The 72,089-nt window shown below is 44.9% G+C and overlaps 1 protein-coding gene and 1 long non-coding RNA gene across 2 annotated transcripts; both read left to right on the top strand.

Moving 5' to 3' along the window:
* The first annotated feature begins 25,605 nt into the window (after positions 1-25,605).
* LOC146079437 (uncharacterized) lies at positions 25,606-48,073 on the top strand. The gene is made up of 3 exons (XR_014474529.1): positions 25,606-25,740; positions 39,596-39,690; positions 47,998-48,073. It is a non-coding gene; the product is annotated as an uncharacterized LOC146079437 (long non-coding RNA).
* A 2,291-nt stretch (positions 48,074-50,364) lies between these two features.
* On the top strand, positions 50,365-66,529 carry PENK (proenkephalin). The gene is made up of 3 exons (XM_083187125.1): positions 50,365-50,731; positions 51,073-51,213; positions 65,597-66,529. Exons 1-3 carry the CDS (start codon positions 50,726-50,728, stop codon positions 66,239-66,241), a joined length of 792 nt encoding a protein of 263 aa, XP_083043251.1. The 5' UTR covers positions 50,365-50,725; the 3' UTR covers positions 66,242-66,529.
* The last annotated feature ends 5,560 nt before the right edge of the window (positions 66,530-72,089 follow it).

Genomic DNA, 72,089 nt, shown 5'->3' with positions numbered 1-72,089 from the left:
GGTTGCTTAGTGATCAAAATAAATAAAACAAGCAGAAGACATATCAATATATGAAAGCATGGAGAATGGTTATAAAAACAATTAAGATGTAACTGTTCATTTAAGCCATGAAGGTTAACTATGAACTTAAGTTCATACATCCAGCAGGCCTCTTTTGTAATAATATTCTCGCACGATCACTATCCCTAGGAGATGGGTATACTGTACTCCATCTATGATTTTATACCAGATAGTGGAAAGACTATGCTGCATTGATTGAAAATGCCTTGTCACAGGCTGGTCTGATGGCTTGCCCTCAATTGTCTGATGTATGGCACTACGGTGCAGCGTCATACGTTCTGTATTTTACATTTCCGTGTGGTCTTGCCCACATAGGCAAGACCACACAGACACTTGATGAGGCACACTACAAAGGTGGAATTACAAGAAAAAAATTGTTTGATCCTGTAAATTTTACCAGAGAGCGGGTGAGAAAATGAATCACCCTAAGAAATTACAAGTAGCACATCGTTGTCTGATTTTATTGTCATGAAATAACTGGGTTGTTTGGGAGAAATTTGAGGCAATGATGGTTTTCATGACTCAGTCCTTCATGTTGCGTCCCCTCCTGAAACACGGTGTGAGGGTGAAATTTTGAAGGAGCAGCAATTTGTGATCAGAATTGATGTTCGGCCAAAACCCTTTGACCATCTGAATGATATTGTGACTTGCAGGTGAATATTCTGTGATCAGGATGGTTTTATCAGTTTGCTTGCATTTTGTTTAGCGCAAGCCAGAAACTGTGGTTTAGGGATGTTCATCAGTTTATCCATTGATTTTTGTAAATCTTTAGATGAGTTTGTTCGTCATCAACTCCAATTGTGTAATCTAATCCTCAGTTTAAGTGCAGATCCACCGTACTCTACAAAACTGAGAGAAGAGTAAACCCTTCTTTAAAGGCTCAGGATGAACCAAGAAGGTCATTTCATGATTACTACTGTTAAAGGTGAACTTCATATGTTGATACTGTGTGTTAGCAATGCCCATGATCTGGTTAAAGTCCCCAGAAGTTCCTCTCCATACCAGGAACACATCATCTATATAGCGCTTGAAAAACACATTTTTAAATATATTTTTTAATGAGAATACAAGGAAAAATGAGCACAGTACATTTTGCATAAAATTAAGGTTACAGGTACGATGAGTATATACCAGGGCTGGGCAACACCGGCCCTCCAGATGTTAATGAACTACACATTCCAGGATGCTTTGCATTAGTTTTGCTATGTGGCCATGCTGAAACTGATGCAAGGCATGCTGGGATGTGGGATATACTGTAGCAAGATACTGTATATAGAAATCACCTAACCAGAGAATCCAAAAAAATTCTCATACCTAAATATCCAATAAAATTGAGGGTATAGAGATAGGCAAAGTCAAAAAGGGGACCTCCCTTTTCTAGTTCCACGCAGTTGTACTATTGCACAGGACCAGAGGCAGTGTGTGATGTCAGCGTTTGGCAGGTTTCACTTGAAACCTTTGGAGTTTGCCGAAATCCTTGTTACAGTATATATCTCAATTTTGGGGTGTAGTAAGCGCTTGAAAATTTTGATCTTAGATGAAAAATCTGTGAAGAATAGATCATTATCAATGCTGAACATAAAACAGTTAGCGTACGTGGGGGCAACACAAGCTGCCATCGCACAGCCCTGTAACTGAATGTAAATCTCTCCACTGAAAATAAAATATTTGCTTGTTAAGACCAGCTGAAGCAATTGCAAAAATAAATCAATATCAGGGCCTACATAGTGTGGATTGTTTGTCAACAACCGTTTGGTGGCTTCTAGTCCTTGAGAATGAGGAATACTCCTGTATAAACTGACAATGTCAATAGTACACAGTAAATAAACTATCAGCTCCAAACTCCACTGTAGCCAGTTCATTCAGAAACAAAGAGGTGTCACGTAAAAATGTGTTGCTACCCTGTACCGCTGGCTGTAAGTAGGTTTTCAGATATTTGGACACATCATACATGAGTGATCCTCTGGCAGCTACAGTATACTCTGATTATATTGGATTCTTATGAATTTTTGGAATTAAATACAAGACAGAAATTGGAGGCACTGTGTTTAATAGTGAACAGTGTACATGTTTCGGGATACTGCCCATTTCAACCGCTAGTTATAGTATTTCATACAATTCTTTAACAAATTGCTGGGTGGTGTCTTCATGCAGTTTTCTATATACACTAGAGCCACTCAATTGGCTGTTTGCCTCACTGATGTAATCCGTGGTGTTCAGTATCACTATACCGCCCCCCTTATCTGCGGGGTGAATAACGATGTCATCATACTTAGGTAGTGACTTTTGGGCTTGTCTCTCCATACCCAACAAGTTGTTAAGTGATTTAGTTGGTACCTTCGATTCCTTTTCAATTGTATTAATCATAATGGGACTGAATGTCTTAATGGCATGATTGGTGGAGAGTGGATCGAAGAGAGTATTCGATTTTAAGATATGGCATACTTGTGTCCTGCGTGGACCTGGATGTATTGTCATTTTTGCCAAAAAAAAAATCATTCTCAATTGACAGTTGAATCTATATCAATTTTGCATGTAAAAGGATTGTATTGTTGGTTGGGGCAAAACTAAGGTCATGTTTAAGCACAGACAGTTCAGTAGGGATAGATAGCGAGAGGTAAGATTATATATAATTTTTTGTCTTTGTGCTGTGATTTAATGATCCTCGCACACTGCCCTGAGTGCCTGGTGTAGGTTATTTTGCGGTATCTCCAATAGCTCATGTTGTTACCCCTAAAGGGGGGTATGTTATGGTAGGTTGGGTTGATCGGGAACTGTTCGTATCATTTTCGCTGTTTGAAGATGGATTGTCCGATGAATCAGTTTCCAGTGGGAATCTTTTTGTAGCTCTTTGCCAAAATCGCATCTGTCTTGGATTGCGTGAGACTCCAGATGCCCAAGCAAAGACCCTTTTTCTTCGTAATTCCGATTCACCAGGTTTAGGTCTTGCTTATATTTCTCAATTTGTACTTAGTATCGCATCAAATCTCAGTGGGAAATTTTTATGTTCTAATGGTATTTTCAGTCAGACTTGGAAAGCCAGCTATGAGGATTTAAATGTTCATCATATTTATGCTCAGTTAAATCTTCTTTTCTCTCAGCCAATCAGTGGCCCCCATTCTTTTGAATGGCAGATTTCTAATCTCCTCCCCGCTAACAGCTCCCTGGGAGTCCTTTACATACGATAAATTGCATGTGATTTATCGCATGTTCAAATGGCACACCAAGTGCCAAATCACATGTAACCCTCCTGAGGAGGTGCCATGGAAGTGGAAGGGAAATCAGACCCGACTTGTCCCTCTGACAAGTCGGACCTGTGTATGGGGACATGGGAACCTTTATAAAATAAAAACATGTGGAGCAGTACATACATATTACTAGAGATTTAGAGAAAGTGGGTAAATTATAACTCATTTTGAGTTATGAGGGTGAGAACATTTTAAATTATGGATTGCAGTTTGTGAATTGTAATTGATTTGAAAGTAAAGGGGAAATATGGTAATTAAGGAATAAGTGAATTATACCATTTATTGTGTACTTAATCATATTAAAGTATTCACACTGTTTTAATGAATATACAGGGAATGCAGTCTTATTTGTAATGAGTGTGATCACATCCATCATGTTACAGATGCAATGGTGTTCTCTGTTATACTACAGTATATAGTCCTTCAGTGGTGTATTCTGTATGTTGTTGTATGTGATATATCTATTTAAGGTGGCACAGCCTCAATTAGAGGTATGTCTAATTCAGTTTAGAATTGTAGGCTTTTACAATTACACACACACACACATAAACAGGATGTTGGCAGTCAAAAAATACCGATACCAGCATACCAACTACCGCTAGGAATGCCAACATCCCAAGATAGACTCCCAGTTTATAAACGTAGGACTCCAGGACCAGCTGCTGATCACAAAGGACTGCTCTTACTGAGAGAGCAGTCCTTTTCAATACTAATTGCATATGTCCATACATATGCAATTAGTATGAATGTAATGTGTGGTGGCATGTAACACACCTAATACATCCCACCCTATGTCACATAGTAGGGCTACCTCCAATTCACATTATGACATCAGTGTCCCCAGTTCATATTATGTCACACTATAGTGCCTCCACTCTGTGGCGTGCAGTGAGGTCAGTGGCTGGTGAGGCAAATCCTGCTTCTGATGTCCTGCCACCGCCACTCTTTCCCTCCTGGCCTGTAGAGCACTGACAATACAGCTAGTGGATGAGCTGCTGCAGCAGGAACCCCCATCCCCTTTGCAGCCAGTGCTGTGCCCTTCATTACTATATGCAGCACAGAGATGGACTTTGTGATGGTGGTGGAGGGGTGTCTACCGTAATATACCTTGATGTAGGGTAGATGTGTCCCCAATGCTTTTGATGCAAAATAATGTATTCAATGTAAAATATGCCTATATAATACTTATACAATAGATTAACATGACATATAAAATCAAGTAGCAAATAATGCAAGAATGGGGAGGGGAGATTGGAGCTGAAGAGAAAGAAAGAACAGGAGAGGGTAACAGTAACCATGTAACCTATGCAGGAGTCATGGCTTCCACAGTTAGGAGAGGCAGAGGGGGTTTGGAGCTGTTAGGGGAAAAAGAAAACCTAAGAGGGGAGTCTGTTTGGAGAAGGGAGAGGGGATAGAAGACAAGAAAGGGTAGCTTGTGTGGGGGAGTGAGGGTTGCATGTGCCACAGGTGCCACAAATGGTGGGGGGTTGAGGATGCTGCGAATGGGGGGGGGGGCATGCAGGGGTTGCAAATGGGGGAGTCAGGGGGGGCGGCGCTAGTGCCACAAATGGGGGGGGGGTAGAGTTGGAGCTGTGTGTGAAGAGGTGCAGGAGGTGGTTTGCAGGGCATTTGGTGCTTTGGGAGGGAGAGAAGACAGCAGGACAGGTTTCATATTAGCTGAAAGCATGCCCCTGTCACTGAGGCACTTGTGCTGCTTCCAATAGTTTTTTAAATGGGCTATTACAGCCTTCTGTCTCACTTAATCCTATTAAAGGACTAGATGAAGATGGCGCTGTCTGTAGGAAGTAGGAAATATAAGCTCTATTAAGAACAAGATTGAAAAGCTAACCTTTCATTGTATTTGTCTCCATGAAGGAGCTAGCTTAGTGATGGGGAAAGTTGGTTCTGAAGGAGTTCGGGCTCCACGTGTATGAGCTGTGGGTCAGCAGCCAGTAATGTTGTGTTCACACGGTTCAATTCTGGCTCATGGCCGATTTTGACTATCCGATATTGGCTAACTGCACTTTCGATGTGCTTTAGATTAACACTATCTTGTAATATGGCCTCAGACCAAATACATTCTACAGGTGATATATTCAAGAAAGACTTGCCTGTACAGTCTATTTTTCTATTCCATACTGACTAAAAGGGGGAACGCATCACATTGGCATTGAATGAGTCTGAACTCTGTCCAATTTTATCTAACTTTCTATCAGATTTTGACTACATAGTCAAAGCGATAGCCAGAATCGCACCGTGTGTACACAGCTTAAGGTTGGGGAGGTCTAGTGGGTGGGCAAAACTCCCAACTGTCCCAATTTTTGATGGCCGTGCCCCACCTGGGGCCTGCAGGGGTGGCGGTTGGGAGTCATTCCCTGCCTGGCCCTGCCTGGTGGTGAATAGTTGTCTATTTCTGGAGACAAAGGAGCTGGGGGCATGGCCAGCAGCTCACAGAGTCGCAGGCCATGCCCCTGCAGTGAAAAAGGGGCATGGCCTTCCAAGAACATTGCAAGCATTGGTCGCGCCCCTAGCCACTAGGCCATGCCCCCAATTTTTGGGTTTGCGGTAAGGTCCCGCTTTTAGTTTTTCACATGTTGGGAGGTATGGGTGGGGCTTCAGTGGGATGGCTGCTGGCAGGTTTCCTGTCTGGAGAAAATGCTGATGATACGTTAAGCAACATGAACTGTATATAAAAGGATCATAACGTAAACACTCCTTTCACACAAAACAGCAAATTACCATGTCAAACATTTCTAGTTACTGTATTTGCCATTCAACATGGGTCTTGTGTGAGCTTTCTTGTGGGTCATCCCAAGTCGAAATTCCTGGGTCTTCAACCCAGGTATTTACCACGGTCAAAGAGCAGGGAATTTCAACTTAGGTTGACCCTTTCACACAGAAGAAATACCTGTGTTAATCAGCAAATTACCAAGCAGAAATGATTAACCTGGTAATTCTGGTTCTTTTTATTTGTGAAAGGGGTGTCAGGACGGGACAAGAAAACAACCCAGCACTCAAATGACGGGTAAAAGCCGGGAGGGGCTAGTCTGTCTAAAAGGGGTATTATGTTTTTACTAGCTATGTCTTGTTAGTAAAAGCATTGCCCTTTTAAATATTGGGCATAAAGACAATTAGAAGCACCAGGTTTTACAACCCAGGACTGCATCATTTAAGCTCTAATATGCAGGGACAGATTTAGACCTCATTGGGCCCTAGGCAAGATACCAGTTTGGGGCCTCCCTCCCTTAAACAATCCATAGCTCTATATTTTCAATGCTGATTGCAGTTAGCATTGATAGAGTTCCTTGGGGTGTGCACAGTCTACCGATAAATGCTCAGCTGTGTGGACATCAGCATTGTGTACCAATCAGAATCAGGCTCTGGGTAGTAGGAAGTTGGCTTAATACCTATGTCACATTTAAAGTAAACCGACTGCCCGCATACAGCGGATTAAACCATTTTTTTTATCCTATCAAAGAACATCAAAGGGACTTGTGTGGACAAGTTCATGTGATGTCTGGGATCATTTTGGATGTCCAGGATATCTTTATAGGGCCCATTCGGACCTGCTGGGCCCTAGGCAGGCACCTATGTTGCCTTGTGGAAAATCCGCTAGGATGCAACCAATATACTTTTGGATATATAAATAAAAAAAACAAAGGGCCATGTTTGTTCTACCATAACTGCCAACATTTAAATAATAAATAAGTAAGTACAGTTGTGCTCATAAGTTTACATACCCTTGCATAATTTGTGATTTTCTGGCCAATTGTCAAGTGGAAAATGAGGGATTCTGTAGAAACCAAATCACGGTCAGGTAGACCAACAAAAATTTCAGCCACAACTGCCAGGAAAATAGTTCGGGATGCAAAGATGCCCCAGGCCCCACCTCCAAGTTCGCCCGCTTCTTCAGTAGAGTAGTGGGGGTGATGTCCAATAAACAAAACACAATGGGTGAGATTTAATAGGATGAGAGATTCAGAAAGTGAGATTTTTGGTAAGAAATCTCCAGGTTTTTTTTTTAAAGCGGCAATCATTTACACTGCAAAACCTAGAGATTTCTTACCAAATCTCTCACTTTCTGAATCTCTCATCCTATTAAATCTCACCCAATGTGTCTGCGCAGTGATTGATTAGCAGTAGCATTATTATTAACTTTCTTAACTCTCACGCCCTATTAGACCCGCTTCAGTCAGGCTTTCGTTTCCAACACTCCACTGAGACAACACCAGTGGTGCAAGTATGGCGGTATGGGGTGGTACGGCGTACCGCTAAAACATATGGTGCTGTTACCCCGTACCTAAATGACAAATGACCTAGCGCTCACTGAGCCTGCGAGTCCAGCCGGTCGGCTTCCCCAGGGGCTGCAGTCTCTGTGCAGGGAAGGATGGATCCAAGATGACCGCCAGGAGGTAATGCAGTGAGCAGGCCTGGGCTGCCAGAGCTCCGGAGCCAAGTCCCGGGGGTCTGCACCATTGACAGATAGCTGCGCTGACATCGGGGGTTCCAGGCAGGTGAGCGGCAGCAGAGGGGAGGTTTTCTGGCTGCCGGTGGGTCACGTCTACGGCCGTGGCCACTCCCGGAGGTCAGCGGTGGCTACGGGAGCTACTAGAGTCCCCGGCTTGGAGGCAGCAGGTAGGCTGCAATCCACTGGACCTTATAAATTGTGTCCCCAACTCCGCAGCCTGTACCCAGCACTCCAGGGGGGATGCAGAGGAAGCTGGAGGTAGGTAAGCTGCGCTGCACGCCATGGGATGGGAGAGCCAGGAGCTCTGATCTGGGAGGCCCTGACCGGGGACCGGCTGCTGTTGGAGAGGCTCTCCCGGGACCTGGAAGCTAGGGAGAAGGTTCTGCAGAGGTCCTTAGGGGGGTTATAGAGAGAGGCGGGACATGCTAAGATCTGTAGTTCCACAGGGGACCTTAGCCTAGGGTCCCCTGTGGAATTACAGATCCCAGCATGTCCTGTCAGGATGTGGAATCTCCTAGGGACCCCTGTGGAACTACAGATCTCTGATTCCACATCCTTACAGGACATGCTGGGATCTGTAGTTCCATGTGGTACCTAGGGAACTCCACATGGCGCACATAGGGGAACTGTATATGTGTGCAGGATGCAATGCACAAGCCCAAACAGAAATGTCATTGTGTTCTAAAGTTTTGTCAGTAGCCACTCCCCCTCATGGCATATGACCTCGCCCATTTTTCAACGAGCGGCACGGTACCACTAAGATAGTTTTTCTACCTGCACCACTGGACAGCACTGACTAAAGTGGTGAATGATCTGGTAACTGCCAAGTCTAAAGGCCATTACTCTCTACTAATTCTTCTAGATCTTTCTGCTGCATTTGACACTGTTGATAATACTCTTCTCATACAAACACTGCACTCCCTAGGTCTTAATGATACAGCCCTTTCCTGGTTCTCATCTTACCTATCTGATCGCTCTTTTAGTGTTCGCTTCTCTGACTCTACCTCTTCTTCACTACCTCTGTCAGTCAGAGTTCCGCAAGGCTTAGTCTTAGGTCCTCTGCTTTTCTCAATCTATACCTCATTTCTTGGCAAACTCATCGGCTCTTTCGGATTTCAGTATCATTTATATGAGGATGATACTCAAATCTATCTATCAAGACCCCAGTTGTCACCAGTGGTTTTGGGCCGAGTCTCTGAATGCCTCTCTGCCATCTCATCTTGGATGTCTTCTTGCCACCTGAAATATTTCTAACACAGAATTACTTATATTCCCATCAGCTAAGAACAGTTACCATCCTGATATCTTCATCACTGTAGACAACTCGACAATCTACCCTACTCCAAAAGCTCGTTGCCTAGGGGTCATCCTCGAACTGTCCTTTGTTCCACACATTCAATCTGTCACCAAATCATGTTACATGCATCTAAACAACATATACAAAATACGACCCTATCTCACACAAGACACTACCAAATCTCTTATCCATGCACTCATTATATCACGCATTGATTATTGCAATAATCTCCTAACTGGTCTTCCCAAGAACAGACTCTCACCACTGTAATCCATATTAAATGCTGCTGCTAGGCTGATCTTCCTAGCAAGACGCTCATCGTCTGCTGATCCGCTCTGCCAGTCCCTCCATTGGTTACCTGTGTTTTACCATATTCAATATAAAACCAATCTGCTAGCATATAAAGCTATTAATCGTACTGCACCAACTTATATCTCTTTACTTATCTCAAAATATCTCCCATCTTGACCACTACGCTCTGCACAAGATCTGTGTCTCTCTTCTGCACAGATCACCAGCTCCCATTCACTATTACAGGACTTTCATCAGGCTGCTCCCACACTATGGAATGCCCTTCCACGCACAATAAGACTCTCCACTAGCCTCCAAACTTTCAAGTGTTCCCTGAAAACTCACCTCTTCAGGCAAGCCTATCATATTTAAGTTCCATATGCATAACCCTCTGAGGCACTTATGTATTATATAGCTTCTCTTCTGGACCTACAAGCTATGCTATTACTGGTGCCTGTCCTTGTGTTTCCTTCCTATGTCCCTATAGATTGTAAGCTTGCAGCAGGGCCCTCCTACCTCCAAGTCTGTCTGTTGTTACCCAGTTTGTTTTATCACTGTCTACAATTGTAAAGCGCAATGGACACTGCTGCGCTATATAAGAAACTGTAAATAAATAGAGTTGACTAGTTGCTGTGCCATCTTGGCAGCGCGGAGTCTGTGCTGCCGCTGTGGCAGTTTCTTTGCCTGGTTATAGGCTTCTGTCAAGGTATACCCATCTCTAGTCTAGGAAAAACAATTGTCATAGATGGTCACTGTATTATCTTGAAATACTGGCACTAATAGTTGCCTGTATGTCACATTATCAATGGCTATACCACACACAGCCATACATGGTAACCATCATCATCATCATCATCAATGGCTGCCAGGCTGTGTACCATAATAGCAGGATATATCATCCATTTCTGGGGGTACAGTGTGTATTATTGTACAATTATACCTTCCTTTCAAATCAAGGGGGATAATGTCGGCATATCTAAATATAGTTTGGGGTAAAAGGTAAGGTTCTTGTTTCCTACCACGGCGCCCCCGATTTTCTGTCGTATGGCATCGTATGCATTGTATTGCATCGTATGCCATATAGCACCCTATACGATTTTTTAATTGTATAAGCACCCTAATGGGTGGAGTTGATTTTATATAGTGTGGCGAGCGCAGCGAGCCACCGAACCCGGAGCGTGGCGAGCGCAGCGAGCCCCACAAGGAGACGCACATTACTTTACATGTATTCCGCGTGCGCTCGCCACGCTTCGGGCTCGGTGGTTGGCTGCGCTCGCCACACTATCTAAAATCAACTCCACGCTGATGTGGATGGTGGGGGTATGAAAGGGTCAGAGGACGCGTACCGCTGCCCCTCGCAGGCTCGCTGCGCTCGCCACGCTTCGGGTCGGCGTTGATAGTGGGGGTGGCATGGGGGGGGGGGTTAACATTGTAAGCACCCCTTACAGTGCTTATACAATTAATAATCTTATAGGGGGCCCATTTAACATTGAAAACACCCATTAGGGTGTTTATACAATTTTAAATCAAATACCATTGTATATGGCATACAGTGGCATACAATGCGATGGTATATGATTTTTAAAATGTATAACATCGGCTGCCATCGCATAACATTGCATCGCGTACCATTGTATGGCTTATGGTATACGATGCGATGGGCGCCGTGCTAGGAAACAAGTACCAAAGGTAAAAAAGTTCCCTGACCCCAGGGCCGGATTATAATGGGGACACAAGGGGTCAGTGCCCCTGGGCCCCCCTCTAGCTAGGGGCCCCCTGTGGTTGGCATGTATTTTTTTAAAAATAATAAAAAAAAATTCATTTTTTTTTTAAGCTAAAGGTTTTGTGCATGGGAGTGGGGTAGTGCTGCAGCTTCACCTATCTGCCAATGTGACAATGATTAATGGTGATGAGCATTGGGAGCCAAGTGTGCAGTGCATTACTGGGAGTTGACTAAGTCCCATGACACTTTGCACCAGAGGGCAGAGACTGAGACGTTTGTGCTGAGCTCTGATTGGTGGAGCTCATTACATGCTTCTCAGGCCCATGGATAACAGCAGCAGCAGCCTAGTCATGGGAGGGTTTTTAATCAGAGGCAGCACTGGGACTGTGAGGTCTCCTACAGAGTAAGGTGCAGAGGGACAAACACAGGCTTTTCATGTGGTATGTACAGTATGTATGTATGTATGTATGTGTGTGTGTGTGTGTGTGTGTGTGTGTGTGTGTGTGTGTGTGTGTGTGTGTGTGTAAACTTGGTTACCCTTTGACCAAGTTTATACTGCCTTTACTCTGTGTTTTGACAGTGTAATATTCCCCCATGCAGTTTGCGGCCAGTAATGACAACTGCAAGGGGGCCCCCTGTCTAAAGTGCCAGGGGCCCCCGAAGGCTTAATCTGGCACTGCCTGACCCCAGCATTAGTAAACACTCGATTGCACCATATATGTAGGACTAGTATTGGCAGGGGCCAGATATTTACTGCACACTACATATGCTCCAGAGGAGAATTCCGTGTGCCGTTAGCTCCCCCCCCCCCCCCCCTACCCTTGTCAGTGGTGCGGTAATACAATATGCAGAAAGGGCATTAGGCAAACAGTTCATTCTGTATTCAAGGTCCCATTGTTGTGCAGTTAATTTGCTGCAAACTACATGCCATTTCGTTCTTGTGATGGAGACGAACGCTTCAGCACTTAGCACTTTCCAGCACAGGATTATTCAGAGAGCTGACTGAGTCTATAATTCAGCGGAGCAGAACATTTATGGGGAACACAGCATCTGTGAAATAGCTGGAAGTCCTCTGCTAGTTAAAGTTTAGATTAATAATTAAAATGTCCGCGGAGTGCGCAAAACTGAAAGATTACTATTCAGAATTGCAGATAGATGGAAGTAATAATCTGCATGCTTTGAACTGCTTCAGAAGGGATTTAAGCATCATTTGTAACATTATTATGCCGGCTCATGTACAAACAATGCATCAGATAATAGTCTTTATATTCAAAATTGCAAGTCTTGACAATGTATCATGGCTAGTTAAGTACCTTCCAAAATATAATATATTTAATGGCTTGTATTATGTGTATACAAAATGCAGATTACTGTTGTTGAATAATAATAATAATAATTTTTAGCCAATTCTATGCAGAAGTAACAATTTGGTTTACATTTGGATACATTTTGTTCACTCTTATTACAGAACACCGATGTAAAAGTAGAAGACATTCTAGAATCCTCAGTCTAAAGGTCCATACACACTGGGCGGCTTTGAGCTGAAAGCAACTGTGTTTTGTTTTGTTGTTTGAACTGCTTTCAGCTCGACAGCCGCCCAGTGTGTACGGGGCAGCCATGAGTGGTGAGTGCTGGTGTGCGCTCCGGCATCATCGCTGGCCCGGCTGCTCGTCTGCTGGTATTACCAGCAGATGAGCGACAGAGTAGATGGCTTTCCATGGCATCCGGCCATGAAAAGTTGTCCACCCAGAGGAAAATTGCCAAAAAACAGGCGAAAAACACTCAGTGGGTATGGACCTTAACCTTTTGTGTATGCAGCCCTTCTGAGTCCCGCCTGTCTGTCTGCCCCTCCCCTTTAGAGTGTAAGCCTTCATGAGCAGGGCCTTCTCATCTTCTTTTTCCTCTCTTAGAATATATATATAGCCTGATGATGAGATTTTAAAATCTCAAAAACGTTGAATTAAACAGGCTTCTGTTTCTCATTACTAAAGACACCTGAGTGCCAATCAGACTACTGCTGTATATATTATTATTTATTGTTAACTCCTAACCCTAGGTCTCTGCCACCCTAATAATTACTTCAGTGTCCTGTCCACTGATGCAACTGTCTTTATTTACTTGTCCTAATTTGCCTTGTACGGTAAGTCGCTGTTTTCTTGTTTTTGCTAATTTATGTATTGTAAGGCGGTGAGGCACCATCTTCATCCTGGAATGTCTAGGAGACTCTCCAATTTCGGTGTCTCCACTGGATTCCAAAGATTGTAGACTAGCCTTCCAGTTCTTCCCTGACTGCCCTGTGAAGTGGACAATCCAGAGGCTCAATGATGTTATTCACTTTGAATTGCATCATCAAGGGCCTGAGCTGTGGATTGATGACACTATTCCCAAAACCACTCTCTCTCTCTCTCTCTCTCTCTCTCTCTCTCTCTCTAAAAGCCCATACACACTGGGTGATTTTGAGCTGAAAGCTGCTCAAAACAGCAAGTTTTTCAGCTCAAAGCCACCCAGTGTGTACGGCCCGGTGATGAACGATGCACACTCCCGCATCATCACGGGAAAGCCGTTCATCTGCTTGTATTACCAGCAGATGGGCGGCTTTGCATAGCGCTGTGCTATACAAAGACGCCCCCCCCCACTGTGCAGGGCAGGGGTTAAGCCGCTTAGTGTGTATGCACTGAGTGGCTTTTCCCCCAGCGATGACAGCTGTCATCACTGTCCATACATGCTGGGCATAAATGCCCAGTGTGTATAAACCTTAACACATACCATTATTTTTATTTTTTTGTGTTATGCTTGAAGATTCCTATCCAGCGTCCATCAGCCTTCTGTCTGTACTGAGATTGGCTTAGCAGACACTGCTTTGGAGTTCCTTTACTGATCCTCATTGGCGGATTCAGGGGGGGGCACCCAGGCACGTGCCCCCCCTGTCATTTATAGCTGAGGACCAGGGCTTTCCAACGAGCCCAGCCCCGTGTCTCTACCCGGCACCCGGGCACGTGCCCCATGTCATTTATAGCTGAGGACCAGGGCTTTCCAACGAGCCCAGCCCCGTGTCTCTAGCCCCTGGGAACCGGAGATAAATAGGTCAGTTGGTTCCGAAGATATAGCCGGTTAAATGAGATAACTGGTTAAAGGGGGGGGGGGGGGGTGATTTTCTCTCCCCCTCACACCAGAAATTGCAGGGACTAGGCTGGTTTAAAAGGGGCCAACCTAGGAATGCATTTTCTGGTGTGAAAGGGGTTTTATTTTCAATAGCCGGGACCTACAGTGCTCTGAATACAGCCAGGCTCTGCCACTGTCAGTGGCTATCACTTCTGCCTGGCGGTGGCTGTCCCCCATTTACTGCGAGCATGTATTCCCCTTGGCAATGAGCATGTAATCCCACATGGAACCTCTAGCAATGAGCATGGAACCCTTGGCAATGAGCATGTAGATAAGCAGCACTTATGTAGCATACTTTTTAATAGGCATTATGGTGTTTGTCATAATACATAATGGACATAATGGCGTGTAACTTAACGTGTAATGGATATTATGGTGTAAATGTTTAATGCACTCTTTTGGTGGACAATGTCCCTGTTTATGAATCGTATTGTGAATTTTGGCTTAATCCGTGTGGCATTATGTGAATTCTGGCTCAATCCGTGTGGCATTATGTGAATTTTGGCTGAATCCGTGTGGCATTATGTGAATTTTGGCTCAATCCGTGTGGTATTATGTGAATTTTGGCTCAATCCGTGTGACACTATGTGAATTTTGGCTCAATCCGTATGGCATTTTTTGAGTTTGGCTCAATCTGTGTGGCATTATGTGAATTTTGACACAATCCATGTGGCATTATTTGAATTTTGGCTCAATCCGTGTGGCATTATGTGAATTTTGGCACAATCCATGTGTAATTATGTGAATTTAGGCTCAATCCATGTGGCATTATGTGAATTTTGACACAATCCATGTGGCATTATTTGAATTTTGGCTCAATCCATGTGGCATTATGTGAATTTTGGCTCAATCCGTAGGGCATTATGTGAATTTTGGCTCACTCCGTGTGTTATTATGTGAATTTAGGCTCAATCCGTGTGGCATTATGTGAATTTTGACACAATCCATGTGGCATTATTTGAATTTTGGCTCATTCCATTTGGCATCATGTGTAAGGGGCAAGTATAATGGGTTCTAGTATTTTGTTGCATAATGTGTAGAAGTTGTATATGGTGTTGTACATTACACAAGGACATGCCCCCTGTTGAGTGGCCACACCCCCTTTTCCGGAGCGCGGAGCTACATCCTTCGCTTTTGTCGCCATGGTGGACCTGCGTATTTGAAATGCCAGGGCCTATTTTTAATCCCATTCCTACCCTCTCTCTGCCGCTCTCTTAGCATGTACACTGGCACCACTAACACTGCCCCTCCCCCACCACCACCCTCTTTTATCACGGTGCCCCCCCAGTCATTTTATCCTGGATCCGCCCTTGCTGATCCTGAAACGTCTTTGTCTTTGGGCCCTGAAAAGGTTGATATTAGAGTGTGCTACATATTGGCCCTGAGGCTTATTCTCTTACCAAAATAGCTGTCCCACTTCCCACCTGCGAGCAGCAGTGTCCCACGGTGGGGGGGGGGGAGGGGGCAGTAGAGCAGCGGTGAATAGATGCTATGTACAGGAACAGGGTGCTGGCCATACCCCCACAGTGATGAAAATTGAATATACAATAAGCATAAGGTGGCACTCACGGGGACCCGGAAATAAAAGTCTGAAGCCCGGTTCGGTTTTCAATGTCTCAGAACATTTATTTCCTGGTTAAAAAAAACTGCAGCATAGGTTTTGAAACATCGAAAACAGAACTGAGCTTTAGTGTTTTATTTCCAAGTTGCCATGGGGTATATTTTCTAGGTTGCCCATCTCCAAAGCAGAATCCTGCACCTACTGTACACTTTATCCACGCTGCACTTTAATGTAAATGCTGTGTCCTGAAGAAAGGGAGCATCTGCCTTGAAATGTTGATAGCTTGATATAGTTTAAAAATTATACTGAACGTAAAAATATACTGTAGACGTCTTTCAATAATCACAGGGAAGATTCCTGGTGGGCCGACACCCCCCCCCCCCCCATCTCCACCCCCCCTCCAAAAAAAAAAAAACAGTGGCTGGGAGAGGGTAGAGGCTGAACGGCTGGTGGTTTGGGTGTGTTAGGGGTGTGGAGTATGGTATGCTGGTTTGGGTGTGTTAGGGGTGTGGAGTATGGTATGCTGATTTGGGTGTGTTAGGGGTGTGGAGTATGGTATGCTGATTTGGGTGTGGCGTATGGTATGCTGGTTTGGGTGTGTTAGGGGTGTGGAGTATGGTATGCTGGTTTGGGTGTGTTAGAGGGTAGAAGGTGTCAGGTTGGCGATGTGGACATATAAGAGGGATAATGTTTGGAAATTATTCCGAGGCCTCTTTAGTTTCTCAATCGCCCATGGCACCAGGGAAGCAGTGGCGTAACTCTGGGAGGCAATGGAGTCATTTGCCGCCGGGCTCCTGGCCAGAAGGGGGCGCTGACTCCATTGTCCCCCATTAGATGTTATTGCTGCTGTTAACATGCCATGGAGCCATACATGGCTCATTTACAAATTACAGCAGCAACCCAGTGCGCACAGGTCTCCTCTGGACCCCCCTCCTGTCCGGCACCTGCACTGTGGCTGTCAGATCCCGATGCTCCCATCTGCACCACAGCGCTGGGGAAGGGAGAAGTGAGCAAGCATGGTTTGCATGAGCCTGGCGTGGACCCGCCCTCCTGAGCAGAGACAGAGTGAAAGTGAAACTGAGGCAGTCACCACGGAGCCCAGGCAGAGCAGCACTGAGTAAAGGCAGCTATAGACTGTGCATATGCTGCTGGAAAACCACCAGCACAAGGTAAGGGAAGGGGACTATGGAGAGAGTCTGCTGCACACTGTGTTTATCGGGACTATGTAAAAACCAGACCGGACTAAACCCCGGACCGCCGGACAGGACATCAAAATCTGCAGTCCGGAGCTTGTAGGGTCCGGTCCGGGGGGTGTCCTGTCCGGGGGGTGTCTTGTTCGGGGGTCCCTGTTATAGCTATCACCAGGGACATGGGGGAGGGGAGATTACAGCCTCCCCGGGTGGTCTGGACCGTCCGGTTTTTGCTACATGCCCGGACCATACAGGGAGGCTTTATTCTACCCCCCTCCTCTACCTGGTGACAGGTGTGACAGGCAGCCCCCCCCCCCCCCCACATGACACCCCCGGACAGGACACCCCCCGGACCGGAGGCTACAAGCTACAAAATGCAGAGTTTGATGTTCGGTCCGGCGGTCCGGAGGTTTTGTCCTGGTCCGGTTTTCACCCATACCCGTGTTCATCACTCCCCCTCCTGGATCTAAACCTGGCTAAGCAGCTGTGGGCATCATCATGTGTGATCATGCCCCCACCCACCCTACTTGTATTGATGCCTGTCAGAGCTCTCTAAAACCCTGCCAACATCTCCTCATGCTAAGTGTTTGCTCATATGTCCACCCACCTGTTTCAAATTACAGCAGCAACCCAGTGCGCACAGGTCTCCCCTCAAACGCTTGGGCACTCCCAGGAAACCGCTGGTTACCAGTCACAAACGAAGGCTTTCTTTCAATCAAGAAGATTGTATGTTGCTATGGGCAACTAATCAGATTATATCCAGTGCTACTTTTCAGCAGGAACTCAGGGGTAGATGTATGAAGCAGTGATAAAGGAGGAGAAGTGATAAAGTGCCTGGTACTTTATCACCGGCCAATCAGCTCCTCATTGTTTACAGGCTTGGTTTAAAAAGGTAGAGTTAAGAGCTGATTGATTGGTGATAAAGTACCAGGCACTTTATCACTTCTCCTCCCTTATCACTGCTTCATACATCTACTGCTCAGTTCCTGAACCTCTAATTAAATGTGACATCATCAGGGAGATCAGTGTCCATACACTAGTCTGACTTGTCTTAAGGGCAAGTCGGACCCGATTTACCTTGAGCTTCCCCGGCATTTATTGCATGTGACAGTTCTCCCGTGGAGCTGCCGGGGGGGAGTTCAGATGTAATACATTGCGGGTGCTAAAAAGCACCCACGATGTGCCACTGACGGCTGCAAATACAACTTATCTTATGTGCAGCCCATCCCACCTCTGACTCCATCCCGATGTGCACAGGACCACGCATGGGTCGGAGCATGTGTCGAATACATGTGATTTGACCTGATTTATCGTCCCGATCCATCAGAAATAGGTGAAATCGGGCCTTGATACAGAAGGAGTGGAACTGTAGTATTGAGAGGCTTTTCCTATAAACCGTATCAATGATCTGGAAAGAAAATGGGAGTGACTGACTGGTATGCACTGTCATATCGCTCTTACATTTTCTGAAAAATCATATTATAAACAGGTATACAGCGGAATATCTTCAAATGAATGCATTTCTTAGCAGTCCAGACTGGACGTCTTTCTTTGAATGCCTGTACATTGGAGCTTTTGGCTTAGACTTGACTTTAAGTTATACAAAACTTCTCATCCTTTGTTTTGTTCTCTATACATTGTGCCCAAGCTTTTATTCCATATTTGATTGTGTACAAACTGTCCAGGACTTTTATTTCAATTAAGGGGCTTAGTTGTATTACATCACTGGAAAATAAAAGTTTGTACTGTATGCTTGATTATATGACTGTTAATCAGTTTGGAAACAATGTATATAAAAAATATAAAAAATATAAAAGTTATTTATTAAGATAAACTATATATCATAATGTTTAAAATTTTTCACTGGCCAGTGATGCACAAAATACAGAATACAGAACACACAATTAATAAGAGAAATAAGGAAAAAAATAAATATAAATTATAACAAAAAAACTATTCTATGAGATTAGTTGTAAAAGGTTAGTAGGGTTATTTATAATTGTAAAGGTTGGTAGTCCGACTCAGTTGTTAGTCGTTGCCCCAGCTGGAATAATCGTTAGGAGTGAGAGTTAAAAGGAAGTTGGTAATGTCCCAAGGACTCTGCACTCCTGTTGGGGAGTGGATAGTAGATGGTTAAGTCCACTTTCTGGGTAATAGAGGAATGCCCTCTTTATATCAGAAAGTTAAAAAGAGAGAGATCTCCCTATACCCAGGGCCGGCGCCACCACTAGGCAGCTTTAGGCATTCTCCTAGGGCGCCGGCCACTGAAGGGCTGCAGTTCATCCCCCGCCCCCGAATGGAGGTGAGCAGAGGTGCAGAGACTGGAGCTGGCAGGAGTTGGCAGGGGAGTCTGTGCGGCACGGGGGTACCTGCGGCTGTCGGGGTCCCTGCAGTGACTTGGAAATAACTAGCGCTATCCGCCGGGCAGCGGTGCGGGAAGCGCTGCTGGGTTTGAAAACACTTGCCGCATGCCGATTGGCTGAGATTCAGCCAATCAGAGTATGGCCACTGTTTTCTAAATCAGAAGCTTTTCCCGCGCAGCCGCCCGGCAGACAACGCTAGTTATTTCCAAGTCACCAACTAACCTCAGTCCACTGGATCCCCAGCACTCACCCTGCCCCGTCCGACTCAGCGGGAGACAGCGCAGGCCGGAAGTCAGACAGGCGTGGCTGCAGGGGAGACCAGGCCACAGGCTCCGACCAGGCTGCAGAGGCGCCGGAGCGGGTGGGATAAGGACGGACTCACTCGACCAGATGCAGGACCCTCGCCTGGGGCGCTCCAGTGCCTTGCACCGGCCCCGCCTATTCCTTTGTGTTGTAAATGCAGCAATCCACTGTTGCAGGCTCCCAGAGCTCAGGTTTCTGGTATATAGTTGAATGAGCAGCAAACTGGTGTAGCAGAATTATTGGAGAGTACTTGCAGGTATATAGGGGATCCCCGTGTATCACCAAAGTCGATGGTCGCTCAGCAGAAAAGATTCTCAAATAACGCATTTCCCCGCCTCCTTAGTGAGCTCAAATGTTTTTTTTTACACTTTATGATATATACTTATAGCTTAATAAATAACTTTTATATTTTTTATATACATTGTTTCCAGCGTGTTATACTGTAGATATTTCTTCTATTGCTTTGTCTTTTACGGGAATGGGCATTTCCCTATGTAAATGCAGCTAGAACCTTCTGCGCACGGACGTGTACACACAAGGGGAGACCTGTGTATACATATTAATAAATTAAAATTCTGAAATTCATCTGTGCACTTTAGGGTATATGGTCAACACCCCCTAACCATTCTAATAGTGGCATTGTATAGGTTTGGTTTAGCACCGATATTTCTTTTTCCCATGTTCTATGTTAATCATTTATTGCTGTTTTGTAGTGGCCCTTGGATTCTGCCGCAATGAGGTCACAACAGGCTTTTGTGATGGCAGTTTCAGTGAAGTGGAAAGGATCCAAGCCAGATTGGAATGGGGAGCAGGGTGTGGGAGGGAAGAATGGCAGTAAGGTGGTTATAAACAATGAACCTACCTAATTCAGACCTCACAGCAGGGCACATTTTGGACCTTACTCTAGTCCACACGCAACGCTGCAAACAGCACCAGCCGCTCACACAGCCCCCCCCCCCCCCCCCCCCCCCCCCATTGAATCATTTGTGTGTTCCCAGTACAGGAACAGGGCGGGCAGCTAACATCCTTGTTGTCAGATGCCCGCCCCCAGCAGCCGCGGAAGCCGTGTCACTGCCAAATTTCCATGGGAACACTCAGCATTTTCATGAGAACACCCATGAAATGCTGGGCATTCCCATGGGGGCAGCCCGTCGCTGCCACCCCATGCCCACCGCCAGTATTGGTAGGTGCGATGGGACAGCGAAATAGCAGTATGCACATGCGCAGTGGTAAAACATTGCTCCCCCGTGCAAACCAGAATTAGGCAGTTAGCAGATGGACAAAACCAGGTGGGGCTGATGTACAGAGAGGGATTTGGGTGGGGTGTGTTCAAACTGAAAACTAAATCGCAGTGTAAAAATAAAACAGGCAGCGTTAACCCTGCACGGAAACAAAGTAACCCACCCAAATGTAACTCCCCACCTGTAGTGCCCATGGTTTCGCCCATGTGCTAACAAAAGTGCCCTGCAATCAGGTCTGCATTAGACCCAATATGCTTAAGGAGTTTGCTACCTCCCCACTGTGGACCTCTCATGTTCTGCCACAGGAATCTACATAGAGGGCACCCAGTGTTGGACCCATGCAGAGAAAATCAGATCATCATACAGGTGAGTACTCCACTCACCTGTATGATGATCTGATTTTCTCTGCATGGGTCCAACACTGGGTGCCCTCTATGTAGATTCCTGTGGCAGAACATGAGAGGTCCACAGTGGGGAGGTAGCAAACTCCTACCCCACTTCCAGGTAGGAAGTGGGGTGGTAATGCTGAGTGTAAGAAGGTTAGTTCGGATAATTGTTTTTCATCACGAGGTTGAAGATTGACGATTAAGGAGATCATTTGGTGAGATGGAGGTACATCATTTGGGGATTAATGGGAATAAATATATTTTATAATGTGGTTGTGGTGTATGTAGTTTCTGTTGCTGTTATGTGTGTATTTGGTAGAACCTGGATTTTATTTTTGTTGTATATAGTTGGGGTATGAATATATATTCTTTGTATTATGTTTCCTGCAGTTCTTCTGTAAAGAAGCATGCAATAACCAATGTTTCATGGTTATTCAGGTGCGTAACTAGGAGTCTGCCAGCGGTGCCACACTGTATCCACCCTGCTCGATATACTGCAGTGTACGATCCCGCAATGTATCTGACCTAGATTGTATCCAGCCTGCATTGTATCCAGCCCGCATTGTATCCAGCCCGCATTGTATCCAGCTCAAGTCTGTAACTAAGAGTGTGCCAGCGGAGCCACACTGTATCCAACCTGCTCGATATACTGCATTGTACGATCCGCAATGTATCTGACCTAGATTGTATCCGTCCCGCATTGTATCTAGCCCGCATTGTATCTATTCAGCATTGTATCCAGCCCGCATTGTATCCAGCTCAGATCCGTAACTAGGAGTGTTCCAGCGGTGCCACATTGTATCCACCCTGCTCGTTATACTGCATTGTACGATCCGCACTGTATCTGACCCAGATTGTATCCAGCCCGCATTGCATCCAGCCCACATTGTAGCAAGCCCGCATTGTATCCAGCCCGCATTGTATCCAGCGCAGGTCCGTAACTAGGAGTGTGCCAGCGGAGCCACACTGTATCCAACCTGCTCGATGTGCTGCATTGTACGATCCGCACTGTGCCTGACCCAGATTGTATCCAGCCCACATTGTATCCAGCCCACACTGTATCCAGCCCTCATTGTATCCAGCCCTCATTGTATCCAGCCCGCATTGTATCCAGCCCTCATTGTATCCAGCCCTCATTGTATCCAGCCCGCATTGTATCCAGCCCTCATTGTATCCAGCCGGCATTGTATCCAGCCCGCATTGTATCCAGCCCGCATTGTATCCAGACCGCATTGTATCCAGCCCGCATTGTATCCAGCCCGCATTGTATCCAGCCCGCATTGTATCCAGCCCGCATTGTATCCAGACCGCACTTTGAGGCTGATTCAGGTTAGAATGCAGGGCTGCGAATTTATGTTATGCGGATGCACAAAGCCCCCCTGCGAACAAAGCCAGCTATGACAAGGCATTGCTGGCTGTTTGCAAAATGACTGACAGGTGTATTTTTATATAAAAGTGATCAATTATGTAACCTATTTTTACCATGAATTCATGTATTTATAATAAACATAATAATATTATAATATTTTTAAAAAAACTTCCCCTTTTTCATCTTACCAACTTTTTGATACACATTTACTCCATCATATTATAGAATTACATTTTAGATACTGAAGGTCGCGGATATTTTTATCACCCCTGTTTGCACATTCCCTTTTTAGTTGACTTACCATCACCTATTATTTAAAAGTTAGCTGACGCCCAAATATACTGGGAGTATTTTATGGACCAAACACTTGGGATTATGGGAGGAGCTCCGCCAGTGGCACCACACTCCCCCCTATCTTCTCAATATATATATATATACATGAGCTTAGGGACCAGAACACGGGCTCTCTATACGGCATACGACCCGGCTGTCAGATGCAATGTAGCCTGGATCAGGTGCGGGAGTGCTGTGACGCACCGTCGTCCCTCCCAGCTGGCGCTTAAATTGTGGAGTGAAGCAGGGAACCGTCGGAATTACCAGAATATCAGCGCAGCGGCAGCATGAGTGGTGGTCGCATATATGCACTGTGCTCGCTCCTCCTCCTGTGTACCTGCTGCAGCTAGCAGTGTACATACAGATCGCGGCTGCGGGCGGGCGAGTGGCAGAACAAAATTTGAAAAAGCTAGCCTGCCCCCTGACTTAGCCTGCTACTGTTTTCAACAGAGATGGTTAATAAAACAGCCATTGGCATCTTGCAGCCGCCCTCCTTTTGCTGGTGCCCATCATAGGCGTGCGCACATAGAGTGTTAGGGGTGCACAGGCACCCCCTAATGCTGTGCCCACCCTTATAAACACCTCCCTGCCGCTAGCAACCAGCAATACCTTTGACCAAAGATTTTTGCTTTTTAGAGCGGTATTCCATTCAAAGAAGCGCCCATCATTCAATTATGTGTGTTTTGCATTGTTAATTGTACTAGACCAGTGGTTCCCAACCTCGGTCCTCAAGTACCCACAACAGTGCACGTTTTCCAGGTAACCCAGCAGGTGCACTCATTATTCAGACACATTTTAAAAGATCCACAGGTGGAGCTAATTATATCACCTGTGATTCTGTGTGGAGACCTGGAAAACATGCACTGTTGGGGGTACTTGAGGAGGACCAGGGTTGGGAACCACTGTACTAGACCATTGTCATATTACTACATACCTGTGTCATCCATGTATGTTTTTGACTTTATTTGCATGAACTGTTATCAAGAGTAATAAGAAGATTAAAAACTGACTGAACTAGGCAGGAGATTATGTTGTGGCTGAGAGACTTTTATATTGTAGTGAGTGCCAATAGATGATGGTAGACACGCCTGATTGGTGGTGTTAGACACACCCAATGGATGTTGTTAGACATGCACAATAGGTGGTGCACCCCCTAAGAAAATGTGCTGCGCACGCCTATGGCGCCCATAGGCGATTACCTTAAGCTGCCTAGTGGTGGCATCATACATGCCTTTAGCGCAGGGGTGGGGAACCTCAGGCCCGGGGGCCGTATGCGGCCCCCGTAGCCAGTCTGAGTGGCCCTCCCACCTGCCCGCTTTGCCGGGCTGCAAGTACAGGGGAATTCTCGCGAGATTCTTCTTAATGAACAGCAGCCGGAGACTGTCAGTCCTATTCAGCGGCAGCCGCTGGAGCGTGGGACGGCTGCAGCAGGACAATTTGTAAGAGAAATGTTTACTTATGGCCCCCGAAGGATTTTTTCCACATACAAACGGCCCTTGACACAAAAAAGGTTCCCCAACAGTGCTTTAGCGCAATGCCATGTATTTAGGGCCCTGTTATGTGAGATATACAGGGATGTGTACACGTCTGTGTGTCGTTTCCTCACATATATTTATGAACCATCTTTTTTTGTCCCTGAATGATTACCTGGATCCGCTGCACGTGGCCAGTGTAAAGCACATAGAGAATGACACACTAGGCTACTTCATGCCTGTGTCTTACTGATGTCTTCCCTGCATTCTATAAACTCCCGGTGGTCACAGTGGTTCCATGCAATGTTATATTATGGCAGGAGATCCCTTATACCCCCATACACCCCCATATACTGCCATACACCTCTATAAACCACTATAAACCCCCATATTACCCGCATATACCCTCATATTTCGAGCCATACACCCCCAGATCTATACACCGGCCACATTGTCACCTCTTCCCCATACCTGGTGGTGTATCTGGCTGTGGGACCGTGGTCAGTTATACACATTATTCTCCTCTTGCTGATAGACCAGTGATGCTGTGCATACACCGATGTGCACCATTGGCTGCTGGTGATCCTGTCCAGTCCAACAGATTTGTATTGGATCATTGGATAGGATTGTCTCCTCATTGGACAAATACAGGGCCTAATTCAGACCTGATCGCGGGGCAAATTTGTTATAAAAAATGGGCAAAACAATGTGCACTGCAGGTGGGGCAGATGTAATATGTGCAGAGAGAGTAATGGTGTGTACAGACGGTAGATGTGCCTTAAGATCCTATCCACGATCCGATCAGATAGGATCGTGGATAGGATCTTAAGGCACATCCGATTTGCATCCTATATTGACTATATAGTGCAGATCTGCACTATATAGACAAGGCAGCCAAGACTTTCTGGCTTCCGATACGTGAACGCGCATCGGGATCGGATCGGGATCGCAAGGGTTAAAACCCTTGCGATCTGCATCCGATTCCGATCCGATGTTGACTATATCGTCAACATCGTAAAGGAAATCGGACAGTGTGTACACAGCATTAGATTTGTGCCTCTCTTCCCAGCTCAGGACATAGTACCGAGCAGCATGTGCTGAGCTGGGGAGAGAGGCAGTTGCAGTGACAGTTGGGTCTCTCTCTCCCCCTGCAGCAGAGGGGAGGCAGGACTCAGGCCCCTCCAACAGACCCGGGACCCGGTAAAAAGTACCCACTACCCCCTCCCTCTCAGCGCCTCTGCTGACACTGAGAAACACTGCTGTACAGCAAAAGGTAAGTGTGATATGTTACTGAGGAACACTAAAGCAGTGGCCAGGGAAGATGGGACCACGTCCATCTATTATACAGGGCACAGAATTCTGGGGTGACATGTTATACCCATAGTACTGTACAGTAGGGGATATTACACCTGGTTACACATGATCTCATTACACGTTGTGCGGCTGATTCAGAGTCGGAGCCTTTGCGTCACATTATGCAGCCATGGGTTGTGTCACGCACATCACACACGCACGCACGGACTGTTTTTGTACAGGGTTTTATTGTACATTGGTTATCTATAGATAGATAGATAGATAGATAGATAGATAGATAGATAGATAGATAGATAGATAGATAGATCTATCTATAACTATGTACAATATTTACAATATTTACAAATTTACATATATACAAATATATACAAATATATACAAATAAATATCTATCTATAATTATGTACAATATTTACAAATTTACATATATACAAATATATACAAATATACACAAATATATACAAATATATACAAATAAATATCTATCTATAATTATGTACAATATTTACAATATTTACAAATTTACATATATACAAATATATACAAATATACACAAAGGTATATACTGTCCATGTCACCACCGACCAGCAGCGGTACGGATATATATATACAGTCTGATTAGCCAGGATAGCATAATCATCAATATAATGTTGTTAAAGGGGTCAAATCCCTCCACTTCTGTGTGCCCGGTGCCAGGCGCCACTTTGACGCTCCCTTGGCCAACACTTTCTCCTCCGGTGTCAACACATTCCACATCGGGCGCCTCCAGCTCCTCTTCCTCATAAATGGAGGACAGTCTAGGTGTAAACCTGGGGAGCTTGCGCTTTCTGCTCTTCCTGGTGGTAAACCTACGGAGCTTGAGCAATCTGCTCCTTCTGCGGCTAAATGCCGGTCCAGTGGAAATTATCTTCCATCCCTGATCTTCAAATGGGAAATCGCCATCTCTGACACAGACATCAGCATTCTGGGATCTCACAGGTGCAGCGCACTGCACATCATCATCGTCATCACAGCACTTGCTAAGACAACAGCCCATCTTCACGGATAACGTCTTCCTTCATCCAGTTTCCGTCAAGGTATGAGCCCAGACCCAAACAGCTCAGCCTATGTGTGACATCATCGCTCTGTGACATCATCACTCTGTGAAGCCTCAGAGCTACTCACATTTGCACAGATGGCAACATACTTTCAATGGTCCAGCATTTAGTTTGGGTCTGCGCGTGGATATGGATCTGCTAAAGTTTAGCAAATTAATTTGCAGACTTGCACCTTGCGGGTTCTACTCACAGTGATCTGCAGCTTCTCAGATCCATGCCGAATTAGGCCCTTTGTCCCACACAGCAATGACTCACACATAGGCTTACCAAGCAAACTAGAATTAGGCCCATAATGCCCACATATTATTGCCCTGCACATTGGGGTATTTAGACCTGATCATTGTTGTGCAAATGTATCCAGAATACAGTATGCCTGCCTGTCACCAATCAGCAATTTTTTTAACTGCAAACTGGCCGCTACAGTATTTGACTGACAGGAATCTGGTGTCTGGGGGCGTTTCAGGGAAAAAGGGGTATGTGATGTCAGGTCTGGCCTCAATCAGGGGGTGATGCTAAACAGCGAGTTCAGCCTGTCCTGATGGTTGTGGGACCCGCACATGTGCATGGTCTTTATATGTATGTGCAGGTCCCCTCAGTGATGTGCGTAGTTGCCGAGCCGTTTGCAGGGATCGGGACAGGCTTGGGACGCTCGGCGGTGGGGACGGGGCTGCCCATGAGAATGCCTAGTGTTTTATGGGCATCCCCATGAAACCACTAGGCGTTCCCATGGGAATGTGGGCGTGACAGTGTGGGCCAGGGGCAGGTGGCTGACGTCACAGGACAGCGCTCGCAAATACAATTCAGCAACCATCAAATGATTTCTCCGGCAGCGGCAGCACGTGAGGGGATGTGCTTTTTTTTTGTAACACATCCCCTCGCAACCATGCAAGGGGGCAGGGGGAGGGTAATCGGTGGGGCGGGCTCTCTGGCGCTCAGTAAGCTGCGATCTTGAATCAGAATCACCCCAATAATACGTTTACTAGCGATGCCGCCACATTATGAAGTTCAAGGAACAGAGCGGATCTACTGCTCATGCCCAGTGGTAGCAGCTTCTACCAAGTTTAAGGTGTGTGTGTGTGTGCGCGTGTGTGGATATGAGTCCTCAGTCAGTGCACTGGACCCAAGAGCAGCTACCAGAAGGAAGATACAGGTGTTGACCATGAGGTGGAAGAATGTGTGCTTAGAAAGTGCAGTTATTATGATGGTAAATTAAGAGAGCGCAAATTCAAATTAAAACTAATATTCTATTTTTTTGTTACTAATATTGACCAATTCATTAATAAACATTTTCAAATCATACATTTATATCAAACGTGATAGATTTGCAATTTATAAATACCGTATATTCCGGCGTATAAGACGACTTTTTAGCCCATAAAAATGTTCCCTCTAGTGGGGGGTCGTCTTATACGCCGGGTGCACGGCGTAATGTCGCCTTATATGCCGGGTACGGCATATATTCACTAAAGGGTACCTCTCCTCAGCCCCCCCCCCCCCTTCTTATGCATAGGTACCGTACCTTAATAATAAAAGTACGGTATTTGTCTGCAGCTGCGTTTTCTTCAGCCTAACGGCCTGTCAAATTGCGCATTTGATGTCGGCGGCAGGCTCGGGTGTTTTCGGCGGGGCTCGGGGGGACTCGGGAGCGCTCAGGCACACGAGTCCCCCCGAACCCCGCCGAAAACACCCGAGCCTGCCGCCGACATCAAATGCGCAATCTGACGTCGGCGGCAGGCTCGGGTATTTTCGGCGGGGCTCGGGGGGACTTGGGAGCGCTCAGGCACACGAGTCCCCCCGAGCCCCGCCGAAAACACCCGAGCCTGCCGCCGACATCAAATGGGCAATCTGACAGGCCGTTAGGCTGAAGAAAACACCACTGCAGACAAATACCGTACTTCTATCTTTTATTATTAAGGTACGGTACCTATGCATAAGAGGGGGGGGGGCCGAGGAGAGGTACCCTTTAATGAATACCGAGGTACCCTTTAATGAGGACAGCGGCATCACTGCAGGGAAGCTGCAGATGAGGGGGTATTAAAACTTTATGTGGTGGGTTATGCTGGGGCAGGACAAACCTGCCCTGATAGGTTTGTCCTGCCCCAGCAAAACCCACCACTCAAGGGACCAGACAGCTGCTAGTGACAGGGAGGTGTGCGGAAGAGGGGGTAGTCTTATATGGCGAGTATATAACAAACTCTACATTTTGAGTGGAAATGTTGGGGGGTCGTCTTATACGCCCAGTCGTCTTATACGCCGGCAAATACGGTAGCTAACGATCCACATCAGCCCAATTACGCAGTAAAAAATATTCTGATGACAAATTCTAATTCAAGCCCTTCAGTTACAGTCCTGTCAAATTTAAAGAGACAGTTGTATGCTACACGGTATCTGTTCTGTACGAGCAGAAAATTGAGATTTGTGGGCAGATGTTAAGCTTTTGCCTGGTTTAATATGAACGGAGCCAAAGTTCTCAATATGATTTGTCCAGAATGTTAATAAATGAATTTGGAGATAATAAACAGTCTCCAGATCGCCTCCACCTGAAGGAGCTGTGTAGCTTTGGAAATAAGTGCACTTACTTCCAAAGCTATACAGCTCCGTCAGGTGGAGGCGCCCCCAGGCCTGAAAGTAATTTTATACATATCTTATATAATTTTGTGCATGAAACAAAGTTTGTGTACATGGAACCATCACAAAGAAAAGTGTCAATTGGTGCTCACAAATGGGTACTTGTGTAGTATCACGGCGCCCGTCGCATCGCATACCACGAATTAAGGTATGCGATGGCATGCCCGATTTGAGGCTTTTCCCGGGATGAGTGTACAATTTTAATATCGCGTCTCATCGCATGCCATTATAATGGCATGCGATGCGATGCAACGCAATTTCAATGTTAAATGCCCACACAGACCCAATTTTTAACTGTATCCCCACCCTGATGGGTAAAGACAATGTTAAATGCCCTCCATTGTTAACGCCACCCCACTATCAACGCCAACCCAAAGCGTCGCGAGCGCAGTGATCCCGAGAGGGGCGGCGGTACGCGTCCTCCGACCTTTTCATACCCCCACTATCCACGTCGGCGTGGAGATGATTTTATATAGTGTGGCGAGCGCAGCGAGCCACCGAGCACGAAGCATGGTGAGCGCACGCGCATTACTTCACAAGTATTACGCGTCCCCTCTCGGGGCTCGCTGCGCTCGCCACACTATATAAAATCAACTCCACACCGACGGGGATAGTGGGGGTATGAAAAGGTCGGAGGACGCGTACCGCCGCCCCTCGCGGGCTCGCTGTGCTCGCCACGCTTCGGGTTGGCGTTGATAGTGGGGTGACGTTAACAATAGGGGGGGCCATTTTACATTGTCATTACCCATCAGGGTGGGTGTACAATGTAAAATCGGGTCTAATCGCATCTCATCGCATCGCATGCGATCATATGGCATGCGATGCGACGCGGTTTTGTGGTTGTACAATGCCCTGCGATGGAAATCGGGGGCGCCGTGATAATACACAAGTACCCACAAATGTTAGCATTTAGATTTCGGAGTTTTGAAAAAGGTGCTCTAATTTGCTATAACCTGTCAAGGAGGTTTAATTATGGCGGTAGGCATTCCCCATAACCCAATGCTTTTAAATTGCAGCAGTTGCCCACACATGGGCATGTGTTGCATAGGACGCACATTCACATGCAGGTGCTGCTGCTGAGATCTGTGCTGGGAGAGGTTTGATCTGCTGGGAGTCGGGTGCTGTGCTGGGTGAGTAGTTCTGTGCTGGGAGCGGGGTACTTAGCTAGGTGAGGGGCACTGTGCTGGGAGAGGGGCACTGTGATCGGTAAGGGGTAATGGGCAGGTACATTCGGTGAGGTAAATGGCTCAAGAGTTCCTGCCAAGTACCAGAGCCAGATTTGCAAACAATATATCAGCCATGGGGTACATGCCAGCATTATACACATGTGCAGCAGTATACACTGCTGGAGATTCGCTGAGTTTTGATAAGAGAGGTGCAGAAAAGGAAGCCACTGCCTCACCTGCCATAGACTTTTTACTTCAGAGTTTTGACTATAAAAATTATTAGAACAATAAAAATAACATTTTTTTTAAATAAATTCTTTGTATTGTTGACATACTTTATCAATTCAAAATGCCGGCATACAGTATGCGCTAGTATGCGCTAGTATGACAGGAAAGGCTGTGCCTCACCCCACCGCACGCCACTGGTAATGGGTGCTGAAGGGATTCTGTGCTAATTGAGGGCTGCTGTGCAGGTGCTGTGCAGTGAGGCAAGAGGGATTACTGTGCTGGAGAGCCTGATGTTCTGTGCTACGAAGGGAGAGGGATTGCTGTGCTGGTGAGCCTGGGGTGCTGTGCTGTGAGGGGGAAAGGGATTGCTGTGCTGGAGAGCCTGGGGTGCTGAGCAGTGAGGGAAGAGGGATTGCTGTGCTGAGAGCCTGGGGTGCTGTGCTACGAGGGGAGAGGGATTGCTGTGCTGGAGAGCCTGGGGTGCTGTGCTGTGAGGGCAGAGGGGTTGCTGTGCTGGAGAGCCCGGGGTGCTGAGCAGTGGGGGCAGAGGGATTGCAGTGCTGGAGAGCCTGGGGTGCTGTGCTATGAGGGGAGAGGTATTGCTGTGCTGGTAAACCTGGGGTGCTGTGCTGTGAGGGGAAAGGGATTGCTGTGCTGGATAGCCTGGGGAGCTGTGCAGTGAGGTAAGAGGGATTGCTGTGCTGGAGATTCTGGGGTGCTGTGCTGCGAGGGCAGAAGGATTGCTGTGTTGGAGAGCCTAGGGTGCTGTACTGTGAGGGGGGGAGGGATTGATGTGCTGGTGAGCCTGGGTGCTGTTCTGTGAGGGGGAAGGGATTGCTGTGCTGGTGAGCCTGAGGTGCTGTGCTGTGAGTGGTGAGGGATTGCTGTGCTGGAGAGCCTGGGGTGCTGTACTGTGAGGGGGGAGGGATTGCTGTGCTGGTGAGCCTGGGCTGCTGTGCTGCGAGGGGAGAGGGATTGCTGTGCTGGTGAGCCTGGGGTGCTGTGCTGCGAGGGGAGAGGGATTGCTCTGCTGGAGAGTGTGGGGTGCTGTGCTGTGAGGGGAGAATGTGCACTATAGAATGCCTTTTTTATATACATTGTACAGTACATGCAATAAAGTAATGTCATAATTAGCATGGTGTTCCATATTCAGATATCTTTCATTTATTGACTAACTCTTCTTTTTAGTTTTCAAAATAATTTTATTTTACTTTTGGTAATAGTTTGTTGTTGTTTGATAAATCATGTTTTATTTCATGCCTCCGCCATGCCAAGTAAGTTGGAGCTTGATGAATAGGAACTATATGTATGAATAGGTTCCTATTCTGTACATCAGAAAAAGAATGAAAACCAAAAGACTTACAGTACCTGACATATTCAGCGTCATTTATGTGACCTGCAGACAACTGTGCTTATGCTCAATCGTTTGGTTTCTGGATGGCAGCCACCAGGACCTCGGTTAAAGCACATGAACTTTTCAGTTGAAGCTCATTAAACCAATAGTATTAGCTCATTATGGGCTCAGCCCATAATGAGCTAAATTGGACTTTCAGGAGTTTATCATTATCCCATCACATTTGTAAACTAAAGCTATTTGCATAGTTTTATGATAATCTTAAGCTTATCTCATTAGAAATGTTTTACAAACCATAGTTTCTACATAGTAAAACCCTCCCCAAAACGTGTTATTTACAGTATATTGTACCTACTGCAGTATGTATAATTCCAGTCCGCTGGTGCCTACCTACTGCCATATATATAATTCCAGTCCGCTGGTGCCTACCTACTGACGTATTTATATAATTCGAGTTTGCTGGTGACTACGTACCTACTGCTGTATATAATTGCAGTCCAGTGGTGCTGTCCTGTGGTGTCATATATTGCATACAGTACTAAGGTTTGCAACATCGTCTGATAGACATCTGTGCAGTCTTAGGCTGTGTAGAGAAAATTAGATCTTGACTTACAGTAAAATGTTTTTCTTGTAGGCCTATTATGTCAGTTCAGTAAATGCTACCCAGAATCTCATGGCTAATTAGATGCATTGCTCACAGATGAAGATAAATTCAATTTCATGTACTCTATCTGAATCTAGCTATTTCTTCTAATGTCTTGCACTGCTCTTTGTGTACTATGTCTATACTAAAACAGGGTTGCCTACTTTTGAAAAATCATTTTAGGGAGAAAAGAAGTCAGGGGGCGGGCCTTGTGTCACCAGGGGGTGGACCGTGCATCACCAGGGGGCGAGCCCTACAGTATTTTTATAAGCATTACACATAAGCATACACTTGTGCAGGGATGGAGGCACACACGGTCAGGGGCCCACATGGCAGGGACAGGCACACATGAGCAGGGGAGAAAATGGGCAGGGGTGGAGGCACACATGGGCAGGGGTAGAGGCAAACATGGGCAGGGGTAGAGGCCCACAAGGGCTTGGGAATATGCAGGTAGGAAAGGAGACTGAAATGGTCAGGGATAGAGGCACATATGTGTAGGGACAGGGGAACATATGGCTGAAGTAAATGGAGACCTACACATGCACAAAACTGCTGACCAAAAGCACACTGGGTTGTGGGTAAGCAGACACAGACCACCTAGCCGCATAAAGAAGAACTTGGGGTGAGAAAGGTAGTAGGGGGGGCCTCCTCAGCTGCAGCGGCCACCCCACCTCCCCTGGCTGCAGCAGTCCCCACAGAAAAGAGAAAAATACACACATAAGCTGCCATTCTGAGCTGCATTCAGTTGTCAGCAAGCCCAGGGAGAGAGCAGAGGCGGAACCTCTTTCCACTTGCATAAACTAAGGAATATATGGGGGCGGGGCTTACTCCTGCAGCTGCCGCTTCACTTCCGCGATGGCTACTGGGGCCTACGAATATCTAGGTACGCCTCTGGCCAGATGTCCTGAGCTGGCGCAGGTTGGTGGACCGGAGCTCCATCTGACAGGCACGCGTGAGCATCTCACACACTCGCTCATCCCCGTCAGCAAAGCGGCGGGGAGCATCTTTCCTGCCCGTCTCCACTTCAGGGAGATGGGCAGGAAGTGGGGGCAGCTAGTGGGGGCTGCCGGGAGGTACTTGGGAGCAGCGGTGGGTGGCGGAGGGTTCAGATGGAAGGAGGCATGAGTGCGTCTCATGCATGCGCCCTTCTTCTGTCAGGGCAGCGATCCATTTAGAGCTGCTCCATCTGTATACACAATATAGTATCTGGAAAAAAGTATTTGGCCTCACAGTGACTTCAAGCGTGGTACTGTGATAGGATTGCAGCACGACTGGTCATACAATTTCATCCCTGCTGCATATTACATGTACAACTGTAGATGATCATGATATTATCAGAAAGTGGAAATGTTTAGGAACTACAGCAACTCAGCCACTAAGCGGAAGACCACATAAGATCATCGACTCCTATTTTGAACAATGCTACACTTTCAACTTTGTGGCAACAGTTTGGGAAGTCCCTTTCCTATTCCAACATAACCATACCCCAGTGCACAAAGCAAGGATTACAGAATAAAGACATTGTTAGATAAATTCGGCCTGGTAGAACTGAACCCCTTATCTCGAGCATCTTTGTGATAAAATGAGATGGAGGTTACGAGATGGGTGTGGTATGACACACCGACAGTTGGGATTCCGACAGTCATTTCTCCGACGTCTAAATCGTGACTGCACAGCGGGGGTAGCGCAATGAAGCCCCTTGCGGGCTCGCTGCGCTCGCCACGCTGCGGGTACGCTTCTCCCTCTATGGGGGTCGTGGAACCCCACGAGGGAGCAGTCGGGATTCCGACGTCGGAGTAATGACTGTCGGAATCCCGACTGTCGGGGAGCCGTCCGGCACCCTACGAGTCAGACCTTCTCCTCCAACATCAGGGCCTGACCTCATAAATGCTCTACAGAAGGAATGGGCACAGATTCCCACAGAAACACTCCCAAATCTTGTGGAATGTCTTTCAAGAAGAATGGAAGCTCTTAAGGTGCCCATACACGGTGCGACAGGGCGGTGCAATGAGATGCGCGCTCCCGTGCACATCCCATAATGTCTGTGCAACCCGTGCTTTTAGTACTACATCTGTATCATATCTAGTACAAAAAGATCGCTGCTGTAGCACATTGTAAGCTTTTTGTACTAGAAGCTATGCAATCTAGTACCAAAATCACACCCCCTCCCTCTCCACTTGATACATTACTGCTTTATTATATTATTATATTAGATATGCTCAGAAAGCTAGCACCTTAATATATTCTTATTCAGCCTAATAAAATTATTCTTTATTATATTACAAAAAAATCTTCCAAGTCCAATGGAACCTATATGAATATGAAATAAAATAAATCACCTGCAAGGGAACTTAAAACAGACAGAGCTGTCTAAGGTTCCTACAAGGTTTAGAAAGCGATAACATTAAATATAATATTACAATGGCAACTACTATTTAAATCTCTGGATGTACACTTGCCCAGTTAATAACAATAGCTAACACTACTCCAAGGGTGAGAAATTGCACAACTTTATTCACTAATCCGGTCATTTGACACTTATAGGAGGTTGAGCAGATTGGGACATTAGTCATATAAGTGCAATCTATAGATTTATTTTTTATGTTCTGTGTTTCTTAACATATGCTTTAACCCCGATTTTCCTGAGATTAATATGATTAATTGTTATATAATAAAACTTTACTTGAGTAATATCAGATTACCACTGGGAGCAGCCAGTAAACATCTTTTTCAGAATCAGCTTTATTGGCCGGGTATACTTGCATATACTAGGAATTTGATTTGGATTGCTGTGTAACAGCCAGGTAGGTAACAAGTAAAGACAGTGACAATACAGATATACATGACACATACAGGTATACACTACATGTACCCTGGGGTGGGTGATGGACAGGTACAGGGGGGACACGGGAACATATACCCACCGAGCTGCACAGCGCCTAGGCAATCATCAGCGGCACCACTAGCCAGGTAGGTAACACTATAAGCAGAGACAGTACAGGTATCACACAGTTAGCATGTACCTGCTGAGCTGCACAGCGCCTAGGCAGCCATCAGTGGCTCCACTGGTCGCCGCAACAGCCAGGTAGGTAACACTATAAGCAGTCAGTACAATTATCACACACAGAACATGCACCAGCCAAGCAGCACAGCGCCTAGGCAGTTATCAGCGGCGCCACTGGTCGTTGCAGCAGCCAGGTAGGTAACAATATAAGCAGAGACAGTATAGTTATAGATTACTGTGCAGTATGCCAGACAGGGGAGACACAGGGGTACATATACAGTAGCTGAGTGGCACAGTTCCTAGGCAGCGGCATCTTGATCATGCTGCTCGCAGGCAGCAGCAAAAGGGCTCAACAGTCCATCTCCCTACAGCCCTCCACAGGATGGATATAAGGCTGTAGGGGTTGGGAGGGCAGCGTGTCACGGCCCTGGCTGGAGTTGTGGCTGGGGGGGAGCCAGCGTGCAGGGAGTTTGGGGTTTGTTGGAGTTTTGGGCCCTCACCCCCATGGGGGGCTCCACACATGGTTGTACCCAGAGCAAGTGGGGGGGCTGGGGCCGCGGCCATTGTTTCACTGCCTGTTACCCTCCTCTGTGCAGGCTGCCCAGTTCTATGCCATTGAGGGGGGGCAGCAGCCGCGACTCATCACTGGGGGTCGCAGCCGTTGTTCTGCCGCCTGTCTTTCGGCCAGGGGCTTCCGTGCTGGGGGCATCCACTTCTCTCATCCCTCCTGCATCCTCTCCTCCATCCACTGCTCCGCTCCGACCTCCTCTGACCTCTCCGGACACATGGAGAGGAGCGCCCATTCTTCCCTTCTCCAGGGGCTGGGGATGGGAGCTCCGGGGGGGATGGGAGCTCCATGTGCATGCAACTGTAGAAATACGCCCTGGTGCAGGGACAGTTTCCCCTGCACTGGAGTGGAAGGAGCGGTGCCCATGCCGGGTGGCGCTGCCCTCTGCAGCCGGGGCCAGTGCTTGTGCGGTCACAGGCCCTGCTGCTGGTGGGTGCCATCCCATGGAGCCAGAGGCAGGTCCCCAGTCACTGCGGTCGGCGGCGGGCATATGGGCAGCGGTGAATCCCCACCGCTGCTCCACATGGACAATGGTGGCAGGCCTGCATCCTCAGGTATCCAGGCCCCGCCAATCACAACGTGGGAATTCAAATCTGGTGCCAAAGGGGAGCCAATCACAGCTCCCGCTCTGGTGGCCAATCAGGAGTGGCGGTGGCGAGCCAATCCCGGCTTGCCACGTCATAGCTCCGCTTCCCTGGCGCTGGCCGCAAGGAGAAGTTTGTTGGCCAGTAGGGAACAGAAAAGAGCTCCCAAAGAGAGAAGACAGCAGGCGCTGGAAGCCCTGGAAGGAGGCAGCTGTGTACACAGGACTGCTACATGCTGCCGCCCGCCAGTTGAAGTACAAGAAGTCGGGAACCATCGGCGGGGACAACGGAAGCCCAGGTGCAGCGGTGTGCAACACAAAAGATCATGCCCTGGCCACCGCTGCCCCGGTGAAGACTTCAGGAAGCCCAGAGGTGGTGGGAGACATACCACCTCCGACGAAGACAGCGCAGCATGTGTGGCCGGACCTAGGACGGGTAAGTCCGCGTGTGCCCCCCCTACACCACCAGGCGCTGGGGCAGTAGGCCGCGGGCCCATTTCAGGCAATAGGCCTGTGGCGCATTAGGTGGGCACTAGGCCTGTGGGGCATGTTAGTTTGGGCATTAGGGCCGTGGGGTTCTGGGATTCAGGCTCTGCCTGTGGGATCTTGGGAATTGGGCCCACAGGGATATTTTGGTCAACCGTGTGGCCCCCCATAGCAACAGTAGGCTGGGGCAGGAAGGGCATAAGGCCCAGGAGCATTGGCACTACCATGGTGGCTATCGTGGTGTGTCCATAGGTACCAGGAAGGAGGTAAGTCCTCCGGTTTGTTCTGCTTGAGGACCCCTTTTATTGCAGTCGTGTTAGCATTGCGCTGTGTATTGTTTTGTTGTATGCCTCTCATTCAGGCGTTCTAACCCATGCTACTGCTTTTCTCCACAAGGTGTGTGCCGCAGGTTGCGCGTGCATAAGGCCGCAGGTTGCACGGGCATTAGGCACCAGGTTGCATGGGCGTTAGTCGCCAGGTTGCGCGGGTGTAGGTGTCAGGTTGCATGGGCATTAGGCGCCAGGTTGCGTGGGCATTCAGCGCCAGGTTTTGCGACACTAGGCCGTGGTATCTTTTGATCCGGCACTAAGCTGCAGGTTGCGTAAAACGGCTTCCGGATTAAGGTTTTGCGGGCGTTAAGCTGCAGGTTAGTTTGCGTATTGCCCTGCCCTAGGGAGCAAGAGGTTACTTGTATTTATTTCCAGGTGCCGGTATCAGTATCCTCAACGAGTCAGGGGACCGGTAGACAGCTGGTGAGTATAATATGTGTTGTGTCAGTTTGCTGTGTTGTGCATGCTCCTTCACCTCCCCTGGAGTGTTTCCCCACCCAGGTTGCACCTGCCGTGTTCCACAAGCGGGTGTAACCAGTCTGAGGCCAGTAGTGCCTGTGATGACCATCCCCTCCCCCCAAATAGTGGGACTCTCCATCACCATTTTTTTTACAGGTAACGTTGCATCGGAGCCAAGCGGAGCCAGAGGGAAGTGCCGGGACCATCCTCGCCCCTAAGGTGAGAGACAGAGGGCAGCGAGGTAAGTAAGCGCAGTGAGAATTGGCACCACCCCTGTGCCTCTTACATAACCATCCTCGGACGCACTGGAAGCAGTTATCTATATGGCTATAATTTCCTTGCCATGGCGGCCATGTGAAATCAGTGTGTGCATTTAATTGAAATTATTTTTGTATGATATGTAAATCTTCGCGCCTGATCGTCCTTTTGCTTTAGGTGCTTTTTCTGTTATTGTGTAGATCTGTCTGCAAACCTTCTGCTCTGTGCATTCACCAAGTTGCCACCTGGAAATGCCCTTTTGCCATTCAGGCAGTGATCTGTCTGGCTAAGAATTACCTATGCATACAGATAGTGTGTGGATACATCCACTTCTGAGCCAGTGTCTTTAATACAGGTATGGGTCATAGGGTAAACAGTATGAAGGTCACTACTAAAGGACGACATGGCTTAGGTCGACACAATAAATACTTCGACAGGCCTAAGGTTGACACAAGCATTAGGTCGACAGTCAATAACTTCGATTTGAGTTTCATATTTTTTTGTGCCAAATGTCGACATTGGACACCATAACAGTGTACCGTGGCACTCGCCTCTCTGCGCTCGGCATACTATTCTATTCTCCCATCATGCCCGAGTGCCTCGATGGCTAACCTTGACACTCCAGATGTTTTTAAACTACACATCCCAGCATGCTCTGCATCAGATTTAACATGGCCAAATAGCAAAACTGAAGCAGAGCATGCAGGGATGTGTAGTTTAAAAACATCTGGAGTGTCAAGGTTAGCCATCAAGGCCCTAGTAATTGGTAGGGTATGAAATACCCACATTTTGACTGTCGACCTTCCCATTGTCAACCTAGAGCTTGTATCGACCTTCCTACCATGTCGACCTTAGGCCTGTTGACCTATTTCCGGTGTCCACCCTAAGCCCTGTCGATCTGTAGTGGTCCACCCAATGTATACATTCATATTGTCAATCTAGCACCATATCCCCTTTCATAAATGAAGTTTAGAACAAAAAAAAAAAAAAGTGATTTTCTTTTGTTTACAGACTTTACAGAATCATTATTTAGAAAACATTTTAATGTGCCATCATCTGCCAGGTCCAATCAGCACACATCTGACAGGAGTACTGCAACAGAAGAGGTAAAGCATATGGTATGATGAGAAAGCTGTTTGTTTCCCACTAGGTAATCATTGTCCTCGTTATTTTAATGCTTTGGTGAAATGGAAACTCAGATAAGTACTTGCTAAATCAGTGTTTGCTTTCATTTGATTTACATGATTGTCTCTGTACTAACAGTAGCACGCCTTCTCCTTTGTATATTTGTAATCTCTAATTGTGATTTATAGACTAATCTGACTGGTGTATTATATAACCATTTCCTAGTAATATCAGTGCTCCTGCTCCGCTCTTTATATGTCCGAATAACAAAGCATGCAAACACCTTTCCCAATTGTAAATGATCTACGTATATATATCTGTATTCATAATTTATTATATTATATAATACAGTATATCTGTCAGGTCTTCCACACTAGGAACAAACTGCCCATACTTTTAAACTGTTTCTGATTTCCATAGACCGCGTGGCGATCGCAGCCAAGCCCGCAAGGGGCTTTGTTGCATTCGCCATGCTGTCTGAGTCTGGCCAATTGGGATCCCGACTTCGGACTAATGACTGTCGGGATCCCGACTGTCGGAACCGTATACCACACCCGTCTTGGAATGTTTGTCCATTAATCCTTTATCAATATTGTTGCCAAATGACTACAACTACATCAGGAATGTTGTACGGTAATTTCACTGTAAATCTATAGAAACTCAGATAAAGTGGCCATTGGGCAACATCAGACGGACCATTACTACCTGGTGGTGAAACTGGAGTACTGCAGCCACGAGAAACTTATTTACTTTTAAGGTACGAAGGCAATGTGACAGATGAAGGGTTAAAAAGGCATTTAACTGTTTGGCTACCTGGATGATCAGGTAGCTAAGGGCACTTCAGCACAGTGATTATAATGGGGGCATTAATACAGAATTATGTCTCATGGGTGATTATGTACAATTCGGCTTGGCGCATATTATTAGAGAATATTATCTGGGAGTTGTAGTCTGCATTACATTATTTTCTTTAGGCAATAGAAATATATAACAATTAATAGAGTGCAGGGAATGAGGGCAAACTCGGGTAGGGATAAAGCCTGGATCCCTAGATCTCAAATCCTACTATATGCACTAACTGTCAGGTCGATGATTGTTCTGTGGGAAATCTAATATCCTTTTGAGTTCTTAGGCTGCATCTACACATTGGGGGAAATTTACTAAGATATGTATTCTACTTCACATGTGATGTTGCGATGGGCAACCAATCAGATCCTGTTTACTATCTTCTAGAGCAGGGGTGGAGAAACTCAGGCCCGGGGGCCATATGCGGCCCCCGTAGCCGGTCTGAGTGGCCCTCCCATCTGCCCGGCGGCTTTGCTGGGAGTCAAGTACAGGGGAATTATCGCGAGAGGTCGGTAGTTCTTGCGAGATTCCTCTTAATCAACAGCAGCTGGAGGCTGTCAGTCCTATTCAGCGGCAGCCACCGGAGCTTGGGAAGTTATCCTAAAAAATAAACTTTTCTCCAATTTTACACTTCCTCCTGATCTTGGGTTCCACTATAAAAGAATATATACACAAGCCTACTACATTTTGCTAAAACGCAATGTGTAGACACAAGAAGCTACATCCTGCTAAACAGGATCCTGTTTGATTGCATCCTGCTAAAACACAATGTGTAGACAGAGCTTCATGCTCTTTAAGAAGGTAGCAGAACTAATATTAATTCAGACCTTTGGGGGAAATGTAATAGAATGCATTTTACGACAAGTGCTGTGATTCCGGTCTACTAACATATGTTGCTAGCATCGCCGTATGGTGATGGTGGCCCCCTCTGCGATACCTGTGATGTGGTGTGTGGGGCGTCTCCGTCACATCTCCGGCTCAGTGCGGCTGTCCCCGGTGCCTCCTCCTCCCCATGCAGCTGGAAGGACATCCGGCTGGGACATATGCTAGGGGGAGGAGTTTGATGGAGGAATGGGAGGGTGGTAGGCATCTGCGCTAGGGGCGGCGGTACCTGGCCTTGCGATGACAAAGCGCCCGGGTATTACTACATATGAAAATGCAGTAAACCCCCTGAAAACGGGGGTTTTACCGCATTTTTCGCTTAGTACATCCCGCCCTCAGTGACAAAAGTCTTATACCTGTGAGAAGTAGCAGTGGCAAGGGTGATTGAAACAGAAAGTGGGTTGATAATAAAATGATTTGTCTGGTAACGTGAAACAACCATCCCTCATGGAGCTTTTCAAATGCATTCACCTGAAAATCAACGAGGTGGATTAACACATTGCACTGACTGCAGATAGAAAAGACTTTTGGGCCCAATTCATAGCCACAAATTGTTTTTCCACCCATACTGTACATCTCTGCAGGAAGGATAATGTTGATCAGCATCTCCTTGTTGAGACAGCACTTCCCCTGCTGCAATGGCTGAAGCGTCCACCTCTACTCAGAATGGTTTTAGGTGTTAGGATGACTGATAAAATAAGTGGTTATAAAGGCATGTTTTATTTGATGTACAGTAAAAGCCACCTAAACCTCTTCTGGCCAATGAGCTGAGTTTGCACATCACTGTTCATTGTTGTATACAGTGTGAAATGTAGGTATCAGTGTCTTTTCATTAACAAGTAGATCTTACTGACTGCTTTGGGGCTCATTTATATTAGAATGTGTCATTTTATGACACACCTCTCAGATGTATAGCAGCAGTAAATCCGGACTGGATTAAGCCTTGGGGGCAGGGGGCTTAAGTCAGGGGAAGTGGTTTCTATATTTGATAGTGTTAGGACTCTGAGGGGATTCCAGACTAGACTGTGAGGCCGTGTCCGTGAGTGGTGAGGATCACAGCGACACGTATACTCGCTAACTCTGTTGTCTCTCCCAGTGTTCGATTGACGCATGCAGTGCTAGGCTTCTCCTATAGCAGCCGCGATTGAAGGAGCGAGTTAGGTCCGCTCCAACCCCGATGCCCCCAGGTCTTATGTAGGAAAACGCATCAACCGAAACTGAGAGATGGACAAAAGGATAACTGACTGCGGCTAATGTTATAATAAGTAACCCCTACATAGGTCAGAAACACCAGGGAGTTGAGTGGAAGGATATGAAGGAATCCTCCACTGAATTCCCAGGAATGCAACAATTAAAGAAGATGTTATGCAAATAAGTAATTCCTCACACCCACACTTGTAATTACAGAAACACATGATATAAACACAGTGTGTCCTGGCATAAATGCAACAATGCATGAAGATGTTAATAATACACAATATAACCTGTGTGGAGCAGAATGGCAAAACCCCTAATAAGAGAGAACATAAGTTTCACACAGATAAATTCTAACAGGAATCAGCAGATATACAGTGAATGAAAAATCCAGCAGTTCGCTTAATCCTCTGCAGAATGGAAAGCACCAGGAATACTGGCAGGGTCAGGACGGCCAGGGAATATGGCTGATGACCAGCGAACAGATTCAGACCGACTACACCAAGACAGGGAAACAGACTGGACAGGCTGCACTAGCAGAATCACCGGCACCTTGGTGAAAGGCAGCATGGGAGATAAAGGAAACACTCCCAATCAGAATAGCTAAGGCTGACAAGGTCCCTACAGGTGAGCAGCCTGAGACACCAGATCTAATTATACAACAGCTGCACATTGAGGACACAGGAGTCAAGTTGCATTTACACAGAAAAGCCAGAGGCAGCTCGTAACAGGAATGAGCCACTGCTGGCTCATGACAGATAATGCATATCTCCCAACACGACCCATTCCAGGAGATACAGAATGCTCTCTACCTGAACTTCTCACTGAAGATATTATTGGTATCACCTGTATTGAACTGTTTAATTCATAAGAATGATGTTTCAGCACAGATGCAACCTAGATTAAATGGGAATTCCAGGTTGAGAGCATTCTATCCTTCTTGGAATGGGGTCATGTTGGGAGGTATGAATTGTGTATATAAACTTAAACTCCACCACCTTTTTATGTGATCAGATTAGGCAAATACACAGCTTGACATTTTTGGTAACATTTATTAAAAAATCATGAAAAAGACATCCGTTGGTTTAAATTCTGTAAATGGATAACCGCATGGAAAAACCCAACGCGTTTCGTCTCCGAAGAGACCTCCTCAGGGGTACACAGAATAAGCGGTATGTCGGTCTAAAACCCATAACAGAATCTTTGTATTTCTGTAAAATTCCATATCTCAATAGAAATCCTATCGCGATGAACCTTTGGTAAGGGCCCTTGGAAAAACCGGCACTACTGGGGACATCTGCAACAGCACTACTGAGGATATGATATGTAACTGGCACTACTGGGGACATCTGCAACAGCACTACTGAGGATATGATATGTAACTGGCACTACTGGGGACATCTATAACAGCACTACTAAGGATATGATATATAACCGGCACTACTGGGGACATCTGTAACAGCACTACTGAGGATATGATATGTAACTGGCACTACTGGGGACATCTGTAACTCGCACTATTGAGGATATGATATGTAACTGGCACTACTGGGGACATCTGCAACAGCACTACTGAGGATATGATATGTAACTGGCACTACTGGGGACATCTGTAACAGCACTACCAAGGATATGATATGTAACTGGCACTACTGGGGACATATGTAACAGCAATACTGAGGCTATGATATCTAACTGACACTACTGGGGACATCTGTAACAGCACTACTGAGGATATGATATGTAACTGGCACTACTGGGGACATCTGCAACAGCACTACTGAGGATATGATATGTAACTGGCACTACTGGGGACATCTGCAACAGCACTACTGAGGATATGATATGTAACTGGCACTACTGGGGACATATGTAACAGCAATACTGAGGCTATGATATCTAACTGACACTACTGGGGACATCTGTAACAGCACTACTGAGGATATGATATGTAACTGGCACTACTGGGGACATCTGTAACTGGCACTATTGAGAATATGATATGTAACTGGCACTAAATATGCGCAAGAAAGTTATTGCTTGGCGTTCAAAATCAGTATCTGAGATAGTGCACAAACTTTGATTCGTGTTTTGGAACCTTGTTTTATGCACAAATAAAATATATTTCTGTGTATTTCATGTGTCTGGTTCCTAAACATTTTGAATAAGGGATACTGAACCTGTAATAATTAACATAAAAATAATTATTTATTTATAACAGGGTACACAGTATAGAAAAATTGTACATTAACAACCATAATATGATGAGGAATTATCTCTTTTCTCTTTCTCCTCCTGCCTACAGTGGTTAATGTAGACTTTAGCTATTTTCTGTACAGCCTATTATGATTAATAAATCCTGATATTATACAAATCCCCTTTATTTCATTATCCTTTGATTTTTAAATTAATTATCTCTAGTAGACATCTTATGTAATAGAGTATAGGTTACAGATATTATGAACATGGTATAATAGCATTATCTTAATAATTAGAATTACACACTTAGCACTATTGTATTATGCCACATGATAATGTATGAAAAAGAAGATGTAAAAAAAAAAAGCCATACTGTACCATTATATAATATATTCTTTTCATTTTTATGCTCATACTTGTATGGGTGGATCTGCCCTCAACTGTTTCTTTGAATTTTTTTTTAATCACATATAGACACATTATGATTCGTTATAATATATTATTAATCCCTGTTTTTCAATGAGTTGGTTTGGAATATGATTCTCCACAAATTCATTACACAATATTGAATACATTATATTACATTACAAATAATAACACACAATTGACATCTTCATTTTATTTTTATTTCCACATCATTTCACTATATATATATATATATATCCCAAATGAAACACGTCACTCCGGGTCTCTTATAAACAATAGTGTGATTTACTGATGCCTACGGCGTTTCGGGCCAAGCCCGTCTTCAGGACATGTCCTGAAGACGGGCTTGGCCTGAAACGCCGTAGGCATCAGTAAATCACACTTTTGTTTATAAGAGACCCGGAGTGACGTGTTTCATTTGGGATTTCTATATGTGGTCAGCAACAAACGCTGACTAGTGGACGAGCATCCGGGCAAGTTTATCTTTGTATGTGTACAGGCAGTGCCGGACCTTGTGAAGAAATATATATATATATAGACGGGGGTGGCAGCGGCACTCAGGACTTATCCAAATCAACAAAAGACTCGTAGCCAATAACGGTGACGTTTCAGCCCTTCCGGGCTTTTATCAAAACAGCTTACATAATTGATAAAAGCCCGTCACCGTTATTGGCTACGAGTCTTTTGTTGATTTGGATAAGTCCTGAGTGCCGCTGCCACCCCCAGTCTACATTTGGGACATTTGGGACAAGCGCAAGCTGTACCCCCGCTGATGGCACCAGGCCCTGAAAGCATTTAAGAGGAGAGGAGTGCCAGCCTAATACACTAAATATATATATATATATATATATATATATATATATTAAGGTTCTAAAAGACCATTCTAGATAGCTTTGAAACGATGGGCCTTATTCTTGTCCATTCCCACGGATCAGAATATTCGCAGGGGCTCCGATGGTGGGTGTATGCACAAGCGCAGAGTCATTTCTGCACATGTGCATACATGTGCGGCCAGGGTGTTCGCCGGACACATGCACCTAAGTGTGCGGGCGGGGGGCGTGGAGGGGCATGGGGCAGCGGGCCAGACCATTGCATATGGGAAAGTCCAGCATATTATGGGCGTTCCCATGAGAACCCTGGGCGTTCTCAAGCATATTCCCTGATGACGCAGGTGCAGGGGGTGGCCAGCTGACATAACCAGACTTCAACTGCCCGTCCACTTCCACCCGAGCGTCCACGCATACTGTATGTGACTTCAGAGTCACTGTTATATGCGTGCATCTTTGCAATCCATGTGGGTGGATTCCACTAGGCTGTGAATAGATGCTACTGTGTAACATCGCCAAAGGGGGCTACACATGCTCATATTCACACATGTGCCGTCCCCAAACCATCGGAACACGGCATTATACCCTTAAATGCGAATGAATGCGAATCACCTCCAGTCAGTGGGTCAGACAGCACATTCCTGACACTACAGAATAAGCCACCAATGTCTCTGATGTGTTTATAAACCAGACGTATCAGTCTTCAAAAAGTGATAAAGTATAGAGTGATAAACAGCCAGCCAATCAGCTCCTACCTGCCATGTTACAGGCTGGGTTTGGAAAATAACAGATAGGAGCTGATTGGCTGGTTGTTTATCACTCTCCATTATATCACTTTTTGAACATTGATACATCTGGCTTTATGAGAGAGAAAAGGTCACTACATCCTGTATCCTTTAGAGCTGAAGCAATAAACAATGTTATTGTTCTGTAGAAATGACATCTAGAAATCAGTCACCCGTTCCCAGGTAGTAAAGCTTCTTAATCTCAATATATAGAGGATCTTCACCTTTTCTCCAAAATGATATTTCCTGACAATACTTTCTGTGCTACTGGATACTATTCTTTCAATGTAAAAAAAAAAAAAGGTACTATGGTAGCGTATATTGGTTTGCACTCTTGTGTACCTAGGCCCTTATTCTGGTTGACTCGTTGGGGTGCGAATTTGCACACCTTGTGAGCCAACCAGAACCCGCCCTGCGAATGGTGGTATGCCCGCACCCCTTTGCACACCGGGTTCGTTCACCTGGCATGTGAATGTATGTTTTACATAAACATCCATTCATATGCCAGTGGGAACCTCCCCATCTTTCGATGGTCCCTGACCATTGAATGATGGTGAAGGAGCCCACATATGTAAGGGTGGTCCAGACCACTCGTACATATGCATGCTGATATCTGGTTATGTCAGCTGTCCGCCCCCTGCACCTGCGTCATGAACGTGTTAGCATGTGTACGCCCAATGTTTTTATGCGAACACCTATAAAAACCCTCGGCGTTCACATGTGCTAATGGCTCGGGCCAGCACCTCACACCCCTCTCCACCCCCCGCTCTAAAGGCTGGGAGCGTGCGCTCTGTGAAAAGACTTTTCGCCAAGTTCACACACTCCCAGCGTAAACACATGTGCAGAAATTCTGCTGCGCATACGCAAAACGTCGGTCCCAGTGCGAATTTACGCCAGAGCGAGTCAACCAGAATAAGGGACCTATTGTATTACACTGGTGAGTGTTTGTGTGCAAGTTGTTTTTACATATTCCTCTTGTAATCTCCATTGGATTGCCATATTCATGCTAGTAATAAAAGGAAGGAAAATAATAAAAGTTGCTGGATTCAAGAACACAAGTATAATACAGAAACTTTTTTTTAATATTTAGAAATATTACACTATGACAATTTATACTTTACTTGTTCAGCAGTGATTCTTTACTCCATGAATACTTATAATATATTTGCCAGACGTCTATGTTAAGGATTATATTTCAGTACATGAAGATGGTATATTGCAAAGCCTGAAGGTAAGTCTGGTGTAAGACAAAAAAATACAGAATATTTGCTGGTTTTAATGTAAAGAAATGCATGAACATAGTTCCACACTGTGCAATGTGTGCAGGGGTGGATTTTCCACAAGGCAACAAAGGCACCTGCCTATGGGCCAGCGGTCCCAAGAGGCCCCATAAAGACATCCTGGCCATCCAAAATTGTGTGACATCACATAGATTCGCCCACACTCCCAAAGTACCTTTGATGTTCTTTGATAGGAATGGATAACACAAAATTGTCTCATCCCCTGCATCTGGGAGGGTTTACTTTAACCCTACTTCCTAGAGCCTGATTCAGATTTGAACACAATGTTCGCACAGCTGAGCATTTATTGGTAGACTGTGAACAGGCCCAGGTCCTCTATAGATGCCGTCTGCAATCAACTTCTGAATGTGTGCAACCAGTGCTACTCCTGGGCATAGGCCATATAGGCAAATAGCTGTGTTGCCCTGCAGGTACAGTTGTGGACTGACTGTAATTAAAGGGTCAGTTAAGTTTTAGACAGTTAAAATGTTGCCTAGGAGAACAAATTAGGCATAGTCTGCTCTGTGCAGCATGGTCCGTCTGACTTTTCATGCACAGACCCCTTGGCAGCTGGCAGAGCACATAGCAGGAATGGGCTCCTTTTAAGAGCCCCTGTCCCTGCCTCAGCTAAAGGCCCCCATACACTACAAAGATATATCTGATGCTGAAGTTGGATGCAATTTCCCTTGAACTGGACCTTCCCGATTTTGTACTTTGGTGTTATTGTTGCATAAGATATATCTCATGCGTTTTATCAAGCCTAGATAAATCTCATGCAACATACCTTATCGTGTACAATTGTACCATAAGATATATCTGAAGGGCTGGATTAGGGAGTAGGGGGACTGGAAACGTCAGTCAAACTTTCTGCAATATATCGCATACGATATATCGCATGAACAAAAAACACAAATTTTTCCACCCAATTCCGATAAATCACAGGTGCAAACCGACCAACCTAGAGGCTCCTATCCGACCGGGACCGCACATCAGATCGGATGGAAAACGACTTTTCAGACGATATATCGACCCGAATGGTCCTCATCGGTCGAAATCGTGCAAAATCGTTCTAGTGTATGTGGTACATAGAAACGATGGGATCGCATATTGCAATGTGATCCTGGCCAGTAAGATCCCACCAAGATTGCATTGAACATGTGATCCATAGAAAATGGGCCCCTATGTCAGGAAGTAGAAGTAGATTGCATATTTTATTTATGGCATGTCGGTATCATCTCATCTTTGTTACTGGAGTGTAATACATATTTCCTCAACCTGCTAGAAAACCATAAGCTACCTTTGATCATTACACATACAGACTCCTGGAATTTGCAATAATATGAAAATGTCATAAAGGACAAGATGGACACACTGCCCCAAAAACAGCACGTTTTAAAAACCAAAAATATTTGACCAATGCATATGGAATATGTTTATAAAACAGTGAACGCGAGTAAGATACAAAAAAAAAAACTAATATGTTCATTATTTCAAGCATTTGTTCTGTAAAGATTTTGTATTACTTGAAATAATCGTGTTATTTTTCAGATGTTGTATTACTGGAAAAATAGGATTTGCCATTCTTTTATTTCATTTAACATAGTGCTAAAGCAATGTAAACTCACCCACTGTAAAAGCTTATCAATTCTGCTAGTAGTATTCCATTATATGGAACCAGTACCTGGGAACCCTGCTGCATGCTTTCCTTTACCTTATTCAGCTATTGCAGGAAGAAGGTGTAGGGCGCCCTCTAGCGGACATATTGGTTAAAGTCCTGTGTATACTGTAGTTTCGCGCAGAGTAAGGATCGTGTTCTTAAATGCATATAAAATAAATGCAAAGTAATAACTCTCTGCATCATCTAAAACTTTTCTACTTAAAAAGCCTCACTAATGAAAGCTTAGGTGATTTTGGTGTATTGGGAAATCAGATGGTGATTGTTGCAAAGGGATGATGTTTAATGACTACTGAACTTTCACTTTCAATATGTATCAATACTTTACCCCCACACCAATTAGTATCATGTACGTGAAGACCATCCTCCCACAGGAGTGCTGCTGCTGCTGATGGTGGTGATCATGACTATGCTTAATTACAATAAGGTATGAAACGTGAATTCTGTGAAGTGGTTTCGTAGCAGTTGCGTCAGATAGAGCCCACAGGCTATTGGGGGAAGCTGTCTGTTCTCTTTTGGTAACTAATTATAAAGTAGCCCAGCACTCTGAGTTTACTAACGAGCCTCCAGCCACACACAGAGCTGTGGAGACTGGTTCTTGCTCCCCCTCTCTCCCTCTCACTCTCTCTCTCTCACTCTCCCCCTCTTACTTACTCACTCTCTCTCCCTGTATCCCTCACTCTCTCTCTCTCTTGCAACACATTCAAAAGTAGACGAGGCAACTGCAATACTTCCTCGGGCTCCTGCTGGAAGAGACTTGTGGGCTGCTCAGCTGCTGCTTCTGAAACAAAATTACTCTGAAGTTCAGCTCTACAATAATTTGCTTCACTATACTTGTTGCTCAATATATTGTATACACTGAAACAGCTGTGGATCATCATCTGCAGCGCTAACACGGAGTCATGCATGTGAGTAACATTGTACTTGGCTTTACCTGTTATTACTGTCATGTATAAGTTAGGTGCCAGTAGACAAACAGGATTCCTCCGTGTAGGATAGTTCTTACCTGAAGCAACACGGTCTTTAATTATTATTATTATTATTATTATTATTATTATTATTATTATTATTAATATTATTGTGGTTGTTATTATGATAATTATTATGATTATTATTATATTCTAGTGTAGTGAGAATAGCTTAAACTTTTACAAGGCTTCCTATGAACACGTAGAAGTTGTGTGATTCCTTTAAACTTAGTATAACACTATTCTAATGACATTTCTTATCTATCCCTTTTACATTACAGTCAATGGCACCTGTTACTAGACACTGCTGTTTAGTACTTGCCATAACCACCTATCTTTTTGTGGCAATCCGAGCAGACTGCAGCAAGGACTGCGCTTCGTGTGCTTACCATATGGGACAAGGAACTGAAATAAACTCTTTGGTAAGTTAACAACAGCATACTGTAAGGTGGAGCAGTAGGATGTATACAACAGAAATCAATCAATCAATTCAACTTGTGTGCAAACCTTATTGTGCACATCAATTCAGCACCTTGGAGAGCAGCACTGTGCATGTCCATACTGTACTGTATGCTGGTTATCTTTATGTAATGAACTGCTGGCTAGTGATCCTGTATGTTACAGTAGAGATCTACAGTATATACTGTATGATGTAGTGTTCACTATGCTGGTGATGCACTGTATGCTAATGATTTCTATATGATGTAGAGTACAGTATGCTAGTGAGCTCTATGTAATACGCTGTTTGCTAGTGATCTCTATATGATGTAGAATACAGTGTGCTAGTGAGCTCTATGTAATACGCTGTTTGCTAGTGATCTCTATATGATGTAGAGTACAGTATGCTAGTGAGCTCAGTGTAATACCCTGTATGTTGTAGTAGTGATCTCTACATAATTTAGTGCATGGAGATGATAGCTATATAATTTCCTGTATGCTGCAATAGTGATCCATATGTACTGTACTGTACTGTATTCTGTGATCTCTATGCAATGTCCTGTATGCTGCGATAGAGATCCATATGTACTGTACTGTATGCTGCAATAGTGATCCATATGTACTGTACTGTACTGTATGCTGTGATCTCTATGCAATGTCCTGTATGCTGCTATAGAGATCAATATGTACTGTACTGTATGCTGCAATAGTGATCCATATGTACTGTACTGTATTCTGTGATCTTTATGCAATGTCCTGTATGCTGCGATAGAGATCCATATGTACTGTACTGTATGCTGCAATAGTGATCCATATGTACTGTACTGTACTGTATGCTGTGATCTCTATGCAATGTCCAGTATGCTGCTATAGTGATCCATGTGTACTGTATGCTGCAATAGTGATCCATATGTACTGTACTGTATTCTGTGATCTCTATGCAATGTCCTGTATACTGCGATAGAGATCCATATGTACTGTACTGAATGCTGCAATAGTGATCCATATGTACTGTACTGTATTCTGTGATCTCTATGCAATGTCCTGTATACTGCGATAGAGATCCATATGTACTGTACTGTATGCTGCAATAGTGATCCATATGTACTGTACTGTATGCTGTGATCTCTGCGCAATGTCCTGTATGCTGCTATAGTGTTCCATATGTACTGTATTGTACTGTATGCTGAGAGCTCTATGCAATGTCCTGTATGCTGCAATAGTGATCCATATGTACTGTACTGTATGCTGGGATCTCTATGCAATATGTCCTTCATGCATTTGTAGCACAGTTGTTTTCAAATCTCAAACCCACAACATGCTGCTTAAAAATGCTAATGCAGAAGTAATTAAGACAAGAAACAATGAATGTTGCGCTGAGTTTCTGGTTCCTTATTGTTCCAGTCCTTGTTATCCTGGTGACAGAAGTCTCTAAACTCTGAGTCCTGTACAGTAACTGTAGGTGATAGCGGCAACTAATTGATCAGTAGTGAATGCACTAAATATGCCTTTCCTAATGCACTAAATGTGCCTTTCCTAATGCACTAAACACGCCTTTCCTAATGCAATAATTGCCTTTCCTTAATATACCTTGTGCTTGGCAAGTTTCATTACTGCTATTTCCCAATATTTTGATAATAGGTGAACATGAAGATAAACTGCTTAGCTGCAAGTTACAGATAAATACAACATACAGATATTCTTTGCCGAAATATCATTATATCATTATACCAATGACATTTGCAATAGCATTGATATAAGATCATATATGCTTAATTAATTAAACCAAGTGCAAATTTGAATAACAAAAAATCTAAGGCATTCAATTTTATGCAGTTTAATTTAGAATTAAGGATATAGAAGAAGTATAGGTGAACCATTCTCACATAAAACATTAAAAAACTATTTGATGTGTGTGTGTGTGTGTGTGTGTGTGTGTGTGTGTGTGTGTGTGTGTGTGTGTGTGTGTGTGTGTGTGTGTGTGCTCTGATATATGATTTTAGGTATAGTATTCACTTATCGGAACAGTATGGGAACAGTCATGGCACCATAAAATCAATGTGTAAAGGAATGCTGATCAGCTATTTCTGCATATATAACATTATACTAGATAAAATGCTCCTTTTATTGAATTGCTGTAAAAGAGTTATTTTATTTAGAATCTTTGTAACTGTGGTATATATCATCCATAAAGTTGAGGTACTGTACTTTATTAATAAATAACAGTATTCGGTACCTGGCTCACAATGTGATATGTTACTATGAGGATTTTCGCTTTCTGTACTTCGTTACTATAAAAGCCAGATTTGCCCTGTAGCAATAAAAATGTGCAATCAATGATAAGCGCCTGGCTTCCAGCATTCCGCTTTGTCTGGCTGACAATGACAGTTTGATTTAGTTGTAGTGGAGGTTCTTCCCCAGTTGATGTATAGAAGCTGTAAGACGAATAATGAAATCCTGGAAAAGAAGAAAATAAATTCTATGTGAAAAGTTGCATTATGATTTGGATCACAGATTAACAGATTTTATTTTCTAGAAATATTTTATTACTGGGGAAATATTCAGGGCATTTACAGATTTTCCGATTCGGCATGAATTCTTCACGCTTCCCTATTTAACCCTTTGAGTGACAAGTGAATTTGTCCAAATAGTTGTGAAAATTGCCAAGCAAACATTTTTATTCATCATAATGACCAGTAATGTTTGACTTATATTGGAAATATCATCTTTTTTTACACAATATTTTTTTATTTGCATTCATATAACAAATGTGAGCGACGCTGGTATTTTTAGCAGATAGTTTGACCATCTCTCGCAGAGAAATTGTCACTCAAAGGGTTAAACTCCCTTTAGGTGTATGTCTGTCCTTAACACCTGAATGCTACAGTATGTACATGACATATATATATATATACTGTATATATATATATATATATATATATATATATATATATATATATATATATGTGCATATAGACAAAATCGTTCCTTTTACTTGGTACTTGCAGATATAAATAATAGGCATAGACATAGTAATCCACAAGAATAAGCCAGTAAAACATAAGGAGGCAACTCCCCTGTTGTTACTACAAACACAAAGTATTCTGCATTATTGTACAACATCCCTAGTGTCATGGGTTTCATTGATAGTAAATGAATGGACCACAGTTGAATCTGCACAATATAATAAATTGCACAGAATCTAGAACATAAATTCATCAAGTTAGTGATAATACCTCACTTTGGACAGTATAATTGTATGCCATATGGGGATCATACATCATTGTCTATACATGCCTGTTGGCTGATGAGTCAGTACCGGAGAATACCATAATGGTATATTATCCCTATAGGATTATAGGACTAGCTTCAATAATACATAACACAATGCCGTATCTCATGTGCGATATGATTCCAAGTTAGCTTATAGCACACTTGCTAAATTCTACCTATATTGTTTAATAAGAAAAGGTTTAATACAAAATGACAGTTTTAAAATTGGCAATTATCCTTTTTCCTATAAAACAGATTTGTTTGATAATTCACTCAGTACTGTATTTTTATCTCTTTGGTAATAAACAATATACCTGTCATATACATTGGAAGCAGTTCCATAAAATGACGCAGGTGTATTTCTGTAAGCTGAGCTTATTGCTTTGAACAGCCCCCGGAGCCAAAATGTTATTTGTGATTAACTTGGATATCCCAAGCTTTTCCCAGCCAAACTAATCAGGGGTCTATCAGAAAATAAACACACACTCACCGCTTAATCATTTGTTATGGAACATCATCTACAGCAAATCTAAAAAGACCCCCAACTTAATCAGGATAACCCATTTCACAGGATCATACAGTACTAGCTAAACTATAAGAATACCTTACTGAGTGGATTAGTTATGTGATAAATGTCACAGTTGCCTTGCTAGTCATTGACTCATTCACTTATCTCCCTTTAAAACAAACAAGGTACCATTAACTACATAAACTAAATTATGTAAACCAGTGGCGTAAGATCATCCCAGTTGCCCAGAGGCAAGATAATTATTGGTCGTCGTCCCCCCACCCCCCAACTCCACACACACAGCACCTTATATAAATACATATATGCATGTGTGTATGTATGTATGCATGTTATGTATATTATGTATAAAATAAAGAGAGTGTGACGTCTATGGTCCTGTTACGTGGGGGAGTCAGCCACAGAAGTGATATAGAAGGCTTTCAGTTAAATTATTCAAGCTCGCTTGAGAGGAGAGGTGCCCTTTTGGGAGCAGGAGCCCGGCAGCAGATGATGCCATTGCCTCCCAGAGGCTAATATCACTAAAATGTAAATATTAATTTACTGCATTAATAGGTGTAAATAATTCAATCTCACTCAAATACAAACATGTCTGTAGTATGTAAAGGCACATGCATAAAGGACATATCAAACAAATGTTCATGTTGGCAGTAACATAACACACAAGATTTGAGCTTGCTATGTTAAGCCCGAAGACTCAAAAACTCTGATGCATTTCATAGCAATAACGCAGACCGCCAATAATTTTTATTAGGTAAGGGTGCTCAGTGGTCTTTCAAACTTATGCAGTTAGCGTGTTAATTGTATGTTACTAGTGGCTTGCAACATTCTGTATTGGTTTATCCTAGATCAGTGGTTCTCATCCATAAGATACATACACTTGTTTCCATATTTTTAATCATACAGTATGTCTTGTTTGCAAAAAATCTGTAAGGCTTTAGTAGAGCTTAAAAAAAAATTCATTTATGAAGTATATCACAGGTTCTCAAACTCCTTCCTCGGGACCTCACACAGGGCCTTATTCTGGTCGGTGTGGTCGGATGCGTACATGCGGACAGGACCTGAGCCCCGCCTTCCATACGGATCGCTCACTGCATCCGAATGCGGTAAGCCGCTGAACGCACGGAGCACGAGTGGATTTCTCGTGTGTACACCTCCTCCATCTCTGGGAACCTCCCCATCATTCGATGGTCGCAGACCATCGAATGCAGGACCGAGTGGTCAGGCAGCACCAAGTGCTCCAGACCACTCGGGCATTTCTCCATGCAAATGCAGGAATATGGGCGGGCAGCTGGCATGAAACTCTGGGCGTACACATATGGTAATGAGCCAAAACAGCCCTTCACGTCCCTCTCCTCCCCCTGTTCGGAGTGTAGAAAATTCATGCAGTATTTGGACGTGCCTGCCGTTCGCACATGCGCAGATATGCCTCTGCACATACGCAAACACCAAACATCGGTGGACCGACCGCACGCGGATAGAACTGCACCAACCAGAATAAGGCCCACAGTGCATGTTTTGCAGGTCTCCAAAGAGAATCATAGGTGAAATAATAATCTTCACCTGTGATCTTTCAAAATGTGTCAGTGAATAATGAGTGCACCTGCTGGGTGACTTGGAAAACGTGCACTGTTGGGGAGTCCTGAGGACCGAGGTTGAGAACCACTGTCCTAGATAGTCGTGTAAATATGGAGCAGTGCTATTGTCAGGTTCAGGAATACAGTTCGATAGACCCCCCTTGGAAAATACAAGGATTACTAACAATGACCATACGCGAAGGACAATGCTAAAAATTGTGGAGCAGATCCATCTGCTGTCTACACTACATCCTTTGCAACACTTGGGCAGGATTTTTGCAAATGATCAAGCATAAAGTAACCCTGGGGTTTTACGTACTATGAAGGAATTTGAGGTTTGTGGCCCAAAATGCGAAGGATCATGAGAGTACAGGTTGGACCAGACCTCTAGGTTATATCAGTGGCCTAACAATAGCCCCCGCGGTAGCAGGGAGGCACTGTGTAACTGCAGGCGCCGGGGATCTGCGGGGCTATTGTACCGACGCCGATGACACAGACCCACAGATTTACTTATATTCACTGCGGTCCCGGCTCCTTCCTGGCTTCTGATGCTTTGAAAACGGACGGACCATCAGAAAATGTCCACCCCCCATATAGCAGACAGTTCTCTGAAACTGTCTGCTGTATGGGGGCGGACATTTTGTGATGGTCCATTTTTCATAGCAGAAGCCAGGCGGGGGGGTCTGCGGGTCCCTGCTGCCAGGCGGAGGGGTAAGGAAAGGGGGGAACGGGGGGCATGGGGGGGACATGGGCGGCCGGGGGATTGGGGGTGGGGGGAGGGGCGCTGACAAATTATGGTGGGGTACATACATTATAGTTACGCCATAATAAATCTTGCTACCATCTTTTTTAAAGGGAATTTTATTAAAATCAATAGAGTAAAATAAAAAGGTATACAATATAGATAATCAAACCATCTTAGAAAGCATGGTGAGTTAAGAATACAACAAAATAGGTCTTCGATTAGTTATGAGGCAGAGTAGAAAATGTAGATTATCAGCATTCATAAAATAAAATCATAGGTTACGCAATGGAATTGGGCAGTAGGAATTCCAAATATCTCCCCTTTTCCCAACCAATTTGAAAATAAATCTACTCAATCAGCCTTTTGGCAGCTGGCTATGCTTCTTTTTATCTAATGCTGGGTACACACCAAAACGATTTGGATTGGATGCAAATCGTATGCAAATCGTGCAATCCGATTTGCATACGATTTGCATGCGATCCGATCCCGATCCGATCCCATCTGTATTCAGATGAATGGATCTTATACAGATCCTCCCTGCAGCAGGTAGGATCGGAACCGGATCCAATTCGGATCCAACCAAACGATTTTGACCCAATCTGCATCCAATCAGAATTGGATCCAGATTGATGTGATTGTGCCCAAATCGTTTTGGTGTGTACCCAGCATAAGAGAGAATTTTTCCTTTTACAAGGAAGAAGATGTAGAAATAAAATGAATGGTTAAATATCTGAGGGAGGTTTCTTGCCTGGCATAGTTACATTGATGTTTTAGCACATCAAGGGCTCTGTGTCCATGTTAAAGCTGGGAGAAAAAGTTTTGTTTATTTATATAATATTAAGCATCGCTGTACTGACCTTATAAAGCGCTTGCAAAGACATCTCCAGCTTGGTAAGCACTACAGATTACTATAGGTTACTATGTATGTGATGATTGAAACAGATGCTCTGAATTTCTGGGTTAGACCTGTTACCAGGGTATTGTTGCCAGGGTATCCAAGCCAGATAACGGGCAATGTTTTTTGATAGTAATAAAAATATAAAATTAGGAATGGTAAAGCCAGCAGTAGAATCCCTGGTTGAAAAATTGGAGTACAGCTCTAAAATAGATTAACAAATTTATTGTGTTTTTTTTTTTTATTTTATTTTTATTTGGTTCTCCAATCACACATGGTTGTTAATGTTAAGTATTTAAAACATTCTAAAAGTCTGTTAAATGAAAATTTATGGTATCCAAAATATAGTATGAAAGGCCCTGAATTTGATTTGTATCAATTTCAACGTTCAGTGTTTCACTGTTGATGACAAACATCCAGAAGAGTTCAGGCACTGTAAAATAGTATGCAGTTTTATGGGTGTGCACATTACCAAATGCTGGGAGCTATAATATACAGTAGATCAGTGTTTTTGGGATGCGGTCATTTGGTCGAATGCATTATGGTCGAATGTCATTACATCGAATCCATTAGGTCGAATTGCTAAAAGGTCGACATGATTCTAGGTCGACATGGGAAAAGGTCGAAATGATTCTAGGTCGAAAGGTCATTAGTTCGACAGGTCATTAGGTCGACAAGGTCATTAGTTCGACATTGTCTAGGTCGACATTCACAAAGTCGACATGGGGTTTTTCACTGTTTTTTGAGCCGACATGTGCTGACAGGCGGTATTTCATGCCCTACCATCCACTAGGGCGTGGTGGGAGAATAAAATAGTGTGCCGAGCGTAGCGAGGCACCGTGCCCGACGCATTGCGAGCGCAGCGAGCGATGCGAGGGGATGCAGTGCACTTTAAACTGTGTCCATGTCGACTGTGTTGACATTCAGGTAAAAAAAACAGTGAAAAACCCCATGTCGACTTTGTGAATGTCGACCTAGACAATGTCGAACTAATGACCTTGTCGACCTAATGACCTGTCGAACTAATGACCTTTCGACCTAGAATCATTTCGACCTTTTCCCATGTCGACCTAGAATCATGTCGACCTTTTAGCAATTCGACCTAATGGATTCGATGTAATGACATTCGACCATAATGCATTCGACCAAACGATCCCAACCCGTGTTTTTAAACCACTGTGCTGTGGCACACTAGTGTGCCTTGAGCTGTTCTCAAGTGTGCCCCCAGATCTAGAGATGCCCAAACCAGTTTACAGCCACCACCAGTTCAACTGTTATTTAATAGTCTATTCTTTGCATGTAAAGGGCCAATGTATTTTATTTTTGTTTTCTGTGGGGACCAGTGTGATTGTTTTTTATATGGGGGCCAATAGTTTTTTTTTCTTTTTCTGTGGGGGCCAATGTGTTTGCGCTGTGGGGATCTCATGGTGTGCCTTGGCAATTTTAAAATCTTATTTAGTGTGCCGCAAGGTAAAAAGGTTGAAAATCACTGAACTAAATTAATGGATACAATCAACACCTACCCAAAGGCCTGGGACTAGCACTGTACAAGCAATTACCAACTGCCTGGCACTAAAGTTGGACAGTTCCTGTGCACAATGAATGCATTGAGCCAGGAGCTGGCACATAGCTTGTGATCACCAGCTGACAGTCAGTAGCCAACAAGTACCTGTGATTATCAACTGCCAGGAACTGGCACTGTAACTAGGGTTGTTAAAAACCCAGAGCCAGAAACTTATAGGGTGAGATTTAATAGGATGAGAGATTCAGAAAGTGAGAGATTTGGGAAGAAATCTCCAGTTTTTTTAAAGCGGCAATCATTTACTCTTCAAAATCAAACTGGTTTTGCAGTGTAAATGATTGCCGCTTTAAAAAAAACTGGAGATTTCTTCCCAAATCTCTCACTTTCTGAATCTCTCATCCTATTAAATCTCACCCACAGTGTTTGCAATCACAAACTGTCTAAAGCTTAGAAATGTACCTACATGTATCAATTGCCTGGAGCTCAATACTAGCAGAGTGCATGTAATTACCAATTGCCCAGACCCAGAAACTAGTGCTGTACCTGTAGTAACCACCTGCTTGAAAAACAAATTTTAGTACAGTGTCAGTCTGCAATTACCAAATGGTCAGAGACAATAAACGGAGGAGTACCTGCAAGTACAAACTGCCTGAAATCCCACAGTAACACTATACCCAGGGCCGGTGCCACCACTAGGCAGTATTAGGTATTTGCCTAGGGCGCCGGCCACTGTGGGGCGGTAGGTGGGAGCAACTCGGCGGCGGCCGCTGCATCGCTCCCCCTGCAGATGGTCAGCGCAGGCTGACCCCAGCATCTCCCCCAGCTGAGCATCTTATTCCCCTGCTTTGTGCCAGGACATTGGCATCAGTCCGACATGTACAGAATGCAGCACAAGCTTCCGCTGTACAGGTTATAAACACAGCAACACGACACATCAGTGGGAAGAAGTGTAAGCTGCCATGTCACTGGATGAGGGCCGCTGCCACATGACAACCCCCCCCCCCCCGTGGAGTGATGTAGTGGCATCACCCCTGCCATGGTGCATCATACTGGGCAACCCACCCCCCCTGTGGAGCGAACACAGCGGCCACACCGCATCACATCAACCCCCCCATGCGGCAGCCACATCGCAAAGTCCGTCGTCGCCCCCCCGCCTAGGGCACTCCGGTAGCTTGTACCAGCCCTGATTATACCTGCTATAATGAGTATAACTTTAGTGGATGCCCAGAAGCTTATGGGGCTCTAGACCGAGGTTATGAAGCCCAGAAGCTTATGGGTTTCTAGAAGCAAGTTATATAGTCATATACCAATTTCCCAGATTTACTTCTAAGCAACAGAGGGCCAGATGCACTAAGCTTCAAAAGTGATAAAATGGAGAGTGATAAATAGCCAGTCAATCAGCTCATACTTGCCATGTCACAGACTGTGTTTGAAAAATGTCAGGCAGAAGCTGATTGGTTTGTTGTTTATCCCTCTCCATTTGATCACTTTTGAAGTTTAGTGCATCTGGCACTTGGTCTGAACCTTTGCTTAATCTGAATGGGGTGAATTTCATTTTCATTGATAGGTGTGTCTAGTGGATGTTCTAACCTGCTCATTATAATGGTATAATCTGAACTGGAGGGTACTATAATGTTACATATAGTGTGGATTGTGCAATGTGTCACAATATGAAGTACAGGTACAATATAGTGGCATAATATGAATAGGAAGCATTGTAATGTGGCATAATATGAACAGGGTTGTTAATTGAGAGTACTGTGTGGCATAATGTGTACTGGAACCCCTACAGTGTGACATAATGTGAACTAAGACACTGCAAGGATTCATAAAATGAAACAGGGCACCACTTTAGTAATTAAATTACCAACTGCTGTGGAGAGGTTTCTCTCTAGAGCAGTGATTTTCAACCTTTTTACCTTGCGGCACACTAAATAAGACTTTAAAATTGCCAAGGCACACCATGAGATCCCCACATGGCAAAACACATTGGCCCCCACAGGAAAAAAACAAACCTATTGGCCCCCACATTCAAAACAATCACACTGGTCCCCACAGGTAACAAAAATAAAATACATTGGCCCTTTACATGAAAGGAAGAGACCAGTAAATAACACTTGAACTGGTGGTGACTGTAAACAGGTTTGGGCTTCTCTAGATGTGGGGGCACACTTGAGAACAGCTCAAGGCACACTAGTGTGCCACGGCACACTGGTTGAAAAACACTGCTCTAGAGGCATCAGGACAGGGACCGGTATAAAATGTTGATATAGGGCCCACGTCATCCCATTATGGGTAGTTTTACTAAATCTTCTAAAAATTAAAAGCAGTGATGTTGCCCTTCTCATTTTCAAAGGCTTTAGTAACTCTGCTCTTTAGGGTTCTTTGTACTAAGGCTGGGAGAGAGATAAATTGAAGAGAGAGAAAGTACCAGCCAATTAGCCCCTAACTGCCATGTTACAGGCTGTGTGTTTGAAAATTAACAGTAGCTGACTGGTTGGTAATTAATCTCTCTCCACTTTATAACAAGGCTTAGCACATCTGCCCCTTAGAATTTTAAATGTTTCCATGACTCACACATTGATTGCTGGTCATTGGCCTGGAAAAGAAGCAGTTGGCAGCGTCTTACCTGTATGTTAGTGATCACACAGGCACACTGGCACAAGGCTGTGGTTGCAAAGCCCAGAGCCATCTTCCCAGTCTGAGAATCCGAAGATAATGTACCACAGTTAATCTCCTACCGGCTAAGGCAAGAGGCAGCAGATGGATGGCTTAACCAAAGGAAGCAAAAGTGTCCAAGGAGGGGGCAAAATCAAAAAGGCAGGCAGCACCTAAAGTGGGTCCAATTAGAGTACCCGAAGAACTTCCATCAGCCATGCACAGCCCGATGATACAATCTCAGTTTAACATTAGCAGAAGGGATGCCCCCTGTCATTGCTCTTGGTCAGTGTAAGAAGAGTTGCAAAAGAGTGGCACATAGCATATTTAACATACGTATTAAAACATATGCTGTATATGCTGCAACTATTCTTTTGTAAATAGCATAACACTTAGGGCCAGATGTATCAAGCTTCAAAAAGTGATAAGGTAGAAAGTGTGGCGAGTGTAGCGAGCCCCGCGAAAGTACGCGGAATCCATGTCAAGTAATCCACATCCCCTCATGGGGCTCGCTGCGCTCGCCACGCTTCGGGCTCGGTGGCTCGCTGACTCGCCACACTATATAAGATCAACTCCATGCCAACGTGGATAGTGGGGGTATGAAAAGGTCGGAGGACGCATTCCGCTGCTTCTTGTGGCCATAATACCAGTGACATGCAGTGATGTACAGTAATACCCCTTTCACACCAGCCTGAATTCCGAGGTTGGCCCTGGGAACAACTCGCAACTAGCACTGGTGTGCAAGGTTCCCGGTCCACACCAGAAAATGCAGGGAATAGGCCGGTGTGAAAGGGGCCAACCAGGGAATGTCCCTGCATGATCCAGGACCATATTCCCGGGTAAGTCCCTGCATTTTCTGGTGTGAAAGGGGTATCAATGATTGATGAGGCACTAGCTAGTTTCAAATACAGATTTAAACACAACATATGAGCCTAGGGGTTATGATAATGCATACCTCAAACACAAGAAGCAGACCCTCGAAAATCCACCATAGGGAAGCTGAAAATTGGCTCCTTTTTCCTTTGCTCATTATATGCTGGTTATGCTAGTACTAATACAGCCTGGGGTAAATGTATAGAAGCTTGACTAACAACTGGATGGCTGAATATGACTCAAAGCCTGTTAGTCTAGCTCTAATATTCTCTCTCTTTTAATGATGAATTAACTTTTCTTTTCGAAAATTGGATAATTGCAGAACAAATTAGCTTTAGGCTTATCCATTTCTTCAAAACAAATGTGAAAAAGTAATTTCATCAAGAAAAATCAATTTTAGAATAACATGAAAAAAGTTTGGCTATTGGATGCATACTTGGCGTTAAAACTGTAGGATTTATTAAATCTCTGCTCAAAAGAAAGTTTAACTGTCAAAGTAGATATGGCTTTATTAACCCTTCGAGTGTCAACGTGGCTTCGAGAGATTCTCAAAATATGCCAGCATCACTCACAGCGACTGTTCTTTTAGTTTAAATAAAGACAAATCCAGACAAGTCAGTTCATTGAAGCTTAGTTAAATATTGCAAGCAAAAAAAACAGTCGATGTGAGCAACGCTGGCATTTTTAGAGGATATTTTGAGCATCACTCACAGCAATATACTTGGAATATTTATTATTTACATGAATATTTCTTCAAATTATTTTTCTTCAAATCTTTCTTCAAATTCCCTCTTTGGCAATTGCCTCTCACACCTCTGTGGTCTGCTGATCACACAAATGTGGCTATACAGATTTGTGTGTACCTGGAACACCACACAGAAGCTGTATAGGATGGTCTAATGTGAGGTGTTTGTGATTGCAAATCGATGCATTTAGGAATGCAGACATATTGCTAAGGGCAGGTAGCACATAAAAAATGATGACAGGCACCCAATATAGTGAACTGCTTGTGATTGGCTTATTGCTAATGCACCGCTGAAGCTAATATGTGCTATATAGATTGCTGGTGTATTATGTTTTTGTGTGGTTTTTTAGCAGATTTTAGTTATATACATGATATACCTCAGGGGTTCTCAAACTCGGTTCTCTGTACACTACACAGTTCCCAATTTTCAGGTCACCCAGCAGGTGCACAGGTGCTTTCATTACTCACTGACACGTTTTAAAAGATCCACAGATGGAACTAATTACTTCACTTGTGATTCTGTGAGGAGCCCTGCAAAACATGCACTGTGTGAGGTCCTGAGGACCGAATTTGAGAACTTGTGATATACTTCATAAAAGAAAAATGTTTTAAGCTCTACTAAAGCCTTACAGTTATTTTGCGAACAAGACATACTGGTACTTATGTAATATCTGGGCTCCCATTTTTCTTATGAGACCGCGTCCCCTTGCGGGGCTCGCTGCGCTCGCCACGCTTCGGGCACGGTGGCTCGCTGCGCTCGCCACACTATATAAAATCAACTCCATGCGTAGTTGGATAGTAGGGGTATGAAAAAATGGGGTTCATTTAACATGGGAGCCCAGATAATACATAAGTACCGACATACTATATGATTAAAAACATGGGAACAAGTGTATGTATCTTATGTCGGACGTCAACCTGGCATCAATTTAAAACATATCATCTATATATATGTCTAGTGTCCGTTTGTGTGTCTCCGAAACACTACCATCTGTTGGCAGAGAGTGAAACTACATCTCTTTCTCTCACACATGCACAAACACAGAGGCAATCACAAGGTAGCATACTAGCTTTCAAAGCATTTGTTCCAGCGGGCTTACTAGTCTTAGATATGTGCTTTGAGTAATGTTCATCTTTATGATTTATGCCATAAAAGTCATAGTATTAAACACATATGTTTTCATATAGTCTAGATCTGAGGTAGCCAACTCCAGTCCTCGAGAGCTACCAACAGTTAATGTTTTCCAGATCTCCTCACAGATTCACAAGTGAATAATTAGCTCCACCTGTGGATCTTTGAAAATGTGTCAGTGAGTAATGAGTGCACCTGTGCAGCAGCTAGGTTGTCTGGAAAATGTGAACTGTTGGTAGCTCTCGAGGACCGTAGTTGGCTACCACTGGTCTAGATTAACCTTTTACTTACATGCACCTGTGATGGACCAATAAATTGATTCAGGCATCTACCAGTCTTTGTATCCCATGTTATACCCAAATATATGAAATGAATGTTCCATTAATTCCATTTAATTAACTGAAATATATATTTTTTTTAGGTGTGCACTTTGGAATGTGATGGAAAATTGCCAACCGCCAGAGCCTGGGGAACCTGCAAAGAGCTTCTGCAAACCGCCAAAGAGGACAATGCTCAAGAAGCTGATAAAGAGCTGGACAACGATAATCACCTAGTCACCAAAAAGTATGGTGGGTTTATGAAAAGGTATGGGGGCTTCATGAAAAAGAAAATGGATGAGTTATATCATGTTGAACCAGAAGAAGAATCCACTGGTGGAGAAATGCCTGTTAAGAAGTATGGAGGTTTCATGAAGAAAGAGTTTGATAGTGATACACTAGACCTCCTCAGGGAGCTTCTTGGAACTGGTGGGGATCCTGAAAGTGGTACTTACCATGACAACAACAGCGAGACACCAGGAGAGATGAATAAAAGATATGGGGGCTTCATGAAATTTTACAGAAGAAGTCCAGACATTGAAGACGATGGTAGAGCGTTACAGAAGCGGTATGGCGGCTTTATGAGAAGAGTTGGCCGGCCAGAGTGGTGGCAGGACTACGAGAAAAGATATGGCGGATTCATGAGACGCTTTGCAGATTCTCCTTTTCCTTCAGATGAAGACGGTGAGAGCTATTCCAAAGAAACCCCAGAAATGGATAAACGATATGGAGGATTTATGAGATTTTAACCCTCTTGTCCCATTTATTGGAAAAGACTGCCTCATTGACCATATTTTATTGTAATGTGTTGCCTGCACTGTACAGTTTTTTACTGTCCTAGTTAACAATGCAACTTGTAATCTGTCATACCAGGCTCAGTGTTCTTTATAACTCAACAACAAAATCTGTTTGTCACACTTAAGTTTATACTGTAGGTATTATGCTGAAGATATTTTTGTTACTGTATTTTTTTCTTTTGAACAGAATACATCTACCAATGCTTACTGTATATAAATAAATTATTCATCTTATCTGCACAGTTAATGGTTTGTCATTTTTATCTCTACAGGTTATGATGAAACAGTGTTGTTTCATATTCTAGGCCAATAGAGATTCATTTTGATAATGGAGGCAATTCTGCTTTTGTTTTCAGGATAATTTATAGGCTTGTCACTCAAGTTCAGGTCTTGTACTACATTGGACATAAATAAATAAAAAAAGTGAATTCTGGCTCAAAACTTGCTCCTTTATTATTTCCTTATATTATATATTTTATATACTAAATTAGGTCTTCTTAATTTACTAAAAGGGGTTTAAAATGGATGGTTACATAAGTCACCCTTTTTTCTGAAAAAGGTTCTTTCTTATACCAGTAGCTATCTCCTACCACAAGAGGAATATATGTGACCAACGGTCTTTCAATGGTGATAAATAGAACACTTCCGTTAAAATCTAGAGATTTCCTGCATTACTTCAGACATAAAAAAGGTGCGAGGTGTGGAAATTTCTATAGGGAGGGTTGGTACTTATGTAGTATCTGGGCGCCCGATTTTGAAATCGGGTCGGGACGATCGCATCGCATCCGACCAAATCGCATGCGATGCGATGCGATGGACCCAATTTTCCATAGGATTCATTGTAAAAATGGTCTTGTTCATTTCCCTACTATCCAAGTGGTCATGGAGATGGATATAAACCTGTGGCGAGCCCGCGCTCGCCACTGAGCCCGAAGCGTGGCGAGCGCAGCAAGCGGATTATTTTGGTGACATGGAATACATTTTAAATAATCGGCGTCCGCTCGCCACGCTTCGGGCTCGGTGGTTTCTATTCTCCCGCTCGCCGTGGGGACCGCAGAGCAGCGGGAGACTAGAAACCATCCTATTCAAAAGACTGGGCAGCCGCTGATTGGCTGAGTTCTCAGCCAATCAGCGGCCGCCCAGTCCTTTGAATGGGATTTCTTTCTATTCTCGCGCCGCGCACCCGGTCTCTCTGCATCTGTGGTCCCCGCTCCTGACCCTGCCTGCCGCAGCGCCGCTACATCTGAAGAGGCTGAGGCTCTCCCAGTGCACAATACAGATTACAGCCTGCACCTACAGGTACCCAGGACCGGACCCCGCCCCCAGCCTGCTCCTGTCACTCCCCCGGACGGCTGCACATGATTAATCTTATGTGCAGACCGTCCGACATCCGGATCTGATCCGATGTACACGGGACCGCGCATCGGATCAGATCGGATGTCATACACTACGCAATTTGCCCAGTTTCACACGATTTCTCGGCCCAATCCTCCAGAATCGGGTGAAATCGGGGCCAAATCGCGTAGTGTATGGGGGCCTTAAGAGTTGCAACAGAGCAGAAAAGCACACATTTGGGCAAAACCGTGTTGCAACATAGTTTTGCCAAGCTGTGTGCTTTTTTTGCTTTATTTAAAAAGCTGAATTAGGCCAGAAATGTCAGTAATGTTAATTAAACCCCAAAAAATATTTGTAGAAAAGGAAAATTATCTATGTTACAACGGCGGCACAGGTTCGAAAATGGAAACAGCAATATGCCAACATTTATACATTTTTATATTTCTTCATCAGGGCACAAACATACATTACCAAAACCCACCTTAAATATCCTCTATACAGCCCATGTGTGACTTCCGGCAATCCAGAAGCCTGCACACAGCAGTGAAGTCATGACTCCCGGGGAAGTCGCCATGGAGATTTCAAAATGCCACCAACAACAACAGTACTACAGTGTATCGGTGATGCCCAATCCATCATCCCAAACTGGAAAACACCAGTGCACCTCACATCAGGATACGGTCGATGGGTCGAAAACATGATGGTCGACAGTCATTAGGTCGACACCGCTAGGTCGACATACTGAAAGATCGACAGGTGTCTAGGTCGACATGGGACAAGGTCGACAGGTGTCTAGGACGACACATGCGTTAGGTCGACAGTCAAAAGGTCGACATTGGGTTTTTAACTGTTTTTTTGACCCGACATGTGCCGACAGGCGGTATTTCATGCCCTACCATCCACTAGGGCGTGGTGGAAGAATAAAATAGTGTGCCTGAAGCATGCGAGCGCATTGAGCCAATGCGAGGGCATGTGGTGCACTTAAAACTGCGTCCATGTTGACCTTTTGGAGGGAGAATAGAATAGAGTCCCTGAAGCATGGCAAGCGCAGTGAGCCAAGCAAGGGGGCTGCGGTACACTTAGACTGTGTCCATGTTGACTGTGTCGACATTCCGGACAAAAAATGTGAAAACCCCATGTCAACCTTTGACTAGACCTTAGGCAAGTTGACCCTTTTCATGTGTCAACATAAGGCCTGTCAACCTTCAAGGGTCAACCCAATGTATATCGACCTTAATTTGGTCGACCCAGTGACCCATACCCATTTTTGCATCAAAAATGATCCAACTATAAGATCTTTTGCAAACATCTCCTTCCGCAGTTATGACTTGATGCTCCTGGTCATCGAGGATTTGGGGAAAAAATTTAAATGTATTAAGGATAAAATAGTGCACTTTGAGACTGCACACTGTGATACTTTGAAGACTAAGGGGGAGATTCTCTAAAAATCTCCGGCCCCCTTCGCCGCCCATCGCATTTATAATTATCGCATATGTTCTAACATATGCGATAATTATAGCAAAGGACAGCTCTTGCGTTAAGAGCTGTCCTTTGCGGTGAGAGTCGCCGGGTCCCAGCAGGTCCCGGCGGCTCCCCCCTCCCTCCCACACCCGGCGCTGCTGCTGCTGCGCCGGGCTCTCCTACTCCCTGCACCCGGAAGAGGATCAGTGCAGGGAGGAGGTCACAGGTCCGGGCAGCACTGCGCTGTGCTGCCCGGACACAGGTGAGGGGGCGATGCGGGGCGGCGGGGGTCCGTGCGATGCGGCGGGGGGTCATTGCGGGGCAGCGGTGGGATGCGGTAGAAGCCCATTGGCTTCTATGGGGCATCGCCAGATATGGGGCATCACCAGATTGGGCATCGCCACATCATTTTGGTGCTCCTACCCGCAATATTTTAAATAGAAACTGTGCACACATTCGGTGCGCAGCCCAAACAGGGGTGTGTTCTTGCTGGGAAGGGGCATGGCCACATAAATAGTACCCCCAATTCAAATTATGCCACACAGTAGTGCAACTTTATTCACATTATATCATTCAATGGTGCCCCTTATTCACGTTACATCACACAGTAGTACCATTATACCTTTTGTACATTACTCCTCACATTATTCACATTATACCCTTAGAAAAAAATCCTGTATTTTAATCACATCCATGGCCACACTGCAACCCAGCACAAAACAGTGTGTGCTTGGCAGAGGAGAAGAGCTGCTGATGTCACTTAAGGGGAGGGGGCCCGGGGCCCCCACTGGGCCCTTCCATCAGACTTTGGCCTGGGTAATTTTTACCCCCTACCCCTTTATCTAGGCACCCCTGATAATACCACACAATAATGCCCCTTACACGACACACATTATTAATGTCCTTATAACCATAATGCCCCTTACACATTATGCCAACCTTTATAAATGCCCTTCATACACATAATGACACACATAATGCCCCTTACACATATGTTGTTCATTATTAATGCCCTTATACACATGACACACATAATGCCCCTTACACATATGTTGCACATTATTAATACCCTTATACACATGACACACATAATGCCCCTTACACATATGTCGCACATTATTAATGCATTTATACATGACACACATAATCCCCTTACACATTCAGTATGCCTAATACTATTGCACAACCAACCCACCTGCAGACAGCACTCGCACAGCCGCTAACACTGTGACCTCTGCTTGGATACAGATGTTTCCTCATACATCTTGACTCACTAAGCCATGCAGCTCCTGGCCAGTTCTGCTAACGTTGGGTGCCTTTTTTGCTGAAAATTCGACTTATTTGCATTGTTATGACCAGCACACACAAGGAGCTTCCGATGATTAAAATGATATGTGGCATGAATATATTCTGTGTACGACTGTGGCTGTACCTGCATACGGAATGCTATGTTACAGTGATTTCCATGAATACACTATTTCATATGCAGATACAGCCTCACTCACACACAGAATATAGGCATGCTGCATATCATTTTAATCAGCAGAAGCTGCTGATGCCCCAAGGCATTCCAAATGCCCTAGGCAATTGCCTAGTTTGCCTATGCCTACGGCCGGCTCTGTCTAACATTAACAGGAGCAGGGCCAGAGTCTGCCTAACAATGTAAAAGATCTCTAGAGCAAGAAGAAACTGTCTGGTACCGTGGTTAAACTAAAAGTTAACTAATGGCAAATTTGGCAATCATTCCTGGCTGGATGTAAAACTGTAAATTACCTTGTGTGCTGTTCGCAGTGCAGGCTACAGCAGCCAAAGCCAGCCGAGAGGGAGGCAAGAGGTGCCGCTGCCGGCTTAAGTTTCATCCGTCCAGTCCCGGGGTGTGCCTGTCATGTCTGCGCTTGCCTCTCTGCATGCTAAGATGCGACCGCTCAGCTCTTCCAACCGCATCATGATGCCTATGCAAATTCCACACAGCTCCCTCCTATGCTGCTGCTCTGTTCCACCGTCCCCACCCCCTACACCAGCACAGCTCAAACCAGCTGCAAAGGCACCCCAGGAGGCGGTGCTGAAAGTACATGTAAACGGATGGTGAAAATCAGCCCACCTGGCACTCAGCCCTTCTGGCATTTGCCAGAAGTGCCAGATGGCCAGTTCGGCCCTGCTACTAATATACAGTACACATGGACTGCTGCTACCTACATAAGCTGTGGGGACTGCAGGGGGAGAAGAAGGTGTGGCTTGTAGCTGTGAGGGAGTGGTACAGGCGTGATATCACTAGGCCAAAATTATGCAGTTCTAATGGAATGGGCTTAAGGCCCCCATACATTAGGCCGACTTGTCGGACCTAATCTACTGACAACTCCCGGGGGGGGGGGGGGGGGGCTGCTGTCAGAGGGAGCTGAGCAGGGCGGGGGGGGGGGGGGGGGGGGCTGCTAGCACAGAGCCAGCACACAAAGAGGCAGTGAGTTTACTTACTGGGCAGCAAGGGGACTAGATTTCTGGGTGGCGTAGGGGAAGCCGGGCAGCAGTGGGTGCACATAGTAAAAAAACACACACAGAAATGAATGGACAGCCAGTGATTGGCTGAGATCTCTCTGACTGAGAGACCTCTCAGCCAATCACTGACTGTCCATTCATTTCTATGTGCGCCCGCTGCTGTCCGGCTTCCCCCACGCTACAGGGTCTCTGGTACCCATCACTGTGTTCACCGCCCCGGACCACCGGCTCCCTGCTTGCGGAGATCACCGCCCAGGTCAGTGTGCCTCCCCTGCCCGGCTCCTTGCATCAGCCCACCCCGCTCAGCTCCCCATACACCGCATCCCCTGCCCGCCTCCAGGCTGCACATAAGTTTTACCAAATCTTATGTGCAGCCCGTCCGACCTCCCGACCCGATGCGCACGGGACCGTGCATAGGGTCGGATGGCATGTCTGCATATATGATTTGGGCCGATTTCACTGCCCGATCCATCTGAATCGGGTGAAATCGGGCCCAAATCGCACAGTGTAT

This window comes from Crinia signifera, chromosome 5 (assembly GCF_055691185.1).
Source record: "Crinia signifera chromosome 5, ASM5569118v1, whole genome shotgun sequence".
NCBI classification, from domain to species: Eukaryota; Metazoa; Chordata; class Amphibia; order Anura; family Myobatrachidae; genus Crinia; species Crinia signifera.
The sequence above is the reverse complement of the archived record's forward strand: the minus strand, read 5'-3'. Positions and strand labels throughout refer to the sequence as shown.

Excerpts from the sequence above, each read along its gene's own strand:
- PENK (XM_083187125.1), top strand. Across the intron at positions 51,214-65,596 it reads GAACTGAAATAAACTCTTTG|GTGTGCACTTTGGAATGTGA; the intron begins GTAAGTTAACAA and ends TATTTTTTTTAG.